At 36.4% G+C, this 72,089-nt stretch overlaps 1 protein-coding gene and 1 long non-coding RNA gene across 6 annotated transcripts in view; both read left to right on the top strand.

The window, feature by feature from the left end:
• Window positions 1-5,288, top strand: part of LOC145109465 (uncharacterized) — a 6,376-nt gene extending 1,088 nt beyond the window's left edge. For 2 of the 5 annotated variants that reach the window (XR_013709024.1, XR_013709020.1), the window contains exons 2-3: window positions 28-546; window positions 793-941. This is a non-coding gene — a long non-coding RNA (uncharacterized LOC145109465). Of the gene's footprint in view, window positions 1-27; window positions 547-792; window positions 942-5,149 lie in introns of those variants that run through there. The other 3 variants (XR_013709022.1, XR_013709023.1, XR_013709021.1) reach the window with 3 other exon arrangements.
• A 40,615-nt stretch (window positions 5,289-45,903) lies between these two features.
• LOC145109464 (senescence-associated carboxylesterase 101-like) lies at window positions 45,904-48,320 on the top strand. Its single transcript, XM_079046625.1, has 3 exons — window positions 45,904-46,126; window positions 46,264-46,579; window positions 46,749-48,320. Coding segments are annotated over exons 1-3 (1,632 nt in total). The 5' UTR covers window positions 45,904-46,124; the 3' UTR covers window positions 48,063-48,320.
• The last annotated feature ends 23,769 nt before the right edge of the window (window positions 48,321-72,089 follow it).

The following is a 72,089-nucleotide window of genomic DNA, read 5'->3' as shown; positions in this document are numbered from 1 at the left end:
GAATTTCTTTAAATGTCTTTTTTGCAGGTCACAGGAAGATCACTGCAAAAGTCGACATACAACTTTAGCTATTGTAGAAGCTGATGGTTAGTCAATGTATATACTCATTTTTTATATATCTTTACCAATTTTATAGTATTGGATATTTGCATTGGATTTCTTTCATTAGATAGTTGGAATGACATGGCATTGATGATGCAGTTCTATTGCAACAAGATTATTTTGTACGATTACAGTCCATCACCACCCACTCCCAAACACTACCTTCTTTTTTAACGACTATACCACACCTTTCTTGCCCTTTATAAACCTTAGCTGCTTTCCAGGTCACATGTAATTTTATTAATCCATGTTCTATTATATTTATCTAGGATTTGTATTTTATTAAATTTATATTCATTAACTTTGTTATTGTTTGATTTTTATAGATAGTGAAACTAAAAATAATGCAGATACGATCAAAGAAAAGGAAAATGGGGTTGAAAAGATGAACGATACCGAAATTGAAAGTAAAGAGTCAACAAAGCGATAAGAAAAGCTCCCCAGGTAAAAAAGAAATTGCTATTTTTTAAGTTTTTGTACAATTTTGGCTTTAAATCATTATTTGTCCCGTTTGTGAAATAAGGTGATTTTGGTTATAGGTGGTTCTTGCTTATTTGCTTTTAAATTTTGAGTATGATGATGCTAATTTGTATCAATTTGGATTAGGGTTATTATTTTTATATGTTTTGTAATGTGTAATTTGGAGTAAATAATGTTCTTATGATACTTCTTTTTGGGCAAACTTGACAGGATCATGTGCTTGCGTTATTTATGAGGAATGAGGATACTTCCATACTATTACATGTACGATTTTGTTTCCTTACTGTTGAATTATTTTGAGTATATTATTGGTTCTATTAAAATAGTTTATCATATATGGTATTACATTTCATTTTGCATGCCATGTGTTATGAAATAGTTATGAATTTCACAAAGTCTTACACATTGTAATCTTTACAAACTCTGAAGTGAAAATAGAATGTGATTAGTTTATGAAATCTAAACGAAAGTTGTAGTACTCGTCGATAAGAATTCATGGATATAAAGAATGTTGAAAACGGGGCTCGTATGCGAAAGTTATGATTTTTCAAAGATCGTGAGATTTTACCTGAAAAAAGCGGCGTGAAACCATAGAAAAGACGACACATGGCACGTCCGGAAACAACCTCCCTTACCTACCTTGATGACACATGGGTCCATAGGAATCAGCCACATCACCAAACATAACGCGCCTTTCCAAAATCCCTATATAGACTTCGTTTTTGCTACTTATTTGTATATAACCTTCTCTCTAACTATTTCCCGCACCCTAGTGTCACACCCCCAAACCGGAACGGCGGAAACGTTCGGGGGTGGTTGACGTCATGCATAATATCACAACAATTGCATCATAGCAAGCATAGTAAACACCACCAAACATTGAATACATATATGAAAGAGGTTTACATTGTCTTAATACATAGTTTTGTTCATATCAAAAGTAAAATAGAAGAACGTGACTCTAACACTCCGACTTCTCCAAACTCCTGGAAGTACCTGTCTACTAATTCCCTGAGAATACAAGCCGTTTTGAAAGAATATCAGCATAAAGCTGGTGAGATCATAAGCATTTAGTTTTTTTTGGTGGAAAATGTTCTTTGATCCTTTTGAAAAGTGTTTCTTAAGAAAATCCCATATTTTCTTATGAAAAGCATGTTTGAAAACTCATTCCTTCCATGACTTCCAAATTCATACAAGATATGTACAATCCAAGGAATCATGGAATGAATATGAATATCTATTAGTAGAAAATAAACCATCAGTTTTAGAGATACCGGTGTTATCCTGGGAAAATCTCATATTTTCCCTAAAACAGTTATCCGTCCTAGAGGTAGAGATGCAAGTTTAGAAATCCCTGATTACTATCAGTATATATGAAAGTAGTTTTATTACTTTAAATAAAACAAATGAAGAGTAGAGTCCGTAAACCAAAGTTAGTTTATACTTATTTGCGAGTCGTATAAACATACTTGATATGACCTAGAGACCTTTCCAACGTTCTTCAGGCGTTAAGTTAAATGACATTTGTCCACCTCAGGCATGCCTGCCTAACTGTAGCTAGCAGTTCAGGTGTGGGATTGTCAGTCCCGAATAGATATATTCACAAATCTCACGCTCTCCCTCCAGGAGACTCTGGTTATACTATAATAGGATTTATCCCTGTACACCTAAGGGTACAGTATTGAAGTAGAGCCTCACAATTCTGTATAATCTAGTTTACGAGTTAGAAACAGTATAAAACAATAATTATCCTTGAATAATTGTACTTTATACTCCTGAGAAAATATATAACATAAACTAAATCTGCCATAGTTTATACATATTCATCCATGAAATCTGATTTGGTAAAAACTGCCTAGAGGGCTATCCCAAACTATACCCATTATAGTTTATTAGAATTGATATGGAAAATGCTTTGTAAAAACTTTTCTGAAATCTATGAAGTTAGATTTCCAAAATAAAAGTTTCCCTTATGCTGAACATATTACAAAAAGGGATAAAATATCCGAATATGTTATTAAACGTGGAAATCGTTGGACTATATTAATAAGGTTAAAACTTAATAAAATACTTTGAGTTTGGCTTGTATTCCCCCCTGAAAACACTAAAAACACGAAAAATGTAGGGGTATGAACTCACCTCGGGTGGGGGTTTGAATGAAGGGTCGATACGGAATGCTGGATGTTCAAGTGAAGCCTTGAACACGATTTGATCCTAATCAACATGTAATGACACATAAAGGAGTCAAACGAAGGTATTTCACTACTAGATATGATAGAGAACCACTCTAGGGACTTGGAACTAATTGCACTAAGTGTTAGGACCTTAAAGGATTGCATGAGGGAGGTGTATGGCCACCTTAAAGGTGTGTGCGGCCCAAGGGGTGTGCGGCCGTACACTCATGATGAGAGGTGCCTTTGTGGTGGTTTCAAGGTCCATACTTGCATCCATGAAGTGTTCTAGGTCTATACTCAATTGTAGTACAAGTTAAGGGTCCTAGAAGTGGGTTTGCGGCCCTAGGATGAGTGTGTGGCCGCACACGGGAGTGTGCTGCCGCACACAAGGAGTGTGCTACCGCACAAGGGTGTGTGCGGCCGTACACAGGTGTGTGCGGTCATACACCCTACCTGATGATGTCCAAAATGCCAATTCTAAGGTGTAGCAAAGCTAGGGTCATGTCCACCTCGAATATGGAAGTCAAACTCTCACTTTGGAGGGTATTTTAAGAGTGTGAGGCCACCTTATGTGGGTGTGTAGCCGCACTCCTTCAAAGAGATGAAGAACATGACGGGACTCGATGATTCAAGGCTTAGATCAAGAGGTTCTTCAAGCACAACAAGCTAAAGGATGGATTACTCACGTTTTTGAAGCTTTGGAGGGTTCACGGTTGAAGATGCTTGAGAGAAATGGTGTTGTGTGCTGCCAAGGAGTGAAAAGAATGAAAGGAAAGGGGTTTAACCTTTATATAAGGGTGGGTGTGTGGCCATGAGGGGTGTGTACGGCCGTACGCCCATGTGTGCGGCCGCACACTCCTCCAAAAGAGGTGTATGGCCTGATTTTGTCACTATACGACTTGCTGACTCATTCCTAACCTCGACCTTGGTTGTACTAAAGCTTAGAACGCTTAAATGAACTCTTAAACAGTGCTAGAGGTTAACAGAAATGAGTTTAACATTGATTAAATTGACTAGATGTTCCAGGTAGAAGTTTCGGGTTGTCACACCTAGAGATCAGATTTTTGAGTTTTGAGCATGTTTTCAAAGTATTGCGGCTTTAAAGACTCCGAAAAAAAAATTCGGTGTCGAAGTTCAGCCCACAGAATTTCCGAGTCTTCGCTAAAACCCTCTAAGTTAAGCTACACTTACTATGCTTAGAAGTGTAACTAAGTTATATTTATGCTAATTATCATTATTATACACATATAAAGAAGATTTATCAGTAATACAGTCATTATATTGATTGATCTACTTATGAGAGTGATGTCTAGGAAAGATCTAGTGAGGTGTTTAAAGTGGATTTCCAAAGAGTATATCTATATATCAAACGGATTCTACCTCCAATATGATCCTACTAGTCATTCCTTATCTGATAAAACTTAGTGTTCATTTAGGATTACTGATGAATCTGAGATACTATTATTATAGTCACAAATAATATAAACAATAATTGAAACTTAGTATTATTTATATCTTAGGTCTTTCTAAAGGAAAAGCTAATGTGATAGACGAAGCGCTGACTTAACCACAAATCTTCCATCTTTAACCAAGTGAGTGCATAGTTACTTTCAAGAGCATAATATTAATAAAAATATTATTACTTTAAAGATTAAATATATACTAAATGTATATTGTTTGTATTATGTGCTAGACGTATATCCTGAATTATGATAATATTGCATGAACATGAAACTGTATTGGAATTCAATTCCTTATATCGTAATATTGTTTTAGTTATATACTAAGGCTTGTAAAGGATGCTTAGTTCGAAGTAATTTGAATAACTAAATAGTCTCACTTGGGGTAATGTACGAGATTAAGCAGAGTGTAATAGTCCTCCTCTTTCTTGACAGCCATAAATAGTGGGTGTGTTTCGGACAACTGGTAGGTATGTTTGGGCCATCTCCCATAATAAGATTACAACACTTGATTATTCTAGAAGGCCTTTTGAATTACGTTGCTAGTGTGGACTTATAACCAACATACATAGATACAATGGGATACCATATTTATCAAATACTCTAAACATTAGTTGCCTTAAAATAACTTACTCCGACCAAGGAATACCCTAGTTGTGTAGTCAAACATTTTCTCAAACAACTCATCAGGTAAGGTGATACTTCTATGTGATCGTTGAATTAGGATTTGTGAGAATCTATTAGGTTGGGAATGGATGGGTAGATTGTCTTATAGATATCTATGTTGGATTATTTATCTATATTGTTTGATAATGTTTGTTTTGCAGGATTATTGTATATGATTATTTATCACTATAAATATTATGGGATTGAAAACCCTATGTGTCTCACCATGTTTTTCAACCTGACCGAATCAATTTATATGCATAACAGGTAGAGGTACTAAGGCTGTTGGAGTTTGAATAGGATGTCGAGTGATATAAGAGACAAACCTGTAATAGTATTCAGGATCTTATGTCTTTACACTGTATCCTATGTTGGATATTAATTATGACATTCTTAGTGTTTTGGTATTTTGAAACAATATTGTTATCTCAAAATGTTTTATTAAACTGAGATATTTCCGCAACAAAGACATCATGCTATTTTAAAGTGTAAAGAAAAAGTTTTATTTGGTTCTTAAAAATAGAGGATGTGACATGATTGAAGTTGAGAATTGAATAATGAAGATAATTATTTTGTAAATTTGGATAATTTTTATAGGTATTATTAATTACAAGATGTTTATATCTATCATTATATACAAGTTGATGTTTATAGGGGATGTCCAAATGATGATGAGAGTGTAGAACTTTGGTTGGATCTTTCTTAGCTAGAATCAAAAACACCACCTTCTTATTCAAAATCACTCATAAAGCCTCCATGATCAAGAGAACTCAAAAGGGGGAAAGGATAAAACGCTTTCAAGGGTTTTTGGAGGGTGAGGTTACACATAATGAGAAACCCTAGAAGTTCTTTCCATCAAATAGGGCCTAAATCTCAAGAAACTAGGGTTAGACCCATCTACTACGTTGTGTCACGCCCAAATAAATACACCCCGTGCCACACATCTCACACACCATGCCTATTGCATTTTCACCCTCTTTATTTGACCAAAATTCTTAATTGATATTAGGAACATATCGAAAACCAGAAATTACAAAACTCCACCACTTAACTGGATTTCGTCCTTGAAATCCGCCTCCACAAGTTTCTTCATTTACTTCACACACACATACCTTTATAGGTTCTCCAAGCCCATTTATCGTTGCTTAAGCTGCCACTCCACTCCTACTAATCTTACCATAAATGTTGAACAATCCATAACTACCCCACTCCGAGTACAACAAATTATTTAAATCCTAATGAGAACTTTCCATGACCGGAAACCCATCAGTCTGAAACCTCCAACCTTAGAAGGGGTTGCAATTGATGTCACGACATGATAAATATACATGGCACGAAATGAAATTGGGATGAAACTGAAATTCAAATTTGTGTTCGTGTCACTTGTAAAAAAAACACGATGTCGTGTCGTGTCGTGTTTGCGTTGAAAATTCGACACGAAATTAACACGATTTAGCATTTGTTTGCCGTGATTTTTGTGTTAGTCATGTGATGTCAAATGTAGTATTAATTAAACAAACTAATTTTTATTTTATGTTATCTTTTTTGTGTCGTTTTGTGTTTGTTCTCTTTTAATTAGTTCATTTTCATGTTAGTTAAAAAAAACACAACATTGTGTTGCGTTGTATCGTGTTCGTGTTATATAAATCATTGCCATGACATTTTGAGTTGCGTCAGACAAAAACACAACACGGTTGCCCGATATGACACCCCTAAAACATAGTACTCTAATACTAAGTATCACCTTCTTGACGTATACCAACCAGTCCCTCAGAGGAGGAATACTACTAATCTACCGAAGAGCGAGCACCTAAGATAAGTCCAACCACAAATAATCCAGATAAAAATGCATTCTAAAATGTGACCAAAAGACTTTGGATGTGTGTCTTAACTTTCTGACAAGACTACACATTCAAAAGGAAAAGGCAAAGCACACCATCTAACGATTTACACCTCCCATTGCAATAGGTCTCTCTTCTTGGTTCAGGCGTTCAAACAGATCATCCAAGGGTACTATTATGAACTCATTGGTTCAGAATCTCCAAAACCAGTACCCCAACACTGGTAACCTAACTCATGATAGAATGCTCTCATTTACCTACAGGAATCCATAAAATAGAAGCTTGACATGGAACTTTTGATGCACAATCATGACCTTTTCCGACAAGTCAACATCCCTCAATACACCATACTGAATCCTGTTAGACACGGGAGCACCAATACCCTTTTTATATGGAACTAAACAGCCAAACTACATCATTATATTACATGTAACATAGACATATGGGTCCAAACAACACCAACTGTAGGTTCCACCCGATAAATTCGTACAAACGCAGGTTCACCATACATCGTGACAACAACCTGTTGGATTGGGTGTCTAAGCCCATAAATATAATTGGTATAAACTTGAATTGATGGTAGCATAGTCCTTTTGGTTTGCCATCAAACCTAGTAATTGAATAGGATAACTTTTAGAGAGAGAGACTGATTTATTAATTTATTATATTATTAATAATTAAGTAGAAATCAAAATAAATGATTTACTAATATATTATGAAAATAATATATTAATTAGAAATGGTAATATTTAATTAAGAATTAATCAGAAATTAATTGGAATTAATTTTATGATTAATTGGATTAATTAAAAGTACAAGGGTTAAAGTGTAATTGTTCAATAGTTGAACGAGAAGCATTCCAAAACCTTCCTATTGCCTTGGATGGTTTTAGGAGGATCTACAAGATCTAGAATTATCCTTGGAGGATAATTAGGAAGCTGGATAATTACCAAAAGGAAATAATATCATTGTATTCCTTTTAGGTCTATCTAGGGTTTCCTTGTTCCACTATAAAAAGGACCCTTTGGATACAGATTTCGTCCATGACTTCTAAGGGATAGTTAGGACGACATTCTCACCTCTCTCGTCTCTCTCTTCAAGTTGCTTGGTTGCTAGGGTTTGGGTGTGAACCATTAGAGGCACGACACTTGTGGTGCTTGCTTCCAAGAGTTTTTCAAGACATAGATCCTTAGGTTGCATGTACCCTTAAGTGTTAAGGATTTATCTGTGTTAATACATGTAAAACCCATCGGTGGTATCAAAGCTTAGGTTGTCTAACAATTGAATGTATATTGCTTGAACTTGAACAAAAATCGATTTTTTTTCTTCTGAAAAACAGATCTCAAGACGTGAGCACAGGTTAATCCGGAAATCTGTTTCTGCCAGACTGTACTCACAACGTGAGCAATCCATACTCACGACGTGAGCACAATATATTCCGAATTTTTGGATTTTCTTGCTTAATTTGATTTATTTGGTTGTTATTTGGTAATTATTTTTTATATAATCTGCCATAATCTGAATTTTGGTCATATTAGATAATTAAATAAAACCCTAAATATTTGGAGATGATTGTAGATAAGAAAAATGATAAATTTATATGATTAAAATTATCCTTATGGATGTTATTATTAATTTAGTTAAATGATTAATTAAAAGATAATTAATAAATCCGCAAAATGGTTTAAATTTACTTAAATTAAAAGTTTAATTTATTAAAAGATTAAACCCTTGGAATTTTAAAATGTTTTAAAATTTACCTTATACTATGTATATATAATTAAAATTTAATATATATTATATGTATAAGAATAGTTAGTCAAATCACTAGTACGCCTCATTCATGAAACCATGCTATAAAGAGGGTATAAGGAAGCAGCCTATAAAATGATCGTTGGATGGTGTCCACTCTCACCTACTGCTCTCCTGTATGGTGGAGGGTCGTTAGCTGAACGGATTTGATAGGTCATAAACTCATTAATAAGTATAATGGTATAGAGTAACTAAACAATTTTTTTTAAATCTCACTCTTAGTTACTTTAGGAAAAATATGAAATGTATGCTAATCCATGAAATTCCACATTACACTATATAACTCGTTAATGAAGCGTGTGTGGTTAACCGAGACACTAATGGGGGACTAATAAAGGGTGGTAATGGGTGTCTCAAAAATTATCATTGATTAATGGAGCATGTGTGGCTAACCGACACATTAAAACGAGATGATAAATGACATCGAGAGTGTCAAGCTAATTTTCATGGTTATTTATATCTCGTTTGTGATCCTCGACATCTCAGTCACAAAAGTGAGAGCATAATCTGAGATTCAACATGCCATTGATTAGATTCAATGAATCTCAAAAGATCTAGGAGTTTCATAAGATTGAAATTGGTAAAAGTCTTACCTAAAATAGATTCGAATTTGATTACCACATCCCTCTTCAAAGCTCGAATCGAAAATATGGATCCTAGCCTTAATTTAAAATATATAGGTTAATAATTAAGGATTAAAATTAACTAACTTGAATTCTCTTTTCTCCTTTTATAGATGTCAAGTCAAGACAATAATGGTCTTCCTCATTCTTTTGGAAATAGTTTTCCTCTTTCTTTTGAAGATGATCTTCCACTTTCAAATCAAGGTGAAAATGTTTGCTCTTCTTTGGGATATGGTTAAACTGGACGTCATGCTTCTCCAACTCTTCCTCCTCCTCCTCCAGTGACTCTCCCCACGTCACGTTTTCCTCGAGTTGATAGATACGAAACTACTCAATCCCTATTGTCATGTAAACATCAAGATGGAAGTTTTGTGTGTACGCATGTTCTGAAAATGAAATCGTACATTGACAAATTAGATAGGTTGGGTGTCGTATTCCCAAGGGAGCAAGCCATTGATTTGGTTCTACTTTCGCTTCCTAAGTCATATAGTCAGTTCATTGAGAACTTTTATATGAGGAACCTCGACGTGAACCTAACTGATCTTACCCAAATGTTGATTGTTGATGAAGTAGAAATGCTTAAGAGCACAAGTGAAGCAAAGGTGCTTGAAGGGTATGATTCCAAAGTTTCCATGAACATTGACGATGATAACAATGGTGGTCTAGAAAAGATTTCTCTTCCCAATGGAAATGGATCGGCCAAAGTGTGACAACCCGGAACTTCTACCTTGTACATTTAGTTAACTTTATCAATGCTAAGCTTGTTTTATTGACTTCTTGCACTGTTTAGAGTCTGTTTGAGCGTTCTAAGCTTAGTACATCAAGGGACCAAGTGTTAGAATGGGTCAAATAAAGTTCCAAACCATCAATCAAGCCATAAACCCTCAAGTGAGGAGTTTACGGCCAGGACCCATGAGTTTACGGCCGTAAACTCATGGTGGCCGTAAACCCATGCTGGCCGTAAACTCTGATGGCCGTAAATTCCACCTATAAGTAGGATGTTTGGTCCATTTCTGCACTCTTTCCTTTCAAAGGTTTGGAACTCGAAAACTCTCTCAAGAAATCATAGGATTTTGCTTCAAAAACTCTCATAATGTAAGTAAATCCTTCCATCTAAGTGTTAATACTTCTCTTCTCCATGAATCATCATTGATTTCATCCATGGATTTCATCTTTGAGTCTAGATCTTCGAAGATTCTCAAGAACATCAAGAACACTTAGGTGTTTTGGGCTGAAAACACCCTTTCTTGCCTTCAAATCGTAAGTATGACTTCCTTATACTTGATATCTAGTATGAAACCATGATTAGCACCTTGAATTCATCCAAGAACACTGATCAAAGTGAGTTTACGGCCAAGAGCATCTCCCTTGGCCGTAAACCCTTATTAGAGGTGCAAATGGGGTCGTAACTCTTCCTAAGGCTTGGACTTAAGGCTAGAACACTTCCTTATGGACTGTAAGACCTTAAAAACACCCTTTCGAGCACAAATCATCATGAGTTTAAGGTCGTAAACTCTTGTGGCCGTCAACTCATGGACGTAAACCCTGGTGGCCGTGACCACCTGGCCGTAAACACAATAGGGTGGCCTTAAACTCCTTAGATGCAATCCTTTGTGGTTATAACACTTCTATATGAGTGTTTCCTAGCCCCTAAGGTGTTTCACTCACATGATTAGTTGTATAAACACTAATTATATTCATTTGTGTCCTTGTATGCTTATTAGGATCTGTGTGTGTGCTCAAGTTTCCACTTGGCATCTAGCATCCTATACCACTCTTTCATCCAAACTACTCACCGCAGGTGAGTTCATACCCCTACATTTTCTGTGTTTTTAATGTTTTCAGGGGGAATCAAGCCAAACTCAAAGTATTTTATTAAGTTTTAAACTTATTAATACAGTTCAACGATTTCCATGTTTAATAAAATATTCCGATATTTTATCCCTTTTGTATTATGTCGAGCATAAGGGAAGTTTTTATTTTGGCAATCTACTTCATGGTTTTCAGAAAGGTGTTTTTTACAAAACATTTTCCATATCAACTCTAATAAACTATAATGGGTATAGTTTGGGATAACCCTCTAGGCAGCTCTTAACAATTCAGATTTCATAAATGAATATATGTAAACTATGACAGATTTAGTTTATGTTATATATTTTGTAAGGAGTATGAAATACAATTATTTAAAGATGATTATTGTTTTATACTGTTTTTAGCACGTAAACTAGATTATACAGAATTGTGAGGCTCTACTTTAATACTGTACTCTTAGGTGTATAGTGATAAATCCTTTTAGTATAACCAGAGTCTCCTAGAGGGAGAGCGTGAGATTTGTGAATAGATCTATTCGGGACTGACAATCCCACACCTGAACTGCTAGCTACAGTTAGGCGGGCACGCCTGGGGTGAACAAATGTTATTTAGCTTAACGCCTGAAGAACGTTATTAAGGTCTCTCGGTCATATCAAGTATGGTTATACGAATCGCAAATAAGTATAAACTAACTTTGGTTTACGGACTCTAATCTTCATTTGTTTTATTTTTGAGTAATAAAACTACTTTTATATATGCTAATAGTAATCAGGGATTTCTAAACTGGCATCTCTACCTCTAGGACAAATAACCTGCTTTTGGGGAAAATATGGGATTTTCCCAGGATAACACTAGCATTTCTAAAACTGATGATTTATCTTCTACTAATAGATACTCTTACAACACTGCTTTTCATAAGAAAATATTGGATTTTCTTGAGGAACACTTTTCAAACAGGATCAAAGAAACATTTTCCATAAAACCTAAATGCTTATGAACTCACCAGCTTTATGCTGATACTCTTTCAAAACTGCTTGTATTCTCAGGAAAACAGTAGACAGGTACCTGCTGGATCTTGAGAAGCTGGAGAAATAAGAGTCTTATGTTATTATTTTACATACTTTTGAAGTACCTAAAACAAGATTTCAAACTGATGTAAACATTTTACTTACATATGTATCCACTGTATTGGTTGTGTTGCTATGTTTCCTATTATTCATTGGTTGTGATGCTAAACATGACGTCCTCCGCCCCCGAACGTTTCCGCCGTTCCGGTTTAGGGGTGTGACACAAAGTCAAATAGTTTGATCATATGGTAAATAGAAAGGCTAGTTGTGAGATAGTTCCATGTGTTAACCCTAAAGAGTCCATATGTTTCTATTGCAAATTGAAGGGACATTAGTTGCGAAGCTGACCTGACTACCTGAAAGATCTTAGAGATGGTAAAGTCAAGTCGTGTGACTCTACTTTAGGTACATCCATTATCTAAATCCATTATCTTAACAAGTTCCTAATCATATTCTCATAATAAATGATGTGATGATCACATTTTGATGTTTTGTTGGATCTAAGAGAAATAAGGAAGCTTAAGAATAGTGGGCTGAATCTGATCATGAGAGATGGAATTCGGTCGCATGGTTCGATGATCAGAATTTGGAGCTACTGCTTAGGAGTTAGGATAATTTAATAGATTGCTTAGGAGATGTCTAGAAACATAGTTTTCATTTTATGCATTGTAAGGAAAAGTTCCATTTTCTCGTTTATTATCAATAAAAGTGAAATTTTGGTTTATTTAGCTGGCTTACTTTATATTATAATGAAATTTATGAAAGTTTTGGTTACATTTGTATTATTTGCAATGTTAATTATGGATTTGATTTTGGATTATATCGTTTGTGGTAGAGTCATGGTTAACCAAGTGAAAAGAAAATCTCATCACCAAGTATCAATTGGATAGAAACTTGGAGTCATGCAATTCGAATTGTGTGATGTATGAGAATCTTGATAGTTGGAAAATTGTGACTAATTCATTGGTCACATGTTTATGTGAGTCAAGTGAAGGACTAATGGATCTAGTACATATTGATATGGACTATTCAGATCCACCACAAAGGATGATAATTCTATTCTTCATGATTTATTGATTTTCAGTAAATATGGTTGTGCATATGAGATTAAGCATAATTCTGATATTTTGAAAATATTCAAGGAGTAGCAGAACGAATATGAAGAATCTATTAGGAAGAAAGATAAAAGTTTCTCCAATCTGAAAGGAAATGAGAGTAGTTTAGTATCATGTTTTGTGATCATTTTAATGATTATGGAACTATATCACAATTTATCCTCGAAGAACATCTTAGTTCAATTGTATAACTAAGAAGAGGAATCATATATTGTTGAAATGGTTGAATCAAGAGATGAGTCATACTTCGTTTCAATCAAGTTTTAGATCCATGCTCTAGTTACTACAGATCGTATCTTGAAAACTTATTTTGTACTAAGTAGGTTTACAACACCTCATGAAATGTGGAGTAATAATGCTTTCTTACTCTAACACATTTGGAATTGGAAGTTGTTATGTTTTGGTTAAAACAAAGGATAAACGAGGACCAATTCTACAAAGTGTTTTTTTTATCGGGAATCCACACAAACTTTTAAATATTTGTTTTAGTCATCAACGAATGTTACTTGAGAGACAAATCATATGTCAAGCAGTCAATGGGAGTCTTATTGATCTAGAGAGTTTCAGGACTCAGTCGACGATAAACCTTTTGGTCATCACTAGCACACGACCTGAGGTTGATAACTTATCGTGTTAAGTTGACACATTCTTGTTTCTGTGCAACTTCCAGTTGAGTTGGCAATGCATTTGTGTTCTATGTTCTTCATTTAACTGCAAAAGCAAAACACGTTGGACAGTGAAAGTACATTGATCAATATGGGTGAGCTGCTTAACAACACAGAAGCACTACTAGGCCCTTGTGCTACCAAAAGGAAAGAAATATAGAATAACAAATTCAGCCCATAAAGGAAAGCTAAATTTGAATTTGGTTTTGTCCCTAAACTTGTCTTATGATTGTAGGTTGGAAATGATAGATTCGCATGGATGGAAACGTATACACCATTAAAATCTAGGTGGCAAAAGGTTTCGCTCTAATTTTATGAGAATAATTAGGAGGAAACACTTTCCTTAGTAGATTTTAAAAGATATGATAAATATCATTATGGTTAGTGGTTGTGTTAATTTCATTCTCAAATTCATAATATGATTATGGCATCCCTCTTCATATTTTGATTTGTGAGAAATGCCAAGGAATTATTTGAAGTTTCAAGACATATAGCTATAAGTGTTGAAAGGGTTTAAACATACATATATGCCATCTAATGAATGTGTATAAGCTTAAGAATTCTAGCTGAAGAGTTATCAAAGCATCACGTATCAGAAATCTGCACTTTAGTAAAAAGTTCAAGAGCATTGATTTCTAGAAGTCCAGTTGTTTTCTGGGTACATGTCAAAGCTAGTGGGAGCATACTTGTTATGCCAGTGGGAACATAATTGTTATCCTAGTATTGCATGTTGGCAATACTGTTTGTAGGGAACAAAGTTTTCAATTTGCAAATTGCAAAGTTTGGGAATTGTTGGGAATATGACTTATTAAGGTAATTAACTTTTCGGTTTGTTCACATCTGGGTAACTAATTTTTTTCTGTACACATCTAGGTAACTAACGTTTTGGAAGTGTTCACATATGACCATTATGACCAGCTGTAGCAGGTTACATCCGATCATAATGGTCATATGTGAACACTTTCAATAAGTTCGTTACCTAGATCTGTACAAAAAAATAGTTACCCAAATATGAACAAAACGAAAAGTAAGAGTAAATTACATGATTGGTCCCTGTGGTTTGGGGGAATTTGTGCGTTTGGTCCCTAACTTATTTTATTTAACTCGGATGGTCCCTACTATTTATTTTTGTTGCGTGCTTGGTCCATGTCTTACCTAAAAAGACTATTGTGCCCTTATTAATTTATTTTTTAATTAATTTTCTTATTTAGGTATTTATATTTTGTATATTTAAAAAAATTAACAGACCCTACATATCTGTATCTCCTCACCCTAAACCTGAAACCACATTTGAGAAATTTAATTTGGGTCCCACCGGTGACCATCCCATATCCCATCCTCCCAAACTTATATTTTCTTTCCATCTTTAGTGACATCGACATCTTCACTATCCCTTCTTTTTTCGGTCCTTCAACTCCGGTGAACCAATACCACAACCCACTGTCTCTTCATCGAATTTTCCACCACCACAACATAATGCATCACAACTTCTATTTCCTTTCCATCTTTTGTGGTGTTGGTTCACCGGAGTTGAAGGACCGAAAAAACAAGGGATCACAACTTCTATGTAGGGTCTGTTAATTTTTTTAAATTTATTCCTGGAATTGTTTCTCTATGATAGACTTAAGGGAGAGGGCACTCATACTTCATTTCAAATCTAAAAGTTTAGATTGAAGGGTTTAATAGAACTTAGTGATAAACATATATGAATATTGTGTTGAAATGGTTCGACATAGGATATTCGATATATAGAAATATTATAGCAAGAGATACAAGGTCCGTATGTAAGACATAATGAATCGAGTCCCATATGCTTCGGATATAGGATAGATTACATATCGCTATAATATTCACTTGTTCTGATTTTTCCAAATGCCTTGGGCATTGAGATGGAAAAGGACTAGAACTTTGTGTGACTAAAGTTGTTAAACAACTATCAAGAACATTCTAAGGTTATACCAAAGGATTGGTTTTTGTAGACAGTTGGAAGTATGGTATTGTTTGGAAGTACCATATTGACATAATTCTGGATTGAGATAATTCTTGATCAGAATTGATGGTCATATGGGAATATGGAAATGTTTCCATAGCGGGAGTTAATTATTAAAATCTACATGTGAGTTAGGGAACTTTAATGCAAGAAAGGTGTTCTAGGAGTGTACCTTGAATTTGGGACTTCATTACCACATAATTGTTTTTAGTAACCAAGTTCCAATGGAACATTATGTATATCGTTGGCTAAGTCTCTGTAACTTTGAAACCTCGACATCACAGAAGGACAATGCACGTAAGGTTGGAATTCTAACACGTTTTAATAGTGAAAAGAATTTGGAATTATGAAATGAGCATCATTGGAATAGTGTCTAGTCGATTTGTTTACAAAGGAAGGTCCATAGAGAGACATACTATGCATGTTCATAACATGGCATGAATGATGTTTAATTCAAGTGTTTAGTTGATTACTCGAAACATTATTCAACGAATAAAGTCTTAATTATTATGGTGATTAAATAATAAGACTTTTATTTATATTCAATAGTTTTGAGACCATAGTTAATTAGGTTATTATTGTATTTCACTTTGCATGTTTTACTTCCTGAATAATTTGATTATTCGAAACTGCACAGTCGCTCATACTTTTGGAAGTAAGTAGTGAATTAAGGCTGTCATGAACTAGATTGTAGATTGTCTAAAGAGTTTTAGACATAAAAATAGTTTTGCTACGATTTTCATGAGTACTTAGAAAATGGGGATTTTGAGTATTGGATAAACCCACACTCATAGAATTAGTTCATGGATTTTATCACGAGTAATTATGAGACGATAATATCTTATATTCTTAAAACAAATATGTATGAGTTGTGGTTTACAAGTCAGTTGCGCATTGATAATACCTAAACGCATAAGTAACTTGATGTCGCAATACATATTGTTGTGCAAGATTTGATGAGTAAATAGTGCAAGCATATAAGTCAAAGTTTATTCGTTCCTTTTGACCTAACCGAAAAAGCAAAATTTTTGGGTGCCTCAGTGATTTGGTGTTGACTTATAAGTGTTAGGCCTAGCCAATACTAAATTGATGTGTTCGATTAGAAGTCTTATGTCGTCATCACAAATCAGAGATCGGGAAACAAAATCTTTGTGACATTCCCAAATTCACAGTCATTTTAAAATTTTTTATTTATGCTTATTTTAAAATCAGAGTATCATTTTTAAAGAAAATGTTGCGGAATTTGTTCCCAGAAAACATGATAAATATATTATCAAAGCATTTCCGAAGAAATGTATTTTATTCATTTTAAAACATTGGGATGTCATCGTCAATATAGAAACATAAGCATAAAAAGACATTACATTCATTTACACTAGTGATCTACATCTCCTTAATCTCTCAGTGTAAAATAGCCTCATATCGACACCTGTGACACAAATAAACTGAGTGGGTTAGGTTAAGAAACCTGGTGAGTACACAGGGTTTTCAACCCAAAATAATAAAGTTATTATGTTTTATCATCAAACAATTAACCCAATTACCCATCCCTCTTATCTTCTTTACTTCTTAAGGATCTACCCTAAGAATCATCTATCGTTCACTTTTTCATTCCTAAGAATTCTCCTAAGGAATAGACACGAAGTCCATCGTTGCCTATGGCACAACTGCCAATGTTATCTATTAGGCACAACTGCTCATATTATCTATTAGGCACAACTGCCAATATTATCATTTAGGCGTAGCTATCGACGAGATCTACAACTTTCGTTTAGACTCCGTCCACTAATTTTGAATTTATTTTTTTGTCCATATTTTTATAAAATTAAATGATTTTGCTAAAATCATAACTCTCTCGTACGGACTCCGTTTTTGACATTCTTTTTCTCAAAATTTCTATTTTAAGAAGTACTACGATTTTCTTTTTGGTCGCATTAGCTAAAAGTCAACCATTCTCTTCGTAGCTTTTTACGTCATACATTCGTTGTGCGCGGCTAACTTTTATATCTTATAAAAATCATATTTAATTCATACGGAGTCGGATTTCTACGAAATTTATATTTTCGGGTTCGGGAAGACGTGTACTTTCTATATATATATATATATATATATATATATATATATATATATATATATATATATATATATATATATATATATATATATATGTTTTGGCACACTTGTTTTTACGATTTACGGACGATTCGACTGATTTTCCCTATTTTATTATATTATAATAATTATGAAACATATAATATTCACATAATTCTTCTTTATTAAATCAAATAGGTTACAATTGTTGACCATAAATATTACTTTGGTTAATATTATTTATCATAGATAATAAAAAAAATCTTTTTAACGCTTATTGTTGACTAGTCCGAATATGCGGGTGTTATAATTATTTCCCCCTTAGGATGATTACGTCCCAGAATCATCAACAAAATAGGGCTTGTATAATGACTCCGTACGTTTCCTTTCCATCCTAGATGGTAATCGTAACTATTATGTCCTTTAAAATGAGTATCTAACTCTAGGACTCCTTGACTGATGGAGGTGTGCAATCTTGCACCCGCTCTTTATCCTATGTTGGACTATCAATCTTAACCTTCGAGTTACAAACTCAGTCCTTATTGGAGACTACTGTTTTTTTCTTAAACATAGTTAACTTACGATAAGGTCTTTACTTCGATTACCGTAACAGATCGATGGGTCTTGTTCTAATGACTTCTCATCGTATGATACAACGTTTAGACTTAGGTCTTTTTGAGTCAGATTTCCGAATGAAACATACCTTCCTTAATAATCTAATGTGATATAATCACATTCTAGCATGTAACACTTCTAACTATAAGCTTTTTACTTTCACAACGATCGCGATACTTGTAGTATTCGCTTCGATTATCTTTCACTTCAATCTTCTGGCTTAAGTCGGATGCTACATCGAACTTGGTTCCTTGAACCACGTAACAAACTCTAGTACCACTAGGGTCAGAATAATAATTATCTTCTTAGTCATTACCGAAATGATGGTAACAACAGACATGAATCAAACAGAATCAATTACTAGTGTCTTGTTAACCTTGTGACTTTCCTTGAACCAAGTGCGAGTCCTGTGCTTCCGGTAGTATAGGCCTCTACTACCATTCACACCTACTCATACTCATCCCAAGTATTTTCTCGCAGTTTTCCAATTCACCATACAAGAAAATCACATAACAACTTAGCACGCCAGATAAAAAACCAAGGTATATATTACTCCTTGAAACGATTCAACAGATGTTCAAGTTTAACCTATACTATGCCTCTAATAGGCTACACCACCGGATACTATCTGCATGGATACTTCATATCTTGATCTTGGGATATAAAGTCCTCACTTCTGATTCCTTGCGTTGTTATCTGCTTCGTCAAGGATCATGTGGAATGCCCTTGGCTTTGGTGGTGCGTTTGGCCTTGCTGCTTCATTTTTCTTTGGGCAGTCGCTAGGAATGTGACCTTCTTTGTTACATCTGAAACATACCTTCTTGTTGAATGTGCACTCATTGGCGTAATGCCCAGACTTTCCACAATTTAAACATATCACCTCTTCACCACATTTTCCCAAGTGTTTCTTCTTGCACTTATCGCACCATCTTGCTTCACCTCCTCCTCCAGATGTTGAGAATTTTCTCTCCTTGTTGGACTTTGAAGATCCTTCAAACTTCCTCTTCTCTCCATCTTCAGCTCTCTCCAGACCCATTTCCCTTATCTAGGTCTCAACATTCCTGGTTGCCCAGACGGAGGCTTTCAAAGTGGTTGCTTGTTTAACCATTGGACCAAAGTCTGCTGGTAATCCATTGGAAAACTTGTTGACCTTGGAGAGTTCAGTTGGAACTAGGTAAGGAATAAGCTTCGTCTTCTCTGTAAAACTTTCAGAATACTAGGTGACACTCATCCTTCCCTTCTTCAGGTTCTGGAACTCATTGTTGATCTACAGAAGATCCTGCTCAGAGCAGTACTACATTTTTAGTTGCACCAGGAAATCTTCCCAAGACATCTTGCTTGCTTCACCCTTGGGCATCGTATCAATTAGTAGCTTCCACCAGCTCAGTACTCCAGACTTTAACAGGGGAACCGCGAGAGCGTTCTTTTGTCTGTTGCTACAGTCGCAACTCTCAAACATTGTCTCCATCTCGGAGATCCAGTCCATAAATTCCACCGGTGTTGGGCCTTGTTAGGTGCAATTTGTGCACCTTTTTGCACACCTTTTAGTCCCATTTCATGCATCTATTTAGCATAATTGTTCTTCATTTTTCTTGCATTTCATCATATTCATGTTAGTCTCTAGAACAACCTTATTTGCACACTTTCATGTCTTTTTCAGGTAAACCGGAGCTTGGAATGCGCTTTGGGAGGTGTCGGGAAGCATTGGTGAAGATTTTGGGATGATCGTGCGAAGAACGAAAAAGTTGGAAAAATCAAGTTTGGATTCGGAGTCAGAGGGGTACACGGGCCGTGTTGGATTTACACTGAAAAATCAACACGGGCCGTGTTGACCAAAATGGGAGCTGTTGACCATGCTGAACACGGGCCGTGTCAGTTTAGCCTATTTTAACACGGGTCGCGTTCGACCCAAAAACCAACTTTTGGCAGTTTTTCCTATCTTTCATATTACGGGTTGAGGGCCATTTTGAGACACACAGAAAATATCAGAGCATATTTTGTGAGGGGATTTCGAAGGTTTTTGCAAGGGTTTGATCAGTAATCATTTGGAAACATTATTTCTCTTATTTGTAAGTTGTAATTGCACATTATTTCCATCTTTTCAACTTGTGACCTTGTTCTAGCCATGTGTGGCTAGAACCCTAGTTTCTCCAACTTCATGTTTTGACTTCTTAGTTGTTATTTCAATCATATGACTTGATGTTTGCTTTTAATTTCTATCTAGTGAATTTGATTTTGATTTAATCGAATGTTTGATTCTAATTGTGATTTCTTATTGGCAATTTGAATTAGGGTTAGGTCATTCAAGTTATCTCTTTTACAAAATCCGTAATTGTTTTGTGAAATTGAACAAGTAACAAGCACTAAACTGATTTCCATTGAATGAATTTAGTGTAAATCTTATTCACACACTCTTACGCTCCCGAGCTTGTGAGGAGTATTGGGTGTTGTTGGGAACATTCACATAAAGTTTAATGCAATCTTTCAATCTAATTCTAAGAGCGTGTTTAGATTAGGTTAGTAAGGTTAGGGTTAATTAAAGAGCTTGTTTTGGTTAATTAATGTGGTGAATGGGAAGTGTTAGAGCTTGTTAACACTTTCAAGTACCAACTTAGATAGAATTGAGCAAATATCATGTTATCTTGGAATCACATTGCTAAGTTTTCATACATGAGGTTGGAGTCCTTACCATTTCTGAATTTAATTCACTCTTTTAGTTGATTACTTGTGTTTTTAATTGTTTGTTTTAATTATTTCATTCTAAACCCCCCTCTTTACTGTTGGTGACCATAGTACCTTGCGCAAAGAGGTATAGACTAATTATCCCGTGTCTCTGTGGATCGACCCTGCTTGCCTTGTACTACCTTTTAGTGCAATATAGTGGGATTCTTTTGGAGTATATCGTACCCCTTTATTTGTTGGGTCTGACACGCCCTAACAAATGAGGGGGGTTTAGAATGAAATAATTAAAACAAACAATTAAAAACACAAGTAATCAACTAAAAGAGTGAATTAAATTCAGAAATGGTAAGGACTCCAACCTCATGTATGAAAACTTAGCAATGTGATTCCAAGATAACATGATATTTGCTCAATTCTATCTAAATTGGTACAAGATAAGTGTTCCATTGAAGGAGGTGGCGAAAAGTTTACTAAGTTGGAGAGCCCCACATACTTAGAATGAAGCATATTCCGGCGCCAAGTCGAGCCAACGACTTAAAACAAGGGCGGCTAACCAGGAGGCAACCCGGGGGTATTTTTGTCTTTTCCTTCAAAACATTTTCGTTTCTTTGAAGTTTTTAGTTTTTAATGTTCCAAATGTGTTGCAACATGTTTTTATACCTAGAAAATGAATCTCGGGCTCCAAAAATATTTCACGGATAGCTTGGGAAGGTTGAAGAGGAGGTTCTCACCACCAACTGCAAGACTCCAATAACGATTCGGTAAATTCTTTCTATATCTTTAATTTGTCCATATTTTGCTTAAAAATTCAATTTGTGTGCACTTGTGATTGTTTGGACTCTTACCCAACTGGGCACCACCCGTTTCCTCCTCCGTAATAGGTTGTTCCGCCCTCTCCGAGCATCGGGGATGATGCTTATCTTTAAGCTTGGGGAGGGGTAGAGTTGTACACTAGGTTCATTCATGCATTAGGTTCATTCATGCATTTAAAAAAAATTATTCCATGTTTGTTTTGATCCAACCCAAGGCAGCCTAATCTTCTAAAAACAGTTGAATTGGTAAGCGAGTCGTATGCCTTGAGATTAGACGTGTTCTTTTTATTGAAAAATCTCAAAGCAAGCTAATTGCACATGAACACACCTCCCGAAGCCACTCGTGCAAAACAGAAAATGAAAAAGGTTGTCAACACCGGAGCATAACGACAGGTATGAGTCAATCTTTGGGACACGTGACCGGTCTTATGAGTAGTAAGTGCTCAATTGGTCCCAAAATGCCAAATTCAAGAAAACATAAAAAGAATATAAAATCTCAGTGTCCCGAACCTTCCAGCGCTCTAAAAAGTCCTTTCTACTAATTCCCTTTTATATACCTTGCGTGGGGACATAGTTTCCAACTATACTTACGGGTCTTTGCATGTTGACTTTAGTCCCCCCGAAAAATGTCTTAGAAGCCCCTCACGGTAATAGACCGTGAGATGTCCCCATAATAGAAAAGTCAAGGACGGAAATATAAAGAAATAAGCCTAGAAAAAAAAATTATTAAGTTAATCTATGACCTTTGGAACTCGAATAAGTAAACTCCGAGGGGTGTTCTACATCTAATCGCCTAAAGCTGAATTGTTTGGGACTGATCGGGTTGAAAGTTCGCTACACGGGTTCCATAGAAAGTCATGAACTTAATAATAACAAAAAAAAAATAGATATGTATAGGTATCCTAATAAAGCTAATTTGTGGCCTTTGAGGTTCGGGCGAGTAAACCCGCGTGATCTCTTTAAATCTAGCACACTAAGGTCATATGGTCTGGATGTGTTGGTTGGAAGTCTGTTACATGGATTTCAAAGAAAGTCATGAGCTTTATTTGTAGGAAAAACATAATTAGATAGTTTGTATATATTTATTTTTATAGTTTAATTGAATAATATATTTAGGAAAAATGCTTGGCTGCAAAAAGATTCCCTTGGACTTGGACTTGAACTTATGACATTGGGACTGACTTTTAATTACTTTGACTAGTGTAAGTGGTTTGAAATTTGTAACCAATCTAGGTAAATTTTAGGGAATTCTTAGAAAATATTTTTTAGAAAAGGATTGTTGTTAATCAACAAACAGCTGGAGTCGGTCATTGTTACATTTTGTAAAACAAAGATGATTGAGCATATTTTTGTCACATACATTTTCACGAGAGTAAGACCATAATGTGTTCCATGAATTGACTTGATGCTATTGAAAGGGAAAAAGTGTTGTGATCTTTGATTCTGTTGAGTTGCGTTAGGGATTGGCCAAAGTCTTATTTCTATTGTCATATAATATTTTGAGACCAATGTCAAGTTGACTCAAGGCACGACAAATACATCCTCAACTATGCTACAAAAACAAGGTTAATTGGGTTGAATCTTTTTCATGATTGTTTTGATTTTTGCATTAAGTTTCAAAAGGTTCTTGATTTTGATTTTTGTTTCTTTTCTTTTCTTTTATTTTCCCCGGTCTAGATCTTTCTTCTTCTTTCTTGAGGACAAGAAAGGTCTAAGCTTGGGGAGATTTGTTAGGTGCAATTTGTGCACTTTTTTGCACACCTTTTAGTCCCATTTCATGCATATATTTAGCATAATTGTTCTTCATTTTTCTTGCATTTCATCATATTCATGTTAGTCTCTAGAACAACCTTATTTGCACACTTTCATGTCTTTTTCAGGTAAACCGGAGCTTGGAATGAGCTTTGGGAGGTGCCGGGAAGCATTGGTGAAGATTTTGGGATGATCCGGCGAAGAACGAAAAAGTTGGAAAAATCAAGTTTGGATTCGGAGTCAGAGGGGTACACGGGCCGTGTTGGATTTACACTGAAAAATCAACACGGGCCGTGTTGACCAAAATGGGAGCTGTTGACCATGCTGAACACGGGCCGTGTCAGTTTAGCCTATGTTAACACGGGCCGTGTTCGACCCAAAAACCAACTTTTGGCAGTTTTTCCTATCTTTCATATTACGGTTTGAGGTCCATTTTGAGACACACAGAAGATATCAGAGCACATTTTGTGAGGGGATTTCGAAGGTTTTTGCAAGAGTTTGATCAGTAATCATTTGGAAACATTATTTCTCTTATTTGTAAGTTGTAATTGCACATTATTTCCATCTTTTCAACTTGTGACCTTGTTCTAGCCATGTGTGGCTAGAACCCTAGTTTCTCCAACTTCATGTTTTGACTTCTTAGTTGTGATTTCAATCATATGACTTGATGTTTGCTTTTAATTTCTATCTAGTGAATTTGATTTTGATTTAATCGAATGTTTGATTCTAATTGTAATTCTTATTGGCAATTTGAATTAGGGTTAGGTCATTCAAGTGATCTCTTTTACAAAATCCGTAATTGTTTTGTGAAATTGAACAAGTAACAAGCACTAAACTGATTTCCATTGAATGAATTTAGTGTAAATCTTATTCACACACTCTTACGCTCTCGAGCTTGTGAGGAGTATTGGGTGTTGTTGGGAACATTCACATAAAGTTTAATGCAATCTTTCAATCTAATTCTAAGAGCGTGTTTAGATTAGGTTAGTAAGGTTAGGATTAATTAAAGAGCTTGTTTTGGTTAATTAATGTGGTGAATGGGAAGTGTTAGAGCTTGTTAACACTTTCAAGTACCAACTTAGATAGAATTGAGCAAATATCATGTTATATTGGAATCACATTGCTAAGTTTTCATACATGAGGTTGGAGTCCTTACCATTTCTGAATTTAATTCACTCTTTTAGTTGATTACTTGTGTTTTTAATTTTTTGTTTTAATTATTTCATTCTAAACCCCCCTCTTTACTGTTGGTGACCATAGTACCTTGCGCAAAGAGGTATAGACTAATTATCCCGTGTCTCTGTGGATCGACCCTGCTTGCCTTGTACTACCTTTTAGTGCAATATAGTGGGATTCTTTTGGAGTATATCGTACCCCTTTATTTGTTGGGTATGACACGCCCTAACAGGCCTCCAGAAAGACACGGTGGTTTGGATGCCATGAAATCCTTGTATTTGCATCCACTTCCATCATTTCCTCCATCTTGGTTATTCCTTCTAACCATTGGCGGTTTAGCTTGACCAACGGTCCTACTGTAGTTCCCTTCTTCCGACTGTTCGTCATTCAGTTCAGGCTGTTCAACAGGCATCGTAGGTTCATCCCGATTCTGTTGAAGTAACCGCCTTGTGTCCTCCATTTGACGATCCAACATCATCTGGATCATTGCTTGTGCTCCTTCCATCGTGATTGGCTCAGGTGAATCTACTACTACATGTAGTTGCTCAACCACTTGGGGTTGAGGCTGTTGATTCCTGTTTACATTTGCATTTCCAACTCCACTTCGGGTTCTTGCCATTTCGATCTATACACCAAATCAGACGTTTGGTGTGTAACGACGAGAATTAAGATATGAAAGATTTTATTTACGATCGATGTGTAAATCCCTTTATTACTCTGAAAAGTTACATGTCAGTTCTAATACCGTAATTAAACGTTTAGAAATCTGAACACATAAAGTTTCCAGATCCGGTCGGCAACAGACCATAGATCCGATCAAATAATACCATATAAGGCATCTTTATAGCTATAATATAAATCATTTAGCACATAAAAGCATTTAGGCATCTTTCCTAAAATAAACTAGTGCTTTTGTCTAAAATATGGTAGACACTCATCTCACAATCATCGCTTAGCATTCTAAGTTTAAGTCTAGAAATCCTACAAATTCCTACTTCGCTTAAACTAATGCTCTGATACCAATTGTGACAACCCCAAATTCACGGTCATTTTAAAAAATTTTATTTATGCTTATTTTAAAATAAGAGTATCCTTTTTAAAGAAAATGTTGTGGAATTTGTTCCCAGAAAACATGATAAATATATTATCAAAGCATTTCCGAAGAAATGTATTTTATTCATTTTAAAACATTGGGATGTCATCGTCAATATATAAACATAAGCATAAACAGACCTTACATTCATTTACACAAGTGATCTACATCTCCTTAATCTCTCAGTGTAAAATAGTCTCATATCGACACATGTGATACAAATAAACTGAGTGGGTCAGGTTGGGAAACCTGATGAGTACATAGGGTTTTCAACCCACAATAATAAAGTTATTATGTTTCATCATCAAACAATTAACCCAATTACCCATCCCCATTATCTTCTTTACTTCTTAAGGATCTACCCTAAGAATCATCTATCGTTCACTTTTTCATTCCTAAGGATTCTCCTAAAGAATAGGCATGAAGTCCATCGTTGCCTATGGCACAACTGCCAATGTTATCTATTAGGAACAACTGCCAATATTATCTATTAGGCACAACTGCCAATATTATCTATTAGGCACAACTGCCAATATTATCATTTAGGCGCAACTGCCAGAATTATGACATTCTTTATTAGGCGCAGCTGCCGATATTGTCCTTTGGGCGTAGCTACCAGGGTTATGATGTTCTCTATTAGGCGCAAATGTCGATACTACCCTTTGAGCGCAGCTGCTAGGATGTTTAGAGTACATCGTAGATCAAAACATCTACAGGTTGTGGCACAGCTGCCAATACTCATCTATAGGGTACTAAGTCCAATGCTGCCAATGTTCACCTATAGGGCACTATGTCCATAACTGCCAATGTTCCTATATATCAACTTTCATCCCTTATCATTCATTTACCCATGTTTTACCTAACATATTTTGTAGATATAAAATACATATACAGTTTAAATCATTTAAAACATGTATAAGATCGTTCATCTAGCATAGATATCAAGTACACAGATAATATCCACACATTGCACGTAATTTATATAAAATACTTCATATCTATGTAAGATGAAAGTAACTATGCACTCACTTGTTAAAGTGATGATTCCAAACTCGGATAACGCTTCGCTTCTTAACAATATAATCTCCTTCGACGAAACCTAGTATTAGTACCACTAGATTTTAGTCTAATATTTACCGTGACAAATTATTAGTCTTAGCATTATTATTATTATATAAGCGTTTAAACAATATTTTCGAACCACTATGTACAGACAGGGGCCAGACATAAAACACCGGAGAGCAGGACCATTTTGGCATATAACACTTCTGAAATCCAACAACCCTATGCGGCCCTTTAAACCAGATTCACCGTACCGCGAGTAGTTAAAAATATATTATAACGATACTTTTATAAGTCATAATAATAGCCCAAATATTTATTATAAGTTTATAATAACAATACTAATTTTAAATATAAGCTATATTTAAAATAGCATAAGCATAACTTACTTACAATGGGGTTTTAGCTAGGAGTCAGGCTCTGCAAGGGCAGAACTTCGTCGCTGAATCTTTCTAAGAAAGATTCTTGCAGCGCTTCAGCGCTCACCTTACTATACTAAAACGACAGAAAGAGAAGTCGAATCACGAGGGACCGAAATGCTCGGGGGATAAGAAGAGAAAGACTCTTGAATCAAGAGAATGGTGCAAGAAATATGAGAGCTAGAGGCTTTTATTTATAGTAATTGAATTTTCAAAAACTACCTTCTATATTTACTTAAGGACCTTATACTTATTTAAACGACTAAACAATCTTTATAATGCTATTTTAAATAGATTTAACGATATTTGTACCAAACTTATGTCGAAAGTACTCAACACTAGTCTTATAACGACCGCATCGTCAATACCTTTCTAATGATATATATATATATATATATATATATATATATATATATATATATATATATATATATATATATGGTTTACACTTTATTTTAATACATAAATATGCTATTAAAAATAATAACTCGTTCATACGAACTCTGTTTTTCATGTTCTTTATATCCACGCGTAGCTATCGACGAGATCTACAACTTTCATTTAGACTCCGTCGGCTAATTTTGAAGTTATATTTTTGTCTATATTTTGATAAAATTAAATGATTTTGCTAAAATCATAACTCTATATTTTGATAAAATTAAATGATTTTGCTAATTTTTGAAGTTATATTTTCTCAAAATTCCTATTTTAAGAAGTACTACGATTTTCTTTTTGGTCGCATTAGTTAAAAGTCAACCATTCTCTTCGTAGCTTTTTACGTCATACATTCGTTGTAAACGGCTGACTTTTATATCTTATAAAAATCATATCTAATTCATACGGAGTCGGATTTCTACGAAATTTATATTTTTGGGATCTGGAAGACGTGTACTTTCTATATATATATATATATATATATATATGTTTGGGCGCACTTATTTTTACGATTTACGGACGATTCGACTGCTTTTTCCTATTTTATTATATTATAATAATCATGAAACATATAATATTCGCATAATTCCTCTTTATTAAATCAAATAGGTTACAATTGTTGACCATAACTATTACTTTGGTTAAGATTATTTATCCTAGATAATAAAAAAATCATTTTAACGCTTATGAGATTGATTATAATCCACATCTCATGTCTGTACAATATCTTGTAGAACGGATGAATATTTGATCACTTATCTTAGGACACGTAACCGGCTGGGTTAGAGTTCGACAACGACTTTTGGAAGCAACAATTTGCTGATCAGTTTGGAAGTTATGCTAGCAATTATAGTTACAGACTTATCCAAGTGGGAGACTGTTGGATTGGGTGTCTAAGCCCATAACTATAATTGGTATAAACTTGAATTGATGGTAGCACAATCCTCTGGGTTTCCCTCAAACCTAGTAATTGAATAAGATAACTTTTAGAGAGAGAGAGAGAGAGAGAGAGAGAGTGAGAGACTAATTTATTAATTTATTAAATGATTAATAAATTAATTAGAAATCAAAATAAATGATTTGTTAATATATTATCAGAATAATATATTAATTAGAAATAGTAATATTTAATTAAGAATTAATTAAAAATTAATTGGAATTAATTATGAGATTAATTAAAAGTACAAGGGTTAAAGTGTAGTTCTTTAATAGTTAAACGAGAAGCATTCCAAAAGCTTCCTATTGCCTTGGACAGTTTTAAGAGGATCCAGAAGATCTAGAATTATCATTGGAAGATAATTAGGAAGCTGGATAATTACGAAAAGGAAATAATATTATTTTATTCCTTTTAGGGTTATCTAAGGTTTCCTTGTTCCACTATAAAAAGGACCCTTTGGATACAGATTTCGGCCATGACTTCTAAGGAATAGTTAGGCCGAAATTCTCGCCTCTCTGCTCTCTCTCTTCAAGTTCCTTGGTTGCTAGGGTTTGAGTGTGAACCATTAGAGGCACGACACTTGTGGTGCTTGCTTCCAAGAGTTTTTCAAGAAGGTTTTGATAAATTTTTTACTACAGTAACTAAAAGGTATGTAAACCCTACTTTTTGTTTTATTATATTCGAAAATTAGCCTAGGGTTTATACTTTTGTTGTTCAATAGAATATTACTTCAATAGAGTTATGACATAGATCTTTAGGTTGCATGTACACTTACGTGTTAAGGATTTATCCACGCTAATACATGAAAATCCCATCACAACCACCTATTGAGACAATAGGCTTAGGACACAACAGTGTTCTTGCTACCATCCCACATCGAGCCTGAAGACTCATGTCCAATACCACGGTGGCATTATAGGCATACAACCTTTATTCCACCGACCTGAAGAAACCCAATCATCACCTCCCCACCCCCACCCCCGCTTCTACCAATTACCCTGAGCAAGAGACCAATCTATTCATAACAAATCTCAGACCCTTGAAAGCTAATGTAAATTCTATGAGGTCTCCGGACCATGCCTTGAATCCTAAGCCTTTATCAAACAAAGGATAAGAGACTCACACAACGATCCATGACCTGATTTTAACCAACTATCTCTAACACATGTGATGCCACTAATATATTTAATTCCTCTTAAAATGATAATAATGGATTTCTACGTAATCCTATTTCTTGTGAACTTCAAAATGATTGCTAAACATCAACCAGCTAAAAGAAACATCCTCCAAGACCAATGAATCAATAGCACCCAAACTTGGAAAAGCTAAACAGATGTCTAACAAAACTTGCTAACCCATTGAATAAATCTCTCACTACATCGTCTTTTGGGCCTTGGTCGAAATGACCATAATACTAATATGATTAACAAGGCGTCCCAAAGCTAAATCTCCTGCAACCACCACCACATACAAAGAAATGGAGGAAGAGTGACACCATTACCCAAAACTTATATTACTTCGCGATATTGGCCCTCGATTAACCCAATTGTTGACGATAAACATCACAACTGGCTGCTCATGTCTGGGTAAATTAAGCTCAATACATCGATATCATGAATATTGGTTGTGCATTAATGAGCCCCTATGGAAACACTACATACCTTGAATGGACATAACCCGTCCTGAAGGCCATCTTCTAAACACCCTTTTTCCCACTCTCTCGATGATAACCTGAAAGAAGATTGTATGAAGAAAACATGATCGCCCATTTCCGGTAATGGCTAACTACTCTTCATCACGTGCTTACCAGGCTCTCTATAATAGATAGACATCCTGAGTAGCCCATCCTTTTTCACAATAATACTCGGTGCTCCCTGCAGTGAACTACTTGGTCTAGTAAGCTCTTTTTCCAACAGCTCCCAATTACGATGAAGATCCATATATTCCTAGAATTATATCCCAAAAAGGAGTTTTGGTTACCCGAGCCATACTTAGGATCTGGTCAAATCCAGATGCCAACCTGAAGCTTGGAAGGAAATTCCCATCAAATCTTTGTGGAAACAGATCAGAAGTTTTATAATCAAGGGTACTCGAGTGATAACATGCCTTTTATTTTTTTCCCGCATAACCATATGCACAAAAACCAATACCCTGCACACCCGAATAACAACTCTTCCCCATATAGGGTTAGAGCTACCATCTTCTGTCGACCACATTCAATAGAGCCTCGAATCGGATCCAACATTCCGTACCACCCTCGATTTTCAAATAGCTATGCATAATACGAAATCAAATAGCCCTTTGAATAATTGACTCCACTCTACTACCCTAATCAAAAAAGACCATGAAGAAGAGCTAAGTCAAAAATTCTAAGCCTATGTAACTCCACTCCTAAATAGCTCCCACATAACTTGAGGAAATTCCTGAATGCCTAATCGTTGGCTAAGCTGCCACAAGAAAGGTCTGGTATGCATGAAGCAAGACAAAACTCTTACCAAAAGTAAGCATTTGGATTAGAGGGTTTGTTCAAGAACTGACAACACTTAGGCTCGTTTAGGTTGATTAGGAGATTGACCAATTATTCACACGATAAAGAATGTAAAGAAAGAATGACACGAACATAACAGTGAAAGATCTTGTATGTCCAAGAGTCATTATATAATGACATTGTTAATAACATATGATCCTATAGGGTCACACTAACAACAATTTGATGAAAATATATTATTTATAATGATTTTGCTAATAACATATCATCCAATTTGAAAACCCCAACAATTGGTATCAGAACCAAGTTATAGGCTGATTACACAAAATTTTCAAATTGGATGATTTAATCGGAAATCTTTTGTGATAAAGGATACATGAGCAAGAGAGTTCTGAGGCATAGATGGGATTAAACATGTCTAATTAAATTTGTTATTAGCGATCCCATAAATCTAGGAATTATATGGTAAGATATAATTGATAACTAATATCTACCGGGCTAAATTCAGATGAATGGGATAAAGGATACCTAACCATTTATTTGTTTTGCAACTTGGATCCTAGACTTTGATAATTAATGTTTTTAGAAACTAAAAGGGTAGAAATTATTAAAGATTAAATATTGAAAATACTAAATGAATTTTGTTAAAATTTTTTAGCTATATAATCCACTCTCATAACCATGAATTATCATTTTTCTGTAAATGACTTAATGAAACAATAATATTCAATAGATACAACTTCAATGAATGGGTTCATGTCTTAAGACACAATCTCGTGACGGATGTGAAATTGTATACACTTCAAGGACCTATTCCTAAACAAATTGCTTTGAGCAATTGACCTGAATATGATACCTAGTAAATGCATCACAGTGATGCTCAAGATGCTTCTAACATCATATTAGGAACGATTACTCAGGACTTCTAGGAAGTTTTTGATAATTTAAGATATATATATATATATATATATATATATATATATATATATATATGATAATATAACATGTTAAGCAATATTCCAATAAATATAGTGATATTTTGTTGGAATAGTGCAAGGCTAAAAGAGTCACCTTGTGTGATCTAAAAGGCCCATTTTTTATGGAATAAACACCTTTAAGCCCAAGAAATCCGCTAAGGCCCACATGGATTGATCTTTTTTCTTTTATGAAGAAACTGGAGACTGGTAGAGGAACTGCTCCTCTTATCTAAGAAAAAAAAGTCTTGAAGAGACTAGTACTTCAGGTATCTATTGATAGAACTTCATACTTTTCATATAACACTCAAGTACTTGGTACTTAAATGTTAATCTAATATTTGTAACTTGAATGCATATATTTACAGAGGAGTAAGTAGTTGAGCACATGCAAGTTGGAACTACACTCTCGAAGTTTAGTTTATTATTTATGATTAGAACATAAATTGCTTGTAATATAAAACAATGTTTGTTTTGGAACAATTAATGTATAAAATTTAGCATGTCTAAATATTTATGTCTCAGTTATTTATTTAAATGTTTGATTATTTACTATATCGTTTTTCATAACGATAATACTCATATTCTGAAATGGTTGACTTGTATTTCCGAGACTAGATCTCTTAATAGAATTACAAAGTAAATATCAACATTTTATAAATAAAATTATGTTCTATATGCAAGCACTTTTGACTAAAACTTGTTCTAAATCAAACTTATCCATGGCATTGTTATCTTTATTGTATAAATTGAAATCCACATATTCCAACTTCAAGAAAGGGATCTTTGAAGGCAAATAATATAGTTTATTTGACATATGTGAATCTTATTTATATATAAAAGATTCTTAATAATATTTTCACTAAAGTGTAGAGAAAATAATTATTAAGGAACTATACACCTTGGTGTATGACTTCCTTTCTAATGAATGTCTATGATTAAGCACAATATACAACCCAATAATACCATCTAAAGCCTTCGTGATGATAAAGGGTGAATTAAACTTTACTTGATATAGTTTACTTTCTATTCGGTAGACATGTCCTCCTTTTAAACTTTTTGGGATTATACTTAAATCACTATTAATTGTATCTAGAATACAAACACCAACTAATTACATAATTGTAGAATACTCTAAAAGGGCATTTAGATTATTATATACAAACCCACCAAGAATAAGTTCCTTTATTCCTCTGAAAGCTGAGATAGCAGAAAGCAAGTTTCTAATGACAAAGCAAGTGGGAGGCACATGGAAGTTGAAGTAGTTCAAGAACCATAGCCTGATGTAACAATTGTTCGCACTAGTTTTAACAAGAAATTGTTAAACATAAATAATAGCTATTCATAAACACAAATTGTTCACAATAATAGTTGAAATCATCTACCACTTGAGAAATATGGAATCTCTCATTGATTAGTTCTTGATTTTTTCTAGTTAAAACATCGACTATCAAAATGTTATATCAAATCTTAAATACAACAAATGACTTAGAGTCATGAACATTGAGATGTAACCCATGTTTAATAATCAAGTATGGGCTTGATTAATCTTCCTCTCCATATCAGGGCTAGAAGGAGTAAGAGATTCTTCTAGAGAGAATATATACATGGACATATATACACATTTAGTAATACTTGTTATATAAGGATTTTCTCATACTTATATCATTGACTATGGTCCTTATCATACTCATGACATTGACTATGATCAAACCTTTTCACAAGTATCTATGATTAGACCAACAAGGATATTATTTACTATAACTTCATATTCTTAATATGAGATATAGCAAATAGATTTCAAGAAAGACCGTTTTTCTTAATAGACATCTACTAGAAGATATCTATATAGCTTATCCTGGAGGTTTTCTTAATCCATGTTATCCTAACCAAATGTGTAAGGCTTAAGATCCATTTGTGGATATAAAGCAAACATCTCAAGGTTGGAATAGTCATTTTAATATAAAGATACAAGGTATGATTTTATATCAAAATGAAAAGAACATGTGTGTTTACTAAGAACTAGTGGGAGGATAGTGATATTCCTAATCTTGTATGAATGAGACATATTTAATCATTTAAAATAACATTTCGACTATGCAAGGTCGTTTTCATCTTAACTCGGAAAGTACTTCTAAAATGAAAGACTTAGGAATAACAAGATACATTCTTGGAATGTAAAATCTATAGAAATAGATAAATATAAATGTTGAAAGTTTTAAACTCTTTTGCATGAATTAATAATATCTTGAATGAGGTCAAGATACAAGATTCCTTTGGATGATTCTTTGCATTGTTACATAACACCTTTTTGAGGTTGTCTCAAAGGACCTAGCCCATAGGTTTGAGCTAGATGAAATGATTTATATTTTGTTTTCTTGGAAAATGAATCCATCATTTATTTCATATCATGAGATACAAAATTGAATACATGGTTAAGTCACTAGATGATTGTGAGAACATTCTAAGAGTACTTAAGAAGAGCTACGAGAATGTATATGAGATAATTAGTTTAGAATAAAATCTTAATGTAAAGAGCTACATAGGATTTTTATTTCTAAATAAATATAGATAATTATGAATTATAATTGGATTGTGACTTCATTTTGGAATGAAGAGTAAGTTTAGTTGGAATGAGGTTCAAGCAAAACATAATGAAACAATCTACTACAAAATAAGAATACACAACTTTTAAAGTTGAAGTCAAATATGATTGGATAAATGAGTTCATTGAAAAGCTATGTTGATTTATGCCATTCAAGGATCACATAGAAATCTTTATGACTTCGAGAGTTCACTTAATCAGGCTAAGAGACTCTATGTCACGAAAGAACACCAATCATATTCTCCAAGATATTTAACTATACCTAGAGTAAATGTCAAATATGGGGATATAGTATTCGCAAAATTCACACAAATTAAATTTACTCGAACCCATTAATAAAGTATTTCCTTTTAAGCTAAGTATGAGTGGTCACACTTTAGCCATCAGACTTTTATTATTCTAGTAATGGGATTTTGGTTTGGATTTAGTATTTGGATATTGAAACATTAAGACAACAACTATTATATTGTTTATGATATATTGGGATATGATATTGCATCAATACTTGTTGTGTTCTATATTAACATGTTTAATCCATGAATAATCTTATTATTCTAAAAGTTCATAGTCAGTCATGATCAACTCATAGATCGCAGTTATGAGTGATACTTGATTAAAAGGTACTGTCTGTGTATCCTTAACACCTGAGATACATAGTGGGACTTAAGTATAGGGAGTGTTGTGCTTTGATATGGTCAAATGCTAATCCTTAACAGGGCAGTTATAAAAGCCATTTTCAGGTATGGTGTGAACTATGCAAGAGGCTTATGTAGTCAAGATGAGATTTGTTCCTCTTATGTGTTGAGAGTTAGACATCTAATGTGCATTACCCAAAGTTGAACACCAAATGAGATTGATTGCGATCCAAGTCTAATTTTCAACAAGATGTCTGTAACAATGGGATAATTGATACACTTACCTTAATATATCAATTGAAGCTTGAGGCTTTTGGGAATTGGATGTTGATGAATGGCATTATTCATCATGTGTTATTGGGGGCAACAAAATGTTGCTAGACGTTCACAATTGTCTATATCAATCTCTGATGAGTCTTGTGTAAGTGGGAGATTAAAAGATCGTGTATGCCCAAGAGTCATTATATAATGATATTTCTAATAACATATGATGCTATAGGGTCACACTAACAACAACTTAATGAAAATATATTATTTATAAGAATTTGATTCTCGACAAATAAATATATAACTTGTAATTAATTGGAAATTATTTATTTCATGGAAATATTAATTTTCAATGTTAAGTATCAAATTATATCATAATATATCATAAATTATGGTTTATTATGTCATGTACATCTTTTTGGACCAGAAGGGGTTTTTGTCTTATATGGATTTATATGTTTTATAAGTTATAAAAATTAGAAGAGTTTTTATAGAAAAACTAGATTCTTCTTTTTATAAAATATTCAAGGAGACAATAAAGGGAAAAGAAGACATTCTTGCATTTATTTAATCATAAATCCATATTCATACACTTGTAGCCTTTTGTTGCTAGATGCATGGTGTATTAAAGCATCACGACTCAATGGGTAAGGACTTGGATTAAGATGATTAAAAGGATTGCATGCATTTCTTCGTTTACTAGCTAAAAGCCACGAAATTTTGTGCTTCCTATCTCCATATTCTCTCTAGTTTTTGTCTCTTAAAGTGTTAAGAACATAAAGATGAAGATGATACTTGAATACTCTCTTTGAAGACAAACTAGTTTCTTTGTCTTAAGAGCTTAAGAGATTCTTTCATTGCAAGAAGAAGACTAGCATCTTATCAAGTTCATTTATTGTTGGTGGATATCTCTAGAGAACTTCTACCTTGAAGTTCCATACCATAGTTTATCAACTTCCAATCTCCCATGAGAATCAAAGTCTTCAAAGGTTGTAACACTTTCTTTCTATGGTTGTTTTAATCTTTCTAAGTCTTGCAACTGATCCTTGGTGGGTAAAATAGTTTTAGTTTTATTCAACAGTTTTAAAGCTTCCATTGTTGTTTTTACCGTTTGTAAAACCAGATTTTTTGAAAAAAAAACCCAACAAACACAAATTGAATAAATACAAGAAAATCCCAATAGGTGTTGCATTTTCTTCCTTGACAACACTCAAAACAACTTATCTTTCGGTCTTAGAGCCTTCCCCATCCCTGGAATCCATTTGTAGAATATAAAAAATTAGTTGATCGGGCCAACACAATCCCTCATTCCAGATCAAGACAAAATACTTGATGTGGCCAAACTGGAGAAAAAATAGCACACCCCTCTTTAGCATACAACCCAATCTCGCGATGACCCTTATGTGTATACATGTTTCACCTAGACATATGACATGAACTTTTGTGCATCTTTCTTCATCTGCCGTAATGGTCGTGGCCCGTCCGTCCTCATATAAGAATAAAAGTGGTTCTGAACTTCACATCTTCTTCCTGCTACATGGGGATATGCTCATGCTTCCACTTTCTCGGATGATACTTCTACTTAAACTCTCAAGTCACACACTTGATCTTCTTAGGGAGCATGTGTTGTTTCATGAACCACGTCGTAAACTCTTCCTACGTCATGGCATCTAACTCATCCGTAGTAACATGCTAGATAATCCAGTCCTACAATCTATTTGCCTCGCTCCATAAGAGGTTCATGTTGAACCGTACCCTTGCCTCCTCAGGGTAAAAACCGGTACAGAAGGCACCTTCCATCTACTCCATCTATTGTGTGCTAAACATTGAATTCCTTTTTCCATTGAACATACAAGCCTGAGATGTAAACATGTCAATGTCAGTGATTCTCTTAGACATTGGTTGTCCAGATCCTCCAGCTATCTGCACGTCTGCAAACCTCCTATTAGGTATCGTAGTCATTCCCTCCATGAACCTTGTAATAATACTCGACATCGCCTCATGTATGCCATGCAAGACCCATGAATCATTCATGTACCGCAATCCTAAAACATTCAACCATGCTCCAAGTTCATTCCTTCCTTAACTAGTAGTCACCATGTTGTAGACATATCCAAAAAATAAGGTTACAATATATTATCTAGTGTCATCCCATACTATTCTCAAAATGATGATCTTCCTAGTACCTTTATGATAATCCTTGGTCCAAATATGTATCATGTGCTTCCGGAATTACGGGCCCATACTACCTTGCACACATATCTATGCTTGATCCAAGAATTGCCCCATAGTTCCTAAAAGATCATCACTACCATGCGTTCTAACATACATGTATGTATCCTAACGAGCACATAAAAATAATCTTCCTAGACTCTCTTTAGGATTTTCCCTCACCCTCGAAATGGTACCACTAAAAGTCTAAACTAACGTTGATAATCGCCTTGTGAATGCAAGTTGTACGTAATCAAGGATCAGATAGACAGTTAAATAAGTGACTCTACCCTACACCTGTAACCAAACAGGGAACATAAAGCGAGGCTATATCAAGCATTCTAAACCTATAAAATCCTAATTATGTACAACTCTAAAGCATTTACTTAGAAACTAAATAACATTAGCATGAACTTCAAATAACACAAAGCAAGCAAATTCTAAGGAAACATGGTATCTTAAATAACAAGCAATTCTATCACGCAATTCCTAAAAGATCCTTAACATACACACTAGCAGGCATTCTAACAGTTCACATATCAACAAATATAGCAAGTATGGATATTTTGGGAATCAATTTCCTTTTTCAGCTCTAGATAATGAACGCATCACATCTTTTCTCCTTTTCATAAACATTATTTTTCAAAAAGGTTGGTACAAATTCTCAGACCCTAGTTTCAGTTTGAAATCACACAAACTTTGATCTAAATCCCTCAAACCAAAGCTCTAGTAACAACTTGTAACTTCCCAAATTTCAAACCAAAATTTTCAGTTTTACAATAAAGTGTAAAGTCAAACTTAATTTCCAAAATTAATATAAAAACTCATTTGTTCAACATTGTAAAGACAAAATTTCCAAAACAAAGTAATAACGTAAAATCAATGGATGTTTGTAATCAAATCAGCAGTGATGGGTGTGCGGTACAATCAAGCAAGGCCCTTCATGCCTACAGCAGAACTACCTGAAAAGCATTCAATCGATAATTTTAAGCATAAGCTTAGTGAGTTCTCCAATATACCATACATCATGTTACATATAGAATGCATACATATAAGGCTCATAGTCTACACGTCAGTGGGCCTATATGCACAAAGAATCATCCCAAAGTCTTATCTAACTTCTAGCCATCATCTACTCATAATCAACACTTTAGTGGGCTTATAGGCCTAAGGTCATCATCCCAAAGACATGTTGAACTTCCAGCTACTTATCCTAGTGCATCTGGAGGCTTACAACCAACTTCCCCTAAGATCTAACACATAACAAACAGATAGACTAACCAGTCTAGATATATGGTTATATCCTAACAGTAACCACTAAAATACCACACTAAACATATAATGTCAAACACAATATATAGTGAGAAAACTTACTTGACTCTAACACCAAAATCTCAACAGCAGCCACAACAATGAAATAGCAAGCACATAAAATGTAATACCAAGCCAAGACAAAAGCATATCTTCCCAAGGTTTGACCAAAATTCAAATTGGTCAAAAAGTCAATGATCAATAGCTGTTGAACAGCCAGACGCTTTGCAGCCCATACCTGAAGTGTCGTTCTAGCTAGAAGATAAAACAATCATGGAAACCCTCCAGGAGGTCCATCGTAAACTCCAAATGGGGCACCGTCCCCAACAGTTTAACAAAATCTTGTACTAAATCCTTAATTACTTAAGTTAGAAGCTCACAACCTCATATCTGAATCTTCCAAGTGACTTAATGGATAAAGTTTCCAACTTTACCTATTTCGATAGCTTAATCTCTTCCAAAATCTAATCCTAACTATAAAAGAACCAAAAACGCATACATGACATAAATGGAACGCATACAAACTCATTTTTCCATTATCAATGAAGCCCAAAATTCATTTAAGTTATTCATATGGTTCTGGAGTTCTCCCAACTCCAATAACCTTAAGAAGGGACCAAGAAAGACTATAACCCAAACCAATACTAGATCTAAGCATGAAGAAACATGAGGGTTGAAGCTTTATACCTTTCCAAGGTCCAGAAGATAATGAGAGTGTAGAAATTTGGTTAAATCCTACTAACTTTAATCATAAACACCACATTCTTCTTCAAAATTACTCACAAAGACATGCCTCCTCCCACACATAATGAGAAGCCCTAGAAGTTAATGACCTTAAATAGGGCCTAAATCTCGATAAACTAGTGTTAGGCCCATCAGCTACGACATGCCACACCCAAATAGACATGCCTCCTCCCACACATCTCACGCGTCACGCCTAATGGGTTTTCACCTTTGTTTTGAACTAAATTCCAATAGTTGACAACTAGGAACATACCGAAAAACAGGCGTTGCAACTCTCTCCCCCCCACTTAACTGGAATTCGTCCTCGAATCCACCTTTGCAAGTTTCTTCATTTACTTAAAACTCATCCCTCTATAGATTTTTAAGCCCATTTACTCTTTCTTGTGTTGGCACTCTGCTCCCATTAATCCAACCATCAATGCTAAACCATTCATAACAACCCCACTCTGAGTACAACAAACAATCTAAATCCTAATGAGAACTTTCGATAATATAAACTAACTTTTGGGAGATCAATAAAATTTGTAATTTTTTTAACTTGTTACTAATAAGGTCGTGTTAATTAGTTGTATTTATTGTTTAGCTTAAATTTTTTTATTAGTTGGTTTAATTTATTGGCTTAATTAAAGTAGCTAGATTCGTTCTCTTCCAGAACCATTGTCTTAAGAACCATTGTGTTACTCTGACATCCTACACAATCAACATCATTGCCAATAGTAAGATTGAAATCATTCATGTCAACATATAAACCATCTAACATATTTTCTTGTCAACAAGAAATTCATTGTCATCATAAGCACTTGGTTCAACATTTCTCTCATTAGAATGACCAACTTTGTCCATATTATTGTCCCAATTATCCTCCCCAAATTTGTCCCTATCATTATCCCTAACATTTCCTTATTATTATCCTCATTATTGTCCCCTTTATTTGTCCCCATTAATATCCCCATTTTTCTCCAATTTCGTCTTCTTTAGCTAATTCGATAGGTATGTCATGCTTTCTAGTTCATCATCCAAGTAAGCATGGGGTGTAACACATTGTTCCTACACTTGCACATTTGAAGAACTACCAACCCCTATGTTGCTATCTTTCCAACCTTAAAACAACCTTCATGAACACAATAGAGGTTCAACAATTTCCTTTAATCAAGATTTAGGTTGAGTTAAGGACATTACATATGTATGCAATTGGGTTTTACCATATTCAATATAAACTTAAGTTAGTTTATGTTTAGAAACATATGTTCCCAAATGCTCAACATCTTGATCATTAACTAAAGCGAATAACCAAAAATCTAAATTAGAAGAACGTACTTTGAAGTGATAATACAGAGGAATACATTCATAAACATAGCCAAGATGATCCATTATGTCATCTACGTCGTCCAATAAGTCCACAAAATTTTGTTTCTCTTTGATGTACTTTATTCATGGAAACTTTATAAACTCTCTACCATGGTTTAATATAACAGAGAAAATCGTTGGATGTCTGGATGTGAAAAAGAAAAACTTTGAAATTATTTTTGATCAATCACATAGTGTATTCAAGATTATTAATAAAACTTCTAAATGCCTACCATATCGACGTCCAAAGTTGATTTCATCCATGATCGTACGAAATTGCCATGTAACAACGCCTAACAGTTGCAATTGAGGGTGTCGGCTTTTGGGTTTCCTCCGATTGTATGTTTTTTTTATGTGTGGGGTTCTTGTTTAAAAGAATGATTGTGCATTGCCTTTGTAAACCCTTGGGTCCTAAAAAAATGGCGCCGAGACCCACTCAAAATAAAGACAAAAATATCTCTAGAGTTTTTTGTAACACCTCGTTTCGAAGACAAACCCTAAGATCCAAGAATATATTTTAGGTATTATTTTGTTCTGATATATATATATATATATATATATATATATATATATATATATATATATATATATTAAATAAATGAGTTTTAGTGAAAAAAAGAAGAAGGGTGTAATTGGCATAAAGATTTGTCGTGGAAGGCTAAAGGGTACTTTCGGGGTTTGTAGTGTTAAGAATATATGAGCATGCAGCTTAGAATAAAACCTTTAGACTTATTTTGTAGTTGTTGGACTTAAATTGAAAGGATTTGGAGGCTTAGGGGGGTTGAATGGTAAATATTGGAGTTATATTGAAAAGTTTTGGTGGAGTAGGGACCAAACTTGTAAAAATGGGTTGAAGTTTGTAAAGAACATAGATTTAGACCTGGAGCTCCTTTCCTTTCCCACTTCAAGATGCGACGTCGGGAACCCTAACCCTAAAAGCGTCATTCTCCAGCCGCCACTATCTTTGGAACACTCTCGTTCGCCGCTGCTTGCCGACGATCGCCACCACCACAGTTCCACTACCGGTGACGCTGTGAGCAACCGGGACGACCGCCGGGGGACGACGAATGGACCATGTTTGTTGCTGCCTGGTCGTGAGCGACCGGGAATCCTCGGGTAAGGCCATATGCCATCTCTCTCTCTCTCTCTCTCTCTCTCTCTCTCTCTCTCTCTCTCTCTCTTCTCCTTCGATATTCTCGGTGGGTTGACGTCATGTACGTCGGTTGTTGATGCCGGTGACCCTATGGTAGCCGTTTCTACTTGTTCCAGCCTCCTCAACCGCCTAGTCAGTGGTTGGGAGCTGTGGTCTTGTGCCTTAGATAGATGAGTGTTGTTGTTGGAACCGTGAAGTGTTTGTGGGTGCTTGATTGGCCAGAAAACCCGAGGAGAAACCACCATGGCTACCAACCATGGTGGTTGCCGCCATATCATCTTCTTCTGTCGCCACCAGCTATCGTGAGGAGTTGGCTTCGTTCGTGAATTAGTGTGTGTAGGAATGTAGCTCATGAGCCTAATGCTATATTGTTTTCTCTTGGCCAGGAAAACGAAGGAAACTCATCACCACCACCTTCTGTCGCCGTTCCGCCACTGCTAGCCACCATCTCCGATGGCTGTGGGCTTTCGGGTGCGTTTGGATTGATGTTTGGAGTGCTTTTGGTGTTGTTTGGGCCTAAGATCATAACCACCACCACCGTGAGGTGGTGGCTGCCCCCGTTAACCACCGTCAACCACCACTGCCGAGGTAGTGGTGGGTGGTACCCGACTTGTTTGACTTTAATTAATGTAAAAACTTAACTATTGGATTAATTGGCTTGTAATTTGGTTGGAAACCCTAATTAGGGTTTAGAAAACTCTAATTTTGGAAATTTGTATTTTGGATTTGTTAGGACCCGCGTTTGGACCTTTGGATTTGGAATTTTGAATTACGCCCGACCAGATTGAATGTATTGGTATAATGAAGTGATGGACTTAATGGATTAAGTCCTTAATGGATTAAGTCCTTAAAGGGTTAAGTAGGAACACTTAACCCTAATCGTCATTTTATGTGAAACCTAATTGGGTTTGGGTTCTTGTTGGGCCATTGCTTGGACTAGGTTGCGGTGGGCCTTCGTAGGCCAAATGGGAACAAGTTTGTGGACTAAGGAAATTATTGGGCTTTAGGATAAGGCCCATTGGAAAGGCTTGGGCCCAATTTGGAAAATTGGGCCATAAGTGGGCCATAATTGGGCCTTGACGATTATGAGATATTGGGCCATCAGAATGCCAAGTGTTTGGACTAGAATAAATGGTTGGGCCTTAAGGTAAGACCATGTAGAGGTTTGGGCCCAATTTGGAAAATTGGGCCATATGTTGGGCCTTGGTTGATTATTTGGCTTTTGGGCCTTCAGAGTGTGTGTTTGGGCCTTGTGTTGGGATCAAGCTAGGTTGGGGGTAAAACAGTCTTTTACCCCAAGCATGGACTTATGGTTATGTATTGGAACCTAATTATTATTTGGGTATTGTTTTGATGTCGACAGTTCGGGAATCTATCATCCAGCAGCTAGAGTTTTACCCGCAGGACTTCGGCAGTGTGAGGCGAGTCTCCTCACCATACCAATGGGTCGAAGGCACCAAGGCCGGCCCATTATGTATTATGTGATATGCTAGTTGATTTTGTGCTATGTGGTATGCTAATTGATTATGTGGTATGTGATATGCTATTTGTCTTTGTGATACTTGCATGGAAGACCTCGGGGGTTCCCGGGGCACTTAGGTATAAGACCTTGGAGGGTTTCCACGACATCATAGGTAAACACCTTGAGGGGTTCCTGAGGCACTTAGGTGTAAGACCTTGGAGGGTTTCCACGGGATCCTAGGTAAAGACCTCGGGGGGGGGGGGGGGAGGGTCCCGAGGCACTAGAGTATAAGACCCTGGAGGGTTTCCAGGGCATCCTTAGTCAAGACCTCGGGGGGTTCCCGAGGCATTGGGCTAACACCATGTGGGGGTTCCCATGGCACCCGGAGTAAGACCCTGGAGGGTTTCCAGGGCATCCCTATATGTTTATATGCATGACTTGTGTAGTTGATACGGTTTATGTGATTATATGTGTAAGACCTTGGAGGGTTTCCACGTCATCCTTATATGTTATTATGCATGGTTTATGTGAGTGACATGGCTTATGTCATTGATATGGACTATGTGATTGATATGGTTTATGCGGTTATGTGGATTATGTGGATTATGTGGGGTATGCTCTGGGAAACTCACTAAGCTTCGTGCTTACAGTTTTGTTTATGGTTTTAGGTATCATCGGTTTGGAAAGGAAGGGTCCGGCTTGATCGCATCGCACACACTCGTGTTTCCTTAATATATGATTTTGGGCAAACTCTGATAAATGTTTTTAATTAATCATGCTTTTGGAATGTTTGCATTTAGAAGATATCTGTGTTATGACTTTAATAAAAATAAAATTTTTACTCTTGATTTTTGGGTCGTTACATTTTTTTTAACGAAGACATTTAATAACTACAGGACGGAGGGACTAAGCGTGCAATAAGTTTACAAATCGAGGATGATCCAAGTTAAAAATAGAGTTAGGGACTAGACGTCTACGCCGCTAATTATCCCAAACCACAAGGTCCATTCCTATACTTTTCTCTTTTACTAATGATCTAAATAATAAATAATAGAAGACGTCTATAAAAAAATCGAATGAAAGGCAAACTTTAAATTTTTATTTGAAACGGGATCAAAACGTTACATAAATTCTTAATAAAAACCTTGGTTGCAGAAATTGGAATTAATCGGCGATTAATCGTAGATTAATCGTTTCACGTTCTCCAACCGTCGAGGATTAGGGTATTAATCAGAAATTTAGGATTAATCGGTATTTGTGGGATTAATCGGTCAACAAAAGTAAAAATAAAAATAAATTTTTTTTTTAAAAAAGGTCAAAAAAATTTTAAAAAAATTAAAAAAATTTTCAAATATTATACCAAAATGTTCATATTTTTGTATTTTCAAATATTATACCAAAATGTTCATATTTCAAATATTATACCAAAAATTTCAAATATTATACAAAATTTTCAAAATTTCAAATATTAAACCAAAATGTTTATATTTTTGTATTTTCAAAATTTCAAATTACAAATTTTCTTATTTTCTAATTTTGAAGTACTTGTTTTTCTTAAGATATATTAATATTTGATTAATTTTAATATTTTATTAATAATCTATGGTCCCCGATTAATCCCCGCCAAAACCGATTAATCCCTTAAACCAGTCGACGGTGGAATTGCAGCCGAATAATTTTTACAATGTTAATAAAAACCAAAATTTTAAAGGAAATCATTTTTTGACCAAAGTTGAAAACATCAATAATGAGAACCAAAAATATAAATTACTTTGAAATAAATATAGATCGACGACTTTGCAGAGCCAACACTTTGTCTTTACAAAAACTTAATAATTCGAAGACGTCGACCAATCACGGCGAACTTGCATAGCAAATGCAAAATTGATATTAAAAGAGCTCTTGTGCATTATAAATGATTCCAACTCAACATTAACATATTCCAAAACGATGCTTTGAAAGCATATATCCATCTTCTTCAACATCTACGAGAAAAGCATCCAAAAGGGTTCTCAAAAAGAATCAAGAAAGAAAACAAATCAAAAGATGTATGCTTTCATTTACATCAATCTTAACCTGGTTCATCATAAAAATATCGAATCTTGAAGACGGGTTTCGGATTTTTTGATGTTTTTGATTTTTTTACTGCCATTACTGAAGTTTTACAATTTGTAAAAACTTGCAGGTTCAATAGTGATGTCGAATTGGGCAAGTTTGTTGGCAGCACTGATCTCATTCCAGATGCTTATCGAGCAATTACGGAAACTTCTTCCAGTTGTCAACTTCACACAACTCGTCATGGGATCAAAGTTTTGGCTTTCAGCTGTTTTCCTGATTACACATTTCGATTCCATAACAGAGAGTTCGATCTGGTTTCATCAGAAGACCATGAAATGTTCGACTTCATTTCCACAAAAGTCAACCCCAAATTCTCCATTAACGGAGCGGGTGTTGAGTTGTTTGAACAACATTTTGCTGAGCTTTTGGAGCTTCTGAATCAGGTACCATTTCTTTTGTAGCAGATTTGGAAATCAAGAGAAGCCCACTTTCTATTATTGTTATATAGTTGATATGAGAACTCAAAGTTCTTAAATTCACACATATATGTAAGTTCTCATTCGAAACTGAGCCTTTTTTCCGGTTCTTATCCATTTAATATTTGTTTTTCAGCTAATAGACAATCCTTTGGTAATCACTGGGCAGGGTATCGGAGGATACCTTGCAATTCTTTTTGCCCTACGACATCAACATGAGGTAGATGTGAAAGAATCTAACGGTTCCAAATCAGCCAAACGCCCGATTTGCATAACTTTCGGTTCCCCCATGCTTGGAAACCAACATCTCCAAGGCGCCATCTCTGAACGCCCACAATGGAAATCATCTTTCCTGAATGTGGTAGCGAAGACAGATTATCTTGCAAGTTTTTTCTCATCGAATAGTCAATACAAGCCTTTCGGTACTTTCCTTTTCTGCACAGAATCAGGAGGGCACGCAGCTTTTGAAGATCAAGAGGCGATCCTCGCAGCTCTAGATGCCATGGTGTCATCAAATGCTGGAAACATCCAAATGCACGATTATAGTAAAGAATTGGGCTCGATCAGAAAGAAGGTATTGTATCACGGGCCTTCCGAATTCAACGAATCCAACGTGACTCCGTTAAGGGCCGGAATAATATTCCAGTTTCAAGAAATCGGTGTGTTGAATGATATTTCGAATGATTTGATCACGGAAATGGAAAAGAGACAAGTGAAGATGATTAAAAGCAAGAAAAGGTATGAGCCTACGAAGAAGCTAAACGACATGAAGATAAACTTGACATACATGGAATGGTACATGAAGACCCGAAGACTGAAAGGGGGTTACTATGATATCTACAAGAATGTCAGTGACACAGACAAAGTCGAGAACAAAGATGTAATCATCAAACCGCAACGTTTCCTGGACCAGTATTGGAAGAAGACAGTTGATGAAAGCGATCTAATGCCACAAAAACAAGGTGCGAAGTTGCGTAAGCGTTGGCTCTACAATGGAACTAACTACAGAAGGATCATGGAGCCACTAAACATAGCCGATTACTACAAAAGTGGCAGAAAGAACTACATAGCAAATCGCCCAAAACACTACGAGTTGTTAGAGAAATGGTCGGAGGATGAAAAGAAAGAGAGGAAGCCAAGTGAGGTAAGAATGAAGGCTGCTAGTCTTACTGAGGATTCTTGTTTCTGGGCGCATGTAGAGGAGGCCTTGATTTCACTAACAGACTTAAAGAATGGAGATCTAAGCAGCACCACAACTGACACCGATCAGTTTGACTTTGAGGTATATCTTTTGGGTGCAATCAACGAAAAATCATTGTCACCAGATGTGTTTGTGGAAGGAAGCAGTTTAATGAAATGGTGGAGCAAGTATTACACATACAAAGGAAATTCTTGCAATCCTGAGCTTGCAAGATACATGAAGAATGGGGGCTACAAATCATATCAGTAACGCGTTAACGTCGAGTTCCAATATCATATCTATATGTTGATGGTTAAGTTGTTAGAATTAAGCACATACACGAAGTATATTAATCTTTCGTAATTACTTTAATTTACCTTTTTTGGTTTGGTTTGTAGGATAAATTTTCATGTTTGTTAGGTTGCTATTTGCTAATTGATGTATCTACGTGTGTTTACCTATGGGAGACCTTATATGGGTTGGGAACCCTATTCAAGATGACTAATATTAATAAAGACATTCCCAATATATCCGAGAGTGGAGACTACATCCCAAAAGAGATTGATCAGTCTACTATCTACTCTAATAAATAAAAATTATATCTAATATTTATTCTAATAAATAAAAGTTATTTTTGTCATTTGTCGTCGTCTTATGTACTATATCTAATATCTACTCTAATAAATAAAAATTATATCTAATATCCCTAAGAATGAAACCCTAATTTCCATTTGAATGTTTTAAGCTTGGAAATGAACCTTGAGGATGTTTTTGGTGATCTTGAAGGAAGAAGAGCTCTTAGAAGTTGCATTGGTGTGGTTGAAGCTTGTGGATCCAGAATCATCACCAACTTGCAAAGCTTTTGGAGGTATAAAGCTCTTAACTTGATGGTTCATTTTGATAGATCTAGTTAGGGCTTGATTTTGTGCTTTTTATGGTCCTTTAAGTCATCGCATGAGAGTATGAGCTACTCCAGAAGCTAAGGATGGTAGATCATAGCATATTTGAGGTCCCTTGTGCATAAAAATGAAAACTTGACGTGTTATGTTCGACCATGCATGAGTTAGGGTTCTTGTTATGGGTCTTAATGGTTAAAAACAAGTGTTGGACCCCATTAAGTCATGCGAAACAAAAAAGTTGCCAGCTTTACATGTTAGGAACTTAAAATGATGTAGATATGAGGTTTGGACGTTAAGGTCTTAAGGGATTAAGACCCTTGATTATCCTTTGGGACTCTGGCCAGTACATCGGGGTGTACTCCTTAGTACGGTGTGCGTACTGGGTCAGCCACTCGTTTCTTGGTCAATGTCGAGTATGCGAGGTGTACGTATGGGGTACGTAGGGCATACTCCATGTAGCGGGCCTTCTTCGGTTTTGGGCCCTTTTGGACTTGGACTTCTCTTGAGCTTTGAGCCTTATGTGTGTTCGGCCATTTGTAGGCCTTGGGCCACTATAGGGTTATTGGGCCAAGCTAGTCGGGCCTTGTAAGGAAAATGTAAAATATTCTTTTACCCTATAGGTTGAGGATGATGAGTTAGGTCCCTAGTTATAGTTTATGACCTAATTATTAATTAGGGTATTATTTGATGATATTTAGTGCAGAGATTTCCCTGGTTAGCAATCTGAACATTTATCTGGTTGTTTCACCAGTTTGAGGTGAGTCTCCTCCCAGTGTTTACCGGGTCGCAGACACCAAAGCCAGCCCTTAGATTATAGTTACTAGTTTGCTAGCTGTCTGTGTAACTCTTGCTTGTATTGTATGTGATTGTATGTATACCGGGCGGGGCCTGATGTGTGTATGTATGTATGTGTGCATGATATGTATGGTATGAGGTATTTTGGGAAACTCACTAAGCTTCGTGCTTATGGTTTTCAGTTTATGTTTCAGGTACTTCCAGATCGAAGAGAAAGGACTCGGGGTGACCGACTTGCACACACCATGATTTCCGCCTTATTTGACTCTGATGTATTTTGGATGATTGATTGATATACTCTGATTTTCCTTCATGGTTTTTATAAACATGTTTGGTGATGGTTTCATTAATATAGAAATGAAATTTTTGGTTATAAGTTTTGGGATGTTACAAGTTCGTATCAGAGCCTTGGTTTGAGAGATTCGGGCATACTCTTAGGTATGTATGAACTCAAACTGAGGGTTTAGCAGATTTTCATAAAAGAAATGTTTTATAAAAGAGTTTTCTAATAAAATAAAGGGGTGTGGTGCATGCAATCAAAAGAACTCAATTAAGTTTTCCCAAAATACCAATACATGTTTCGTGTTATACTATGAATTGTGAATCTGTGGATCACATGCTAGATTAGGGCTAAGGATCTGCTCAGGTTTGCATGATAGAACGATAGGAGGGATGCCTATATATACCTATCTCATGAGCTTATAGACTTGCATGTTCGTACTGATCAGTCAGTGATAGGATGGCATGTTTAGGTTTTGCCTTGATTCTGATTACTCAATGCTCGGAGACTGCTTGCTTTGTGCTTTTAGGAGTTCCCATTAACATCAGCTAACTAGTAAGCGAATATGCTAAATTACATATTATCGAGACTAGATAAATTTAGAAGATTAGGTTTTAACTCTATTGTGTAGCTCTAGTCTGAGTCCAACCTTTGTAGTGTGAGACCTTTCATTCGAATAATTATCTGGTGTTGGTGATATGTAATAGTATTCAGGAGCTAGTTAGAGGGTGTTAAGGGAGTTCCTTCTGCAGCTGATGGCTAAGATTGGTGGGGTGGTAGCCCTAGGAAAACCTAGGAAGAGATTCGGTGTTGTGAACATTGTCTTGATTGAGGATTATACGGATAGATAAGGGAGTGACTTGGAGGATTCGGGGCAATCCTTAGGAAAAGTACGGATAGATGTGGAAGGTAGTATGTGTTGGATTTTGAGCATTCTAACACTCCTATGGTGTACATGCAACCCTATAAACCTTGGATCTATGTTTTCTCTATTATACATGCAAATATTAACTATTCCAAGGTTTCATCCTAACTAGCATATTATGAAGCACCTATACTACAAAGTTCTAGTTAGATGACATACCTTTTGATGTAGCTTGATGTCTTCAAGCTTTAAGAGCTTAGCCCCAATAGTGTGGAAGCCTCAAATGGAATCACAAATCACCAAAACACATTGGAAGAACTTGAGAGAATATGTATGCACACTAAAATCGGTCCACTCTTATTTTCACACACTTGTGCCAATTTTATGAGCCAAGGATCCCTTTATATATTATGGAGGATTAGGGTTACATCCATGTAAACCCTAATACCCATGACCTTTCATTTACATAGGATCCATGGGTTAAAAGCTCCATGGACCATCCATGAAAGCTTAGCCCAACCTAAATGAACTTGGCCCATTCCATATATATAAGAGTCCATATTTAATTAGTTCTTTTTGATCACTTAATTAATTCTAAATTAATTCTTGATCAATACTAATTAAATAATATGATTCCATATTAATATATTAGAACTTATAATATATTAATATAAATCATAAATATACTATTCTCAAAAGACTATCCATATAAATTGTGTCGGTGAAGTGCAACCCAAATGGACCATGTCGGGTCGGGTCAAGTACATACCAAATATAGTTATGGACTTAGACATTAATCCAACAGTCTCCCACTTGGATAAGTCTAAAACTATTATTGAGTATGACTTCAAAACCTAACTGGCAATCGTAGCTCTTAAAGCCGCTGTCGAACTCTGACCTTGTCAATGACTTGTCCATTACATAAGGGATCATATATTCCTCCATGCTAGATATCATATGGACTGAGACATGGATTATAATCATTCTCTCTGTCCATTTGTTGTTTCCCGATTTTCGATTTATGATGACTGACTGATTGAACAAATTAAATCAGTCCTGGCTTGGCCAAGCACTCACATGTGTCATCGCTAAATCATCGAGGGGCCCACAGATATCGCTTTTATCCCGAAGGTAAAAGGAATGGATAAACGTCGAATCATATGGCTTGTTCTACTACTTGTTGAATCATACACAAAGGCACGTTTTATAACATCGAGTTACCAAATGCGTTTTCGTGCAATCAATGTATAACCAACTCATAGTAACAACTCATATCTCTAGGTTTGAAGAATATAAGATATTATCGTCTCATGATCACTCGTGATAAAATCCATGAAGTGATTCAAATGAGCGTGGGTTGAATCCAATACTCAGAACTTATGAGCACTCATGAGTGTTGTAGCACCACTTTGTCCACCAACTTGGACCTCTACAAACCAACCCATGACAGTCTTGATTCATATCTACTTCCAACATATGACCGACTGTGGATGGTTTGAATAACTTAATCATTCAGGAAGAGCGACTTAGTTATTCTGGAAGTCAAAACATGCAAAGTGAAACACAAGAATAAATGAATCAAATATGGTATCAAACCCTATGAATATAAATAAACACTTTTATTTATCACCATACTGATTACTCATTATTCATTGTTTCGGTTTTATCAACTTTATACTTGAATTAAAAACACTAGTTGTCCCATGCTCCAAGCATGTACACTATGTTTTTCTTAAACAATAGCTTTGCCATACACCAAGTATGCACTCTATGTTTGTCTATGATCCTTACTTTGTGAAATAAACCAATTGAACATAATTTCAATGATTCTAATTTCACACTCCCAAATCCTTATCGAAAAATGTGAGAATTTCAAATTCCTATCATTTATCGAAATCTGTTTAGATTTTAAACTTATATGCACCGACCCTCCTGTAATGAATATGTACAAAGTCACAAAGACTTGTCAACAGTCATTATAAGGTATTCCAATGGAGTTCAACTCCATGGAAACTAAGTCTCATATTCAAAGTACATTGCTTTGAACATGCTTCTTGCATAAAGTTTTTCTAATCTTACACAGATAACTTCCACCTATGGAGACAACTCCATATTCTCATTTTGACTATCACTTCTGAACAAGAGATGCCTTATTTTCAGAATATGTCAATATGGTCCTTCCAAAATTAGCACTATACTTCCAACTGTCCCTGAGCAACCAATCTTTGGTAAACCTCAGATTGTCCTCGACAATTGCTTAATCATTTTAGTCATATCCAATTCTAGACCTTTTCCCTTCTTAATGCCTCTGGGCATTTGGAAAAATTTAGAAATGACAAATATTATAGCCCATGCAATCGATCCTGTACCCAAAGAAAATGGTACACGATTCATGATGTCTCACATAAAGTCATGATTCTAGACCAGTCTTTTGCTACAAATTTTTTTTTATTTGCCATGTTTTCAAAATTTGACTATGAAGAGGGATGCCGTAATCATAATCGAATTTTAAGAACGCAATATATAGAATTTCCTTAAGTTGAACCAATCCAACATGAAATTCATATATATATTCTTGACTAAAGATGATTAAGGTCTCAATCTAAGCCTTTAGAACTGAAATGAAGTATATCCTCTCCCTTAATTATAGCAAAACAACTTTTCCAATCCCTGCAGCCTCACGAATTGAAACTTTTGTTTTCTATAATTAACATTGCTAACTTGCGACACTAACAATAACTATCATGCTCCCACTAACATGATGATTATTAGCATAACACTTATGCTCCCACTAGCTTTGACATGTACTCAGAAATCAGCTGGACTTCTAGAAATCAATACTTTATTGACTTTCTTAACAAAGTTCAGATTTCTGATACGAGATGCTTTGATAAAACTTTATCAAAATCATACACCTTTCCTTAGATAGCATGCATGTGTGTCCAAACAATTTCAGAACTATGAAAAGGGATGCCGTAATCATAGTCTCAATTGTTTAGACCTTTTGCCATCTGCTTCAAATCTACTTGGTGGAAGTGTTTCCTCACCATCATTTTCATGAATCGGAGAGAAACCTTATGACCCTTAGATTTTATGGTGTATGTGTTATTATCCATGTGAATCGTCAAAACCATAGTCACAAGACAAGGATAATGACAAATCCAAACTCATATGGACTGAACTTATGCAATCTTAACTTCTTGCCACCTGGCAGTACATGGTCTGCCTTTGCTTCCAAGTTGTTATGCAACCAATTGAGAACTTTTAGAACTCCTATGCAAAGCCAACTTTAACTGGAATGGGCACAGAATATGTCAACACGATAGGTTATAAACCTCAAGTCGTGTGCTAGTGAAGAACCTCAGGTTTTATTCTTGATTAGTTCTTGAAATTCTTTTTAGGATCTTTAAGACTCCCACTATCCTCTTGACATATAAGACTATCTTGCCAAATATTCAAGAGATAGTGCAGATTCTTTATCAAGACAAACACTTCACACAATTGGCCTTAGTTGGTCTTTGTTTTATCCAAAAAATCACAACTTACCAATTTTAAATGTACAAGAGTAGGACACTTTTACTCTTACATTTGACAAGTGTTTTAAACCTTTCTTTAAGATATGTCACTCAAGTTACAATCTTGGAGTATGACTCTAAGAATTGTTTTGGAACAAAGTATGACTCATCTTCCTGATCTAACCATTTCAACAATTCATGACTCCTCTTCTTAGTCATAAGAATGCACTAAGATGACCTTTAGAGGACTAATTGTGATATGATTTCTAAATCATTAAGATGATCACAAACATGATACTAAAGTACTCTCCCATCTTTTCAGATTTGAGAAACTTTTATCTTTCTGCCTAATTTGATTCTTCTCATTCGTTCTGCCACACATTGAGACTTTTCCAATGTTTCAGAATTATACTTAAACTTGTAAGTATAACCATATTTACTAAACTTTAGTAAATCAAATAGTCTTAACGAGCTTTGTGGTGGACATGACCGGTGCACAAGAATGTGTACTCGATCCCTTTAGTCCTTCACTTGACTCACACATCCATGTGAACAAGTAATTAGTCTTGATTTTCCAATGCTTGAAAGTTCTCATTCATCATACTATTCAACTTGCATGATTCCAAGTTTCGGTCCAATTGAAACTTGGGCGATGAGGAACTTTCCTGATTTGGTAAATTTAGACACTACCACAAATGAAAGAATCAAATCCATTTTCCAATATTGCTGTCAGTGGAATCATATAAGCAACAATTTTCCACAAATGCCATTGTAAGGATACTTCAAATAAATAAAATTAAACAATTTTCTTTTATTTTAAAACTTTGCGGAAAAACTTATCCTTACAATCCACATGGAAAATTGTTGTTATCTATTCCTTAGCAATATATCATAACTTCTTAAGCAGCTGCTCAAAATTCTGATGCGATCAAAATCCACCTTCGCGATCAGAATCAGCATATACTTCCTTTAATATTTCTCTCTATTCTTTGATTCTTAAAACATCAACATGTGACGCAGTCACATCATGTAATGAGGATCTCAGAATACAACTTAACAGAGTTAGATAATGGGCTCTACCTGATGTAGAGTCAAACTTATTGACTTTAACATCCTTAGGTAAATTTGGCAGCTTTGCAATCAACGCCCCTTCCTTTGGCAAAATAAACATATGGACCCTTTGGTAATGGGACTATCTCAGACTTAGCCTTTCTCTTTACCATTTGGTCAATCGGGTTGACTATGGCCAATCCCTTTCCATTGGGAAGAGAATGCTTTTTCTGGATTTCCAGTGTCACCATTGTCAATGTCCATAAAGTTTTTGGGAAGTTGATCTTCTAATCAAATTTGCTTTACTATCGTTCCAAATCATTGCTGATTCAGCAGCACCAAGCAAATAGATATGATCATTAAGGTTCATGTCATAGTCTGTTTCATAGTAGTCCCAAAGGAACTCACTATGTGACTTAGAAAGTGATTGAACATCCAACTTTCTCAAGACTTTGACACCCAACTCTCCCGACTTGTCAATATGTGACTTCATCTCTAAGATGTGATCACACATAGACCTTGCTTGCCATTAGGGCTTGAGTGACCTTGAACTTGTGGCTTAGGGAGAATAATTGGAGGAGGTGGAGGAAGAGAAGTATGACTTCCATGAGCCAAACTCGGGAAGTCATATTCATTAGGAAAGCTTGGTTTGGGAAGATCATTGTTGTCTAAACCAGACATCAACAATGGGAGAAATTCACGTAAAGTCGATTTAAGTCCTTAATATAACACCCAATATGATATATTAAGGATAGGACCCAACAAACTATTTTATAACTTGGAAGAGGGATGCCGTAATCCAAGCTATAAAATATTTGAAGGTAGGTGAATGACGATTCCCCAATTTCCACCAAGATAAACGAAATGTATTATTAGGTTTTAATTGGTTTTGAAACTCCTAGATTCTTTTGAGATTCATTGAACTTTTCAATGGCATGTTTCAATCTCGAGTGTGCCCTTCAGGTTTTGTGACTGGGATGCCGAGGATCACAAAACAAGGTGTGAAGTAACCATGCAAATATATTTGGTACCCTTAATATTTACCCCTCAATCGATGTGCCGGTTAACCACACACGCTCCAACTATACTATGATAAACATTAAGTTACCCTTTTCCTACCTTGTTAAGTCCAGGTTAGTGTGCCGGTTAACCACACACGCTCCACTAACAGCTTAAACAAAGTGCAAAGTGTAATTTCATGGATTAGCACCTTATTCACATTTTCCTAAGTAACTAAGATTGGGAATTTATAAGTGTTTAGTTACTTAGTATTTATCATTATACTTATAATGAAGGGAGAATTATAGTCCTTGTCCTACCTGTTCGGCTAACGACCCTCCACCGGTCAAGGAAGCGGTGAGTGAGAGTGGACACCCATTAAACTGCCATTTTATAGGCAGTAACCTTATACCCCCCTTATAGACCGGCTTCGTGAATGAGGTCTACTAATGGTAAGACGACTTGCTCTTATACATATAATATATTAAACTTTAATATTATAATAGTATAAGGGTGTATTTTAGACATTTAAAATACTTGGTGGTTTAATCTATTAATTAAACTAGACTTTTAATTTAATTAAACTCAAACCATATATTTATGGATTAATAATACTCTTTTAATTAAACGCTTTAATTAACTATTAATAAAGTCCATAAGAGTTAATTTGAACTATTCAACAAAACATCATAATTCCAATTATTAAACTCAAAATTAAAACCATTTAATTAATTGTTTAAGTTATGAACCCAAAAGTTTTAGAATTCAATTCTTTTTTTCATAAAAAACTTTTCTCAAATTCCAAAACTTGAGGGCAAGTTTTGTAATTCTTGAAAACCTTTGGATTCCATAACTTATGAAATTAATGGTGTTTTATGATGAAACTTTCCATGTTCCATAACTTAAGAACAAGTTATGGAATTCTTTAAAACATTAACACCAAATTTTGTAACTCCATAAAAACTTTGATCAATTTTTTTTTTAAAAAAAAAAACTTTCATATCCATAACTTATGGAAGTTTCAAAAACCCTTAAGATCACAACTTTAAAAAAAAAAACTTTTGAGCTCCAAAATTTTATGACAAAATATGTAACTCCTTAAAACATTTAGATCAAACTTTTAAAACTAATAAAATAATCATACTTATCTTTTACTAAATTTGACCTAATTCAACTCATATAACAAATGATTCAAATTTTACAAATAATTCGTTTTTCACAAAACAAGTACTTATGTTAAAATTTGACAAACGTCATGTTTTTTTTCCTTTTTTTTCCAACTTGAAAATAAAACATTTGCATCAATATAACAGAAAACAACCCATGGCTCTGATACCACTGTTGGGTTTTGAGCATTCTAACACTCCTATGGTGTACATGCAACCCTATAAACCTTGGATCTATGTTTTCTCTATTATACATGCAAATATTAACTATTCCAAGGTTTCATCCTAACTAGCATATTATGAAGCACCTATACTACAAAGTTCTAGTTAGATGACATACCTTTTGATGTAGCTTGATGTCTTCAAGCTTTAAGAGCTTAGCCCCAATAGTGTGGAAGCCTCAAATGGAATCACAAATCACCAAAACACCTTGGAAGAACTTGAGAGAATATGTATGCACACTAAAATCGGTCCACTCTTATTTTCACACACTTGTGCCAATTTTGTGAGCCAATGACCCCTTTATATATTATGGAGGATTAGGGTTACATCCATGTAAACCCTAATACTCATTACCTTTCATTTACATAGGATCCATGGGTTAAAAGCACCATGGACCATCCATGAAAGCTTAGCCCAACCTAAATGAACTTGGCCCATTCCATATATATAAGAGTCCATATTTAATTAGTTCTTTTTGATCACTTAATTAATTCTAAATTAATTCTTGATCAATACTAATTAAATAATATGATTCCATATTAATATATTAGAACTTATAATATATTAATATAAATCATAAATATACTATTCTCAAAAGACTATCCATATAAATTGTGCCAGTGAAGTGCAACCCAAATGGACCATGCCGGGTCGGGTCAAGTACATACCAAATATAATTATGGACTTAGACATTAATCCAACAGTATGGGCCCATACTACTAGAAGCAGAGGATCCATACTCGAGTCAATGGAAGTCACGATGATACCGGGAAGCTTGTAGAATTTGGGATTCCTCGATGTATATATATATATATATATATATATATATATATATATATATATATATATATTGATGGTTTGAATGGTCTATTTTCAATATGTTTGCCACACGAGGAGGTTCTGGCAGTGGTTCGGGTTCGGGCTATGGATCCGGACGTATGGATGATCAGATGCGGGAGTTCATTTCATCATAGATTACCCGCAGTATTTTTAAGCAGATTCTTGTGATCTTCGGTACGATCAAGGAGAGTATAATGGAGATTCTTGATGAGCGCTTGGGCGCTTTCTGTTCTAAGATGATGGCGATGATGGGAGCTCGCACTTTGACTTTTCATGAGTTCCGGGCATGTGGATCTCTATAGTTCTTCGGGAAGAAGGATCTGATTGCAAGCAGGCATTGGTTAGCAGATATCGTGAACACTTTCCGTACTAGTTGTTGCCCCGAGGCGGGAAAGCTCAGATTGGCTTCCTGTCTTCTGAAAGACAGAGCTTTAGACTGGTGGGAAGAGGTTGAGCACGCCTTGGGAGGCGAGGCGATTGAGTCGATGACTAGGGAGGATTTCGTGATGAGGTTTCGGGCTGAGTTTGCACCGGTGATTGGGATCTAGCAGTTGGTGAGGGAGTTTTAGGACCTTCTCCATACTATTGAGACTGTGTCATAGATCATTGCTATGTTCCGTGAGAGGGCATTATTGGTTATGCAGTATGTGGCGGACGAGGACATGAAGAAGGCGAGATACCATGATATTTTGAGGAGCGACATCAGACAACTTATAAGTATACCCAGTTGGAAGACATTAGATAATATGACGGCAAGAGCCAAAGAGAGGGGATTGACCTGGAGTTGGAGAGGAAGAGGCATTCGAATCAGGTTCAGAGTTTAGAGGGTTCGGGCAAGAGGCCCATGGTATATGATTCGAGATCGAGGGGATAGTAAGGTCAGGGTTGTTGCGGTAATTGCGAAAAGATGCACGAGGGAGCTTGTAGGGTGGGTGGTTCTGGCTGTTTCAAGTGCGGTAGGACTGGTCACATCAGCATGGATTTCACTTCCACCACAACCACCACCCAGGTATCCAATCTGATTTTCTTCCTTTGCAATCAGAGGGTCCATTAAAATGTCCAACTACCTGAGTCTAGCAGTGGGAGGACCAATTGCAGCACCAGCTCCAGCTACCCTGCATATTACAGATGGTCGTCAGGGCAAGGCAGAGGCGCCTTTTGTGAGGATCTGGGCATTTTAGTTGATAGCTGAAGAGGTTCGTGCGGAACCAGATGTGGTGACGGGTATGTATTTTCTCCTTATCTTTTTATTTATGTTGGTTTTCCTACTTAAATCTGTGTGTTTTGTTTTAGGAGCGTTTCTCGTGAATAGTATCTCTGCCTTGTTTTTGTTTGATTTAGGGGCTACCCGATCCTTTTTATCTCTTGCGCTCAGCAAGTGGTTTGCCAATGTTTCGGGGGAGTTGGATTGACCATTATAGGTTGAGATTGCTGATGATCGTCCCGTGCTGGTATCGAGGGTTCATCGGGGTTGTGAATTGGAGTTGTTCAATGTGCGATTTCTGATTGATTTGGTTCATATTCCCCTGCGTGAGAACAAGGTTATTGTGAGCAAGTGATTAGTGCAAGGAGTGAGGGCACTGTTATGTTTCCTTGGTTCTTCAATTCACGTGAGTTTCCTCACTATACTATGTGTTACAATATATATCATTATATGTTAGGATATAGGAGTAGTGGTATGCTAGTTAGAGTACCAGTAGGTGGGTGATCATCTATTGGAGTGCCCTAGGGGTTGTATGTAGTCACGTAAGATAGCCTGAGAACTCTTGGTCTTGGTTTTCTTGCATGTTCCTTGTTTGGTTGGGGCTCTAAAGTAGAATCACCTATTGAAATGTCTATCTCATATCTGGTTACATATAGTTATGCATTCCTTGGAGATCTATCGGTAGTGGCATAATGTACTGTATGAGGCCTGTTATGCGATAGTGAGCTGTTAGACAGGTAGACTAGTGTAGATAGTTTCATGCTCTTATGTGTTTACTTGATTGATTGTTTGTTACATATGTCAACATATTGGGTGGTTGATTGAGGCGGTCTTGTTTTGTGTTGTATGCCAAGATACCCGAGCAGGCCAGCGATATGTTGTAGGCCAGGGGCGGACCAGTTGTATGTTGTATGCACATGAAGGGGGCCAATCGTGGAATGGAGGCCCAAGATCGGTCCAGGTGTACTATAGGCCTTGTGAGGCAGTTCAGTCTGAGAAAAACAATTCTACGTTACAATAAATTAAAACTTAAAATACCTAGAAATGTGACTTAATAATTCAAACCACGACTTAATACCTAGAAGAATGACTTAATACCTAGAAACACGACTTAATACCTAATGACTAGGGCACTACCGGCATACACCTTGTTGAATATTCGTGAATTATTGAGAATATTGATTTCATTAAGAGAACTAGCACTACCGAAATAGGCATTCCAGAGCCACAAATCTTGTAAGGCTACAGCTTCAAGTATGTCTGTGGGATTATGTTAATTGTCCTTTGTGTATTGTCCATGTTATGCATTTAGACACAAATTCCATCTCCAATGCATGCAATCTAAACTTCTTTACATCCCAGGTAAACTATACACATTCACATGATGAGCATATAAATTTTGTATGTCACTAGAAGTTGCACGCTATATTTGGATATATCTGATTTGTTTACGTTGCGCATTGGTCGCTTCATGGTTATTAACATGTTTTTCTAGCCTATTACATATGGAGATGGCTGATTGTATTACGCTATCAAAAACATTGTCCAATGAAGATAACGATGATGATGAAGACGAGGACGAGGACGAAAATGACATTTTTTTAATAAAGGATATAGTCAATTTGTGAGAGAAAGAATGATAGTTTGTGTGTGAATTGTTGAAAGTGTAGTGTTAATTTTTATATAGATTGGATTGAAATTTGAAATTTTGAAATTCATTTAAAAAAAATAATCAAAAAATGTGAACTTTTGTTTGTAAAAAGGTGGATCGTCAATACCCTAACAGCTAATCACATTCATCCAATCTTCCCTCTTTCCTCTCGTTACGTCGTAGCGAGCTGTGACAACCCGAAATTTCTATCTTATACAACCGTTCAATTATATCAAAGTCAGACTTGTTTTTGGCTATCTTTTAGCCCTGTTAAAGGTCTGTTTGGGTGTTTTAAAGCCTAGTACCTTAAAGGGTAAAGTGTTCGGAAGTATCGTATAGAGTTCAGCGTGCAACATACAAGCCGTAAACTCCTCCATAAGGAGTTTACGGCTGTAAACTAGAGTTTACGGCCATAAACACCTCCTTGGCCGTGAACTCTTCCCTTCATATGAGTTATTCCTTCATTTTTCACCTTTCTCACACACTTCCATCTCAAGAACTCGATTTTTCTCTCAAGTATCATCAAGAACTTTCGACTTGATCTTCAATCTTGTAAGTAATCTTTCCATTTTCAAGTTGATATTCTTCTCTATCTAGTGAAGATCCATGATTTCATCCATGAAATTACTTCTTTTGGTTAGATCTTCAAGTGTTCTTCATTTTCACCAAGAACACTAAGAACACCTAATAAGTTCTTGGACTGTGAACCCCCTCCCAAGCTTCAAAAACGTGAGTATATCTTCTATCTCCTAGTTAGGCTTGTTAAACTCTTGATTCTAGTCTTGGATCATCGTAAAATACATGTACATCAAGGGTTTACGGCCTCAAACCCTTGCATGGCCGTAAACTCTTGTGTTGATTGGATGTTTTCGCCCTTAAACTCCCTTATACTCGAGCCTAGAATCGAAGGCACTTGTTAAATGCTAGATAGGACCATAAAACAACTAGTTTGCAAGTCCTCCCCTGAGTGTACGGCCGTAAACTCCTTGACCGTACACTCTAGGGACGTATACTCCTTAGGGTCGTAAACCACCATGGTTGTAAACACCTTGGCCGTAAACCACCAAGGACAAGAACACACTTGTGTGGCCGTAAATGCCTTAGATGCAATCCTTTGTGATTATAACACTTCCATATAAGTGTTTCCTAGTTCCTAAGGTGAATCTCTATCATGATTAGTTGCTTAAACACTAATTATATACATATATGTGTCATTATATGCTTATTAGGATCCGTTGTACTCAAGGCTTCACTTGACACTTAGCATCCTACAAACCGATCTTACATTCATATCACTCACTGCAGGTGAGTTCATACCCCTTAACTTACCTTTTAAATGATTTTAAATGCTTTTATGGTAGGGGAATACAAGTAGAAACATTATAGTTATTATATCAATCACATGTGATTAAGAACTATCAAACATATAGATTTCTTATACTTCAAACTGTGTTTTCAAAAAAATTGCTCAAATCGTTTTATCAAACTCTTTTATATGCAAAACTCTTTATCAAACTCTTTTAAACTTATATTTTGTCAAATCATGTCTATATAGATATAGTTATATAAGTAGGATTGAAAGGATTTAGGACTGATAACTCGCCTTATTTCCTGTTCCTTGTTTGGTTGTGGACTTAGGGTATCGGTTGTTTGTCCGAAGGTCGTTTGAATCTTAGTTATATATTATGTATATGTATATGGATATAAAAGTTCTTCGTTCAGTTCAATACCTTTGGGTAGCAAAGGTGTACAAACATGTTCATCCATACAAACAACATTACTAGTAAACTATAATAGGTATAGTTTAGGAAGTCACTACTTACTATTACTAGAACAATGAAACATACAAGAGTCAGTTCATACATGAGTCAGTTCAAACATACTATAAAGAGAAACAGATAGAACATACTATAACGAGAGACAATACTCACTATAAAGAGAAACAGATAGAGCATACTATAACGAGAGACAATACTCACTATAAAGAGAAACTGTACATACTATAACGAGAAACAATACATACTACACACTATACACTAGAGAACATACCATATACTAGACAGAGAGAACATACTATACAAACACAAGAATACTATAACATTAATGTGAGATACTACTTCATGGCTTGGCAATATACTGTTGTGTCACGTTTTGTACCCAGAGTCTCCTGGAGGGAGAGCGTGAATTTGTGTATAGATCTATACGGGACTGACAATCCTACACCTTGCTGCTAGCTACAGTGGGACATGCAGGTCTACGGGTGACGAATGTCATATCATTTCGACGTCTCGAACGTCGTGTTATACTAGTCAAGCAAGTATGGGTACAATCTTATCACATTTTACCTCAATTAAACAAACAGGTTTAAGGTAGTTAGTACATTGGTAGTTACATACATAAAACTACAGTACATCTTTATTTTCCCATTTCATTCACATTGTGCTCTTCTCACATAAACGGTAATGAAAACTATATTTTGGTAATGATAATCATACTTTGGGAAAACACAAACACTTTTACAAAAGAACAAATATAAAGAATAGTTGTGTCTTGGTAGAAGACTACTTTAGTAGAAAATATAGGATTTTCTAGGAAGTTTACAAACATTTACATCAAACACTTACAATCTTTTACATCAAACATTTACAAGCACTTTCTTCAAACCTATACAAACAATGACACTAAAATACTTATGAACTCACCAACTTTAATGCTGATCTACGCTTTCAAAATAACTTGTATTCTCAGGTCGCCAGTAGACAAGTACCGATGACCAGGTTTTGAGAAGATGGAGCACATTCAAGACTCATCTCTTATTTTGATTCATATTTTTGGTGTCTTATAAACTATACAGAACTCACTTGTATTAAATTATACTATTAATGCAATGGATGATGTTGTTGCTTGTTTTACTATTATGCATTGTTGTGATACTGTACATGACGTCCTCCACCCCCGAACGTTTCCGCCGTTCCGGTTTTGGGGTGTGACACGAGCCCCCTATCGAGAGCTAGGGAAGATGTTCTTTTTTCCTAGCGAGCTCCTTAGCGCTTCCACTCCCATCAGCCTAATATGGAAAGTCTCATAATCGACATAGATCAATTTGAACCAATCAACTCTCTACGTGTAGGCCTAATTAATTGTCCTTTGTGTATTGTCCATGATATGCATTTAGACACAAATTCCATCTCCAATGCATGCAATCTAAACTTATTTACATCCCAGGTAAACTATACACATTCGCATGACGAGCATACAAATTTTGTATGTCACTAGAAGTTGCATGCTATATTTGGATATATCTTATTTCTTTACGTTGCGCATTGGTCGCTTCATGGTTATTAACATGTTTTTCTAGCCTATTACGTATGGAGATCGCTGATTGTATTACGCTATCAAAAACATTTTCCAATGAAGATGACGATGATGATGAAGACAAGGACAAGGACGAAGATGACATTTTTTTTATAAAGGAGAGAGTCAATTTGTAAAAGAAAGAATGATAGTTTGTGCGTGAATTGTTGAAAGTGTAGTGTTAATTTTTATATGGATTGGATTGAAATTTCAAAATTTGAAATTGATTTAAAAAAAATTAATCAAAAAATGTGAACTTTTGTTTGTAAAAAGGTGGATCATCAATACCCTAATAGCTAATCACATTCAAGCAATCTTCCCTCTTTCCTCTCGTTACGCCGTAGCGAGCCCCCTATCGAGAGCTAGGGAGATGTTCTTTTTTCCTAGCGGGCTCCTTAGCGCTTCCACTCCCATCAGCCTAATATGGAAAGTCTCATAATCGACATAGATCAATTTGAACCATTCAACTCTCTACGTGTGGGCCTAATTATGAGAGAGAAAACACATCCGATCAAGAGTTTGAAGGGATGTCCAAACAACACAAACGACCAAAAGAAGGTCTAATAATGACATATTATTGTCGGCACCCATCATTTTAAAAATAAATAGTTAGCAGAATAATTTTGAAGATATTTATTCATAAACCGTCAAAAAATAATGTTAGGGTCACCTATTCGAAGGTCTATCCTGTTTTGGTTACATATGACTGGTATGCACTACACAAATGTTGGAGTAACTGGTAAGGATCATCTTATAATTATCTTAATTAGTACGTCTATTAATTATTTCTTTTACCCCCATTTTTGCGAAGATAACATGGTTGAATTCAATCTCCCCGGTGACCCGTACTTTCCCAACCACGGCAATGGTGGATGGCTTGATGATGAGCCAGAAGAGAATCATGTAATTCCGTTGGATGATGACTTCGGAGAGAACTTCCCGGAGGACTCTGACTTCGAGCCAGAAGTCAATGATCAACCCCTGGTAGCTCCAATCCCAAATCCTAACCCTCGTCCTGCTTTTCAAGGCTCGGCGCCTCTGTGGGTGGAAAGTTTGGAGACATGGAGTCAAGAACAGGGTCAACCCATGCCATACAACGGAGACAGAAGTTTCTACAACTTGAGCGAGGGAGGCTCAGCGGACAGAGTCCTGCCTATTCTGGTCCGCCAGGTTGCTCGTAACGAAATACAGGGTAGGACAGCCCTCAACCGAATCGTTGAAGTTAATGCCAATGCGGAGGTTAATACTATCCACATTTGTCGTCTGGAAGATGCTCAAGAGAGAACTGGGTGAGACCATGAGTCTCTACTGCAAGAGCTAGCTGTGACTCGAGCCGAAGTCATAGAACATCGCGTGCGTCAGCGAGTGTACGAGCGACGCCTTCTTGACATGGAGCGTCAGCTGGCTGACTTAAGGGTTCGCCCAAGGGGTTCCCGTCGCCAGTAGGGAATGCTCTGCTCAAATTTCCTTTTACCTAAGGATTAGCCTTCTTATCTATGCTCTAAGTAGCACTTTTCCCTGTAATTTCCTGTTTATCTTAAGACCTTGAACTTTCAGTCTATTAGGTCTTTATGCTGTCAAAATTTTCCTATCCTGGTTTGATGTAAGACCTACTTCTAGGTCATTTTCCCGAAGTTGTTACATCTGTAATACCAATATTATTGACAGATATCTAATCTCATGGAAATTAATATCCAAATGGTTTCATCTTTCTAATAACTAGATCTCTATTCAATCATACTTTCATTTGTGTTGTTGGGCTACGGAGAGTTAGTCCATGAGTCACTCTCATCATTCTCTCTATTAAATTCTTACCAATATCTTAATCTTTGTGACTTTTTAGCTTCAAGATGCCTCCGCGTAGATCGAACAGGTGCGCTACTCCAATAACTCTGAATCAAACTCCACCTCCTCCTCCTCAATACAACCAAACAGCTATTCAAGCTGCTGTGAATGTGGCTGTTACGGCAACCCTAGCACAATTCACCACTACTGGTACTAGCGGGAGTGGGACTAATGTGCCTCCCACTACATTTGAAGCTCCAGTACGCTCTAGGGAGTGCTCGTACAAGGACTTTACCAGCTGCAAACCCAGGAACTTCAATGGGACTGGCGTAATCATTGCCCTATCGCAATGGTTCGAGAAAACGGAATCGATCTTTGAGATCTGTTCCTGTCCAGAAGGGAGCAAAGTAAAATTTGATGCCTGTACCTTCGCGGACCGAGCCCTGTCATGGTGGAATAGCCATGCCAAGTCACTAACTCTGATAGTGGCAAATGCCATGGGCTGGGAAGCTCTTAAGGAGCTCATGATCGAGGAATACTGCTCGAGGGGCGAAGTTCAGAAACTTGAACAAGAACTCTGGAGCCTAACCATGAAGGGCTCCGGCATAGTCTCCTACACTGCCAGATTCAGCGATCTGGTAGCACTATGTCCGGGAATGGTCCCTTCTGAAGCGAAGAAGGTGGAGAGGTACATCTTGGGACTTATGCCTCCATTTCAGGGGAATGTCCTAGCTTCCAACCCCACAACCTTCGATAGTGCCAAACGATTAGCACAACGGCTCATTGACCATGGGGTTCGTACCCCGTCAACAACAACCCTAGCCATCTCAGAACCCTCCAAATCCGCTGGCAACAAGCGGAAGTTCTGGGATAATAAGAAGAAGAACGCTGCGCAGAAAGCTGCCAAAAAGCAGCAGGTCGTAGCTGTTCATGCTGTAATAGCACCTACCGCTGCTGCACCGGTGAAGCAGTATGTTGGAAGCTTGCCGAAGTGCAACAAATGCAGCTTCCACCACAACGGGCCCTTCCGAGAAATGCAGTGCTCTAACTGCAACAGGAAGGGGCACACTGCCTGTTTCTGCAAAGCTCTGGCAAGGCCAATCACCCAAGTCCCCGACGTTGGTGTGGGCCAGGCTTGCTACGGATGTGGCGAGGCGTGCCACTACAAGAGAAACTGCCCGAAGGCAGGGAATGCCGACGGAGTGGGAAGAGTTTTGGCTATAGGCCACGAGGAAGCAGTTGCCAACCCCACAGTGGTCACTGGTACGTTTCTCCTCGATAACTCATATTTATGCATACTGTTTGATAGTGGAGCGGAGAGGAGTTTCGTGAACCAGAAATTTGCTCACTTACTTAAACAAAAATCACATGCACTTAAAGAACCGTTCACTGTAGAAATGGCTAACGGGAAGACAGAGAGCACTAGATTCATATACATAGGATGTACACTAACACTAGATAGCCATTCATTTCCAATCGACTTCATGTCAGTCTCAATTAAAAGTTTTGACGTCATAATCGGCATGGATTGGTTGAGTTCTCATCGTGCCGACATTATGTGTTACGAAAAGGCTGTTTGTCTTAATCTGTCGTCCAGCGAAACCCTAGTTATCTACGGCGAAAAACCCGGCACGAACCTTCGTATCATCTCGAGCATTCAAGCCCAGAAGTTCCTATGAAAGAAATGTCGTGCATTCCTTGCTCATGTTGTCGATATGAGCCAAGAGACAAAGGACATAAAGAACATCTAAGTGGTACGCGACTTTCCCGACATCTTTCCAGAAGAACTCCCAGGATTACCTCCGCAACGTCAAGTCGAGTTCAGAATCGACTTAGTTCCAGGGGATACCCGAGTAGCCAAATCGCCCTATCGTCTAGCACCAGCTGAGATGCAGGAGCTATCCAGTCAACTTAACGAATTACTCAACAAGGGCTTCATTAGACCAAGTTTCTCACCATGGGGAGCACCGGTCTTGTTCGTCAAGAAGAAAGACGGATCGTTCCGTATGTGCATCGACTATAGAGAACTTAACAAACTGACCGTCAAAAATCGTTACCCTCTGCCTCGCATAGACGATTTGTTCGACCAACTACAAGGGGCGAATTTCTTTTCAAAGATTGACCTGAGATCCGGGTATCACCAGTTACGAGTGCTAGAGGAGGATGTCCCGAAGACAGCCTTCCGAACTCGTTATTGACACTACGAGTTTGTGGTGATGCCTTTCGGATTGACCAATGCGCCCACAGTATTCATGGACTTAATGAATAGGGTGTGTCGTCCTTACTTGGATCAGTTCGGCATTGTCTTCATCGATGACATACTTATCTACTCTCGTAGTAAGGAGGAGCATAGTCAACATCTGCGTCAGGTCTTGGAAACACTGCGATTAGAGAAGCTCTATGCGAAGTTCTCGAAATGCGAATTTTGGATCTGAAGAGTCGAATTCTTGGGGCACGTGGTTAGCGAAGAGGGAATACACGTGGACCCTTCCAAAATCAAAGCCATTGAGAACTGGTCAGCACCGAAGACGCCTACATAAATTCGTCAATTTCTAGGCATCGCTGGCTACTATCGCAGGTTCATTCAGAACTTCTCTCGGATTGCGAAACCGCTTACAACATTGACCCAGAAGGGCGTGGCCTTTGACTGGGAAGAGAAGCAAGAGAAAGCGTTCCAAACGCTGAAGCGAGCCTTATGCACCGCACCGATACTATCCCTCCCAAAAGGGATAGAAGACTTTGTGGTTTATTGCGATGCATCTAACCAGGGGCTCGGCTGTGTTCTGATGCAACGAGGTAAGGTCATCGTCTATGCCTCAAGACAGCTGAAGACACACGAGGTCAACTACACCACACATGATCTTGAGTTAGGAGCAATAATGTTTGCTCTGAAGATCTGGAGACACTACCTGTACAGTACGAAAAGCACTATCTTTACAGACCACAAAAGGCTACAACACATATTCGATCAGAAGGAGCTCAACATGAGACAACGACGGTGGGTCGAGCTACTCAGTGATTACGAATGCGAAATTCGTTATCATCCCAACAAGGCCAACGTAGTAGTTGACGCCCTAAGTCGAAAAGAATACTCTGGTCGTAGAGTCAAATCATTGACTATGACTATCCATTCAAACTTGTCCACAAAAATTAAGGAGGCTCGGCTTGAAGCCTTGAAACCTGAAAATGCGGCGGGTGAATCCCTGAGAGGGATGGATAAAAACTTAGAAGTCAAGGGTGGCGGAGCCTTTTATCTCATGGATCAGATCTGGACACCGAAACACGGTGGTCTCAGAGACTTGGTCATGACCGAAGCGCACAACACTCGGTATTCCGTCCACCCAGGTTTAGATAAGATGTATCTGGATCTTAAAAAGTTATACTGGTGGCCTAACATGAAAACAGAGATTGCTACCTTCGTGAGTAAATGCCTTACTTGCGCCAAGGTTAAGGTCGAATACCAGAAACTATCAGGTTTACTCCAACAACCGTAGATACCCGAATGGAAGTGGGAGCGAATCACGATGGACTTCATAACCAAGTTGCCCAAGACAACGGGTGGTCTCGATACCATTTGGGTGATCGTAGACAGGTTAACAAAGTCCGCACACTTCTTGCCTATCAAAGAAACTGACAAGATGGAGAAACTCACTAGAACATACATTAAGGAGATCGTACGACTGCATGGTGTTCCCATATCCATTATCTCTGATAAAGATAGTAGATCTACTTCTAGGTTCTGGCAGTCGCTACAAAGTTCCCTAGGAACTAGGCTGGACATGAGTACAGCCTACCATCCGCAAACCGACGGACAAAGTGAGAGGACTATTCAAACTTTGGAAGATATGTTGCGAGCCTGCGTGATAGACTTTGGGAAGGCATGGGATACTCATTTACCCCTTGTCGAGTTCTCCTATAACAATAGTTATCACACGAGCATAAAGGATGCTCCATTTGAAGCCCTCTATGGCCGTAAGTGCAGATCCCCTCTGTACTGGGCTGAGGTGGGCGACACTCAGTTAGCTAAAGGATGAGTTCCTGACAGCACTCTCACAGGTCCAGAGATCATTCGGGAAACGACAGAGAAGATCGTTCAGATTCGTGAACGATTGAAAGCCTCTAGAGACCGACAGAAAAGCTACGCAGACAAGAGAAGGAAACTGTTGGAATTCCAGGTGGGCGACCGTGTTCTATTGAAGGTCTCACCCTGGAAGGGCTTAATACGCTTCGGAAAGCATGGAAAGATAAATCCAAGATACGTAGGGCCTTTCGAGATTCTCGCTAGAATCAGCCCTGTAGCTTACAAACTCAAACTACCTCGCGAACTCAGTAACGTACATTCTACTTTCCACGTCTCGAACTTGAAAAAGTGTCTGTCCGATGAGACTCTTGTAATCCCACTCGACGAGATCGAGATCAACGAGAGCCTCAACTTTATGGAAGAACCAGTAGAGATCATGGACCGAGAGGTCAAGCAAACGAAGCAAAGCCGTATCCCGATAGTGAAGGTTCGCTGGAATGCCAAGCGAGGACCTGAATTCACTTGGGAGCGCGAGGATCAAATGAAACTGAAATATCCTCATCTTTTCGTTTAGTTATTTGTAATAGCTTAATTGTTTGAACTCTAATTTCGGGACGAAATTCTCTCTAACGGGGGGATGATGTGACAACCCGAAATTTCTATCTTATACAACCGTTCAATTCAATCAAAGTCAGACTTGTTTTTGGCTATCTTTTAGCCCTGTTAAAGGTCTGTTTGGGTGTTTTAAAGCCTAGTACCTTAAAGGGTAAATTTTTCGGAAGTATCGTATAGAGTTCAGCGTGCAACATACAAGCCGGAAACTCCTCCATAAGGAGTTTACGGCCCTAAACACCTCCTTGGCCGTGAACTCTTCCCTTCATATGATTTATTCCTTCATTTTTCACCTTTCTCACACACTTCCATCTCAAGAACTCGATTTTTCTCTCAAGTATCATCAAGAACTTTCATCTTCATCTTCAATCTTATAAGTAATCTTTCCATTTTCAAGTTGATATTCTTCTCTATCTAGTGAAGATCCATGATTTCATCCATGAAATTACTTCTTTTGGTTAGATCTTCAAGTGTTCTTCATTTTCACCAAGAACACCTACTAACTTCTTGAACCGTGAACCCCCTCCCAAGCTTCAAAAACATGAGTATATCTTCTATCTCCTAGTTAGGCTTGTTAAACTCTTGATTCTAGTCTTCGATCATCATAAAATACATGAACATCAAGGGTTTACGGCCGCAAACCCTTGCATGGCCGTAAACTCTTGTGTTGATTGGATGTTTTGGCCCTTAAACTCCCTTATACTTGAGCCTAGAATCGAAGGCACTTGTTAAATGCTAGATAGGACCATAAAACAACTAGTTTGCAAGTCCTCCCCTGAGTGTACGGCCGTAAACTCCTTGACCGTACACTCTAGGGTCGTATACTCCTTAGGATCGTAAACCACCATGGCCGTAAACACCTTGGCCGTAAACCACCAAGGCCGTGAACACACTTGCGTGGCCGTAAACCCCTTAGATGTAATCCCTTGTGATTGTAACACTTCCATATAAGTGTTTCCTAGTTCCTAAGGTGAATCTCTATCATGATTAGTTGCTTAAACACTAATTATATACATATATGTGTCATTATATACTTATT

The sequence above is a fragment of the Lactuca virosa genome, chromosome 4 (assembly GCF_052849685.1).
Source record: "Lactuca virosa cultivar CGN04683 chromosome 4, Lactuca_virosa_CGN04683_v6, whole genome shotgun sequence".
Lineage (NCBI taxonomy): Eukaryota > Viridiplantae > Streptophyta > Magnoliopsida > Asterales > Asteraceae > Lactuca > Lactuca virosa.
Note: the sequence above shows the minus strand (reverse complement) of the source record. Positions and strands in the feature narration are given on the sequence as shown.

Bases quoted from the DNA above. Each gene is read 5' to 3' on its own strand.
- LOC145109464 (XM_079046625.1), top strand. The intron at 46,580-46,748 runs GTACCATTTCTT...TTTGTTTTTCAG, and splicing joins TTTTGGAGCTTCTGAATCAG to CTAATAGACAATCCTTTGGT.